Here is a 58,242-nt window from a genome sequence, read left to right on the forward strand (position 1 = left end):
CTTTTTACTTGTGAGGTTTTCATTCCCCTTGATATGTAGGATATTGGTTTTTCTGCCAAAGGCAACAAACGGAGTGGTATATTAGACAAGTAAATGTGTGTGTGTGTTTGTGTGAGTCGAAACACAATACCGAGAGATGTAAAGGAATAGAGCGAAGCGGCGTGTGGAGGGAGGGGTTGGGGGCAGTGCGGCCGTGCTGCAGATATCATCCATCTCCCTGTCACTGGCCCAAGGGCTGCTGGGAAAGTGGCAGACAGTTCTCCGGCTCTGACAACAGAGGCTGCATCCTAATTTCTGTCACAGAATGCTTGAAAAATCCTCCCCGTCACCAGCCGGCGCGGGGCCGGAAAAAAAAAGAAAACTATTAACCCCACGGTCCGCGAACAAAGTGGCGGGCTGAGGCGGGCCGCCGCTATCAGCTCCCATCATGCACCAGCTGTGAGTCAGCGCAGCGATGTTTGCTGAGTGGAGCCAAACCCAAATCATGTCTGAAATCGCAGCTGATTCCGTCGGCAGACCACATACCGGTGCCGTGTGAGTGGCATTTCCAAAATATAAATCCGGCCGCTGACAGCCGCTCTAACTGGATTACATGCTTTTTGGTTAACCATGACTAATTATCATAAAGCTGTTGTCAGACGCTGTATAGCTCCTGTTACACACGTCAGCATCTCTTCACGTCTGCCTGGATCCAACTGAACGTGCCGGCAGACTCCCCAGCTCCCCTCCTCAAAGTTTCATTCTGCGGTAACATGATCGGAAAGTTTTCCACAAAAGAACAGAGATTAGCATCTTTTCATCTATTATACTGGCATGACATCATTTTAATAGATGGTTTAGATGTTGACGTGCAGTTTTTTCACTGTGATTACTATTAATAGAAGCAGCTTCATTCATTTCATTCGTTTCATTATGTTCATGCAAAATGTTTTTGTCCTCAAGATATATATATATATATAGAGAGAGAGAGAGAGAGAGATCGTATTAAAGTACTTTACTGAAAATATTTTAATACTTTTATAATACATATATATGGCATTAAAGTAATTAATTTTATTTAATTATTTTATGAAGAGTTTTTTTCATCTTACTAGTTAAATTAAAAGTATTATGATGTAGGTTTTGATTGAAAATATATTTTATTTATATTTTAAGTATTATTTTGAACCATTTGATTAATTCATAGTCTTTTAACTTATTTTTATTTCAGTAAATATAAATAATTAAAAACTGTATGTACTTAAAAAATGTATTTTTTTGTATTTGAAACCATCATGTTTGGATTAACTACAGTATATTGTTTTATTTTTTGTAACATCCCCTTTACCGCTGCCATTTCTCATTAAAAAAAGTAAATAAATAAATATATATACGAATTATGTTATAAAAAATATCATGCAGGAGAAGAATGCATTAGGAGGAAACCAGAGCATCGACAACAGGGGTGGATGATTTTCAGTCTTTGTTCCAACCAATGAAGAGGACAGCTTTTCACCATTCAGGAGTCTGAAGACTGTGATCAGTTTCTGTTTGTCTCAGCTCAAACCTTGTCGGTTAAACTGTGTGTGTTTGATCGGCAACTCCCCGGCTCTTTGAGGAGCGGTCCGGACACCCCCGATCAAGTTCACATGGACCTGCCGCGTTATTTTCCACTGTAGACTACAAGGTTTTAACTGACTTCAAAGCACCCATCGACCTCAGTCTTTTTTGCTGACAGCAACAGTCCGTGGCTCTGCAGTGAAAAAGCCCTTTGGCACATGCGGACGTGAAACGGCCATATAAATATCGTCGAAAAAAACCCTTGACGTTAAAATCGTCGGAGAAACAGTCGCCAGGATTTGTCGTCCCGCTTTGGTCTCTGTCAGAATGATGTAGCCTGTGAGCCTCAAACCCCAGAGAGTGTGCTGATCTGCAACTGCCCTGGTGACTTCTGGGTCTCCAGCGAACTTGGAGTAAGTGCAACAAACATCGTGCTTCAACATGTTATTAGAATCTGCTGACTCGGCTCTTCGCCGCCCTCTGGGAGTTCCACACCACGTAACAACAACACAGTCAATGAGGCTTGAAAACATAAACTTCGTCGTCGGCCTGTTTGTTTTTGTGTGTTTGTTTGTTTGAAGCTCATTGGTTTATTTGAGTGGAAGGAAACTTAGAGGCTGCAGAGCTACTGACTCTGTCTGTCTGTCTGCCAAACTGTTTCAGCTGATCTGCGTGTCTTTGTTACAGCAAAAGAGGCGAACCACAGGGAGCAGGTCACGTCACGTGGGCTACATTTTAAACAACCATTTCATATTGGTCTTTTTTGTAACGTTCAGAGGACATTGTTGACATCAACCTACGATCACCAAGTAACATACGCCAAAGTAAGGGAGATAAAAGGGCGTTATTGAACCCTAAAGTCGAGACACACACAAAAACCTCAGGACAGCAAGAGACACAAATGCGAATACTATTTTTTTCTTATAAAATATATAACATGTAGAATTTGCATCATCAATGGGTTTATTTTTAACTAATATAAACTAGAAAAACAAGTTACTTTGAGGTTTTTATTTTCCATACATATAGTTTTTCAATATATTTCATATATTGATGTATGTATATAATATATTTGTTCTTGTACATGGGTGACGGTTACAACTTTCACGATATTACTCACATCCAGAAACTGCGCAATGCTGTAAAGTGGTATCAGTGGCCATTTTACGAGTTCAAGTATCCGGTATCTGACCAATAACTGATACCAGTATCGGTGCATTCCTAACCAAAATAGTCCGGTCTGACTATGTATACCATAACATCCCTTCTGGTTGACCTTATCTGAACTGTTGGGCTCCTCAGATTTATTATAGTTAACACACTACTACTTCTACTACTACACAAAAAATCTATTGCTCACACAAAAAAATACCAAGCAATTTGCCCAGATATCACGCAAAACCTTCTTTTAAAAGTCCAAAAAAACCTTTGGTTAGTTTCAGGAGCAAAAGATTTACATGAAAACTCCTCAAATGTAGGTACTAATAGTGTAGCAATATGAGTAACTAGTACTATAGTGGGAAGGAGACGGAAAGAAGACACCATGTTTCAGTGTTGCGTGAATCTTCTGGCACGAAAGAGGCCACAATATTATTAAACTTATGACAGTCTGGTTCAGCTGTGTGTGCTTGACTGGTTGGAACCTGCACCACTTCAGTCCCATGAGGAGTGGTTTGAAGACCCCTACTCCAAACTATACATACCCTGATTCATGCAAACTCTGGTTATATCAGGTGCGTCTTTAACAGTTTGCTCCTGCCTTATATTGAGCCACAGTCTTAGGGGCTTATCACACCCCTGTGTATCGAGACAAAGTGCGTTCGGCAAGTCCGACACGTGAACACAAGCGAACTGGGCTTTGGCCTGGAGAGCTGCACCTTGTCCCGGGAAGCTCTCAGCTGGGGGTGAGCTTCTCGCCTCAGGTGACTGGGCGCTAGATGCCGGGAACAATGTGTACAGCACGACTCCACACAAACATAATAAATGCCGGACAGCAAAGGCATCTGACCCGATAACATCGTTCAAAAACAACTTAACAAACTCCCAGAACACGACATGCGCCCTGGGAATACTTCAGAAAATCTCCAACATTTAGTCAAATTATTCATTTTTCTGATATATCCGTTTTTATTTAATCTTCTGCTGACTTTTCCGGGGGAAGTTTTGCAAAATTAAAACACAATATTGAAGGGTTTAGTTTTGTTAATACAGATGTGGAACATTTATGAATGAGGGTTGAAAGTTTAAGGAACTTTTTATGAAACACTGTTGACGAATATAATTATTAAATCCTGTGAACTGGAATGCGACTATTTTCCGACAAGTTTAATCCAGAAAAAACAATAAACCTACTACAACATGAAGAACATAGAGCACACCGGAATATTAAAGCGATTCATGAGGAGCGTAGACACCTGCTGTGGAGGCGGAGCCACCGGAGAAGTGGCTGAAACAGCTCTTTTGAGCGCTTTTAAAGTAAATAAAGCGCCTGTAACTTCATTGGTCTGATGTGACAACGCTGAAAGGTTTGGTGGCATGAAGCTCATTTGCCTGTAAAACTCCATACACTAGCTTAGCACTTAGCTGCAGGGTCCAGACCGTGACAAAAACTACAGACCAAGAACAAATCCACACATGTATATCAACACAAATCAGACTGTGAAAGTTTCGCGGCATGAGTAATGCAACAACAACAAAAAAGAAGTTCTAAGTTAAATGTGTATTGGGACTTGTCTCCAGTGTCTAAGAGTCGTCTTGTTGCAAGTGTTGGAGCGTCTCTGCCCCTCCCACTTCCTCTGTCTGTCTCTCCTACCTGTCTGTCCCTCAGGAGCGGAGCACACCTGCTTCCCATCAACAATCACTTGGCTCCGCTTAAAAGGAGCCGCCAGCCTCTGAAGGTGAACGTGTCACGCCGCAAGTTTCCCTCCGCACTTCCCTGTGCTCTTGAAAATGAAAGTATTCCATTAAAACAAAAGCCTCGTGTTGCTTCCAGCATCTTGGAAGTTATTGAAAAAAACATGTCTGGCACCTTAAAAAGCTTTTTTCATGTTTAATTGATTCATTTTCCCTTTTTCCAAAGACTCCTTTTAAGGATGTGTCAACAGAGGTTCTGGCTTTTCCTCCTTCAGAGCTGCTTATTCATGAGCATCACATGCTCCAGTAGGAGAGAAAATAGAGACAATACACCACAAAGAGTCTTAAAAATGTTACACCAACTACAGAACAGCGTTGTGTTTGTTCTGACTCATTCTGGTTGCTGCAGTTAAGTTTGTACTTTTAAGCCAGTTTGTGTCTCCAGCGGGTTTGTTTTACTGTATTGTGAGTTTTAGTTCACCTGGTTGTTTGTTCTGGTTCAGACCCAAGTCAAGACCAGCCACTTTGTGCCGAGTGTGTCGAGGAGTGGAAGCAAACACATTGCTGCAAAACTTCAAATTGTCTTTGAAAAAATGTAGCTATTCTTGTCCTTCCTTGAAAAATGACTGTTTAGTTGAAATTGCAACTTAAAAAGTGCTAAATAAAAGTTGACAAAATGTGACCCAAATATCCAATGAGGCGTTCAATGACCACCTGTCTTACAAAAATAATTCTCTCTTATTGTTGATCGTTTTGACTTTTTTAGTTCCAGACTACAATGTGGTCGCAAACAAACAAACGTGCGTGTCTTCTTGGTTTGTGTCGGACCTGAGTTTCTGCCCCACCGTCATAAAACGCTTGAAGAAACAGTCGCCTGCGTCACTCAGAACCGCTGGTGCCTGAACACAAGAGCCGCTGCGTCCGAAGATGACGATGATGAAGACGTGCGTGAAGCGGCTTCGTCACAAACTCTGACAGCGCGTCACCGCGCTTAAGTTGACTCGCCTCGGATGTGACCGCTCAGGTGAGGTGACGTCACTGGCGGCGTCGGCCGCAGCACTCTGCCGCCACCTTGTGGTTGATGAACAGAACATCACTTAAAACCCACGCTCATTTAAAGGCGAATAATCGAGTCACTCGTTTTAGTAAGTAAATACCCCGGAATTATTTCCGGCTGTATTTAAAAAAATATTGCCTTTATTTACAGAATACATACACACATAACAGCCGAAACATTATGACCACAATCACCATGTTGTGGATAGAGTGCAGAAGTGTGGTCACGATGGGATCCGACTTGTGACTGCGAGTCCTCAGCAGGAGGAGAGTTCTCAGGCGTGTTATCAGTAAATCTTTAATATCAGTCCGGTTGGCCGACGAGAGATGAGGGATTTCTCAACATCTGATGGTTTTATGTTTTTGGCTTTCTCGGCGCGTGGGTGTGTGATGCGCTCATCCCGCGGCTCCCGCTGATTTATCCTCGCGACATTACAGAAACAATAAAAGGTCAGACGGCGGGGGGATCGTGACTCCAGCGAGCGGACCTCAGCTGGTCTCAGATGCTCGTGTAAAACATATTTATTAATCCTGGGGGAGTGGATGAAACATTTATTCGACTGAGGAAAGATCAACACACGCAAGTAACGTCTATGAAAAATACGAGTCATGCTAAAACTATTCTATTATAGGTCATGAAAAAAAAAAAAAAAAAAAAAAAAAAATATATATATATATATATATATATATAGATATATACATACATATATATATAAAAAGCAATTCAAAAAATATATATATATACATATATATTTTTTTTATTGCTTTTTCGTAATTATTCAGACGTGTATCGCCGTCTAGTGGAGAAGCTATAATCTGCAACTTCACCGCAATGAATTGCGTACTTTCCTTATACATGAGGAAAGTACATTCATTTTGGTGAACTCACATTTTGTAATTAATTAATCGAATTAATCGCATTTCATGTCATATCTGCTAAAGGTCTTCTGATAAAGAATTTGAGTTCCAGGATATTTAAAAATTGCAGTGCATGACTAGTCAATTGAATACAGTAAGAAGAGAAGATTTGAAATCCATTTTTTTTTATTGGTGAACTGTGCTTCATGAATGAAATCCAAAGGTCAAGCACATCCGCAAACCAGTTAATGTAAAACAAATACAGCAATACAGTTAAATAAATAAAATAAAGCTGTCTTCAAAAATGTAATACAAACAGCAATACAGTTAAATGAATAAAATAAGGCTGTTTTCAAAAATGTAATACAAATACAGCGATTCAGTTAAATAAATAAAATTCTGAGCTCAGTATAGCAATTCAAAAATGAATAATAGAAGTACAACGCTCCTCTACGGGTCTTTCAATGGGCCAAAATTCATTGGCTCGCCACCGTTGATACTCATATATATATATATATATATTATTCAGACGTGTATCGCCTCCTAGTGGAGAAGCTAAAATCTGCAACTTCACCGCGATTATACATGAGGAAAGTCCATTCATTTTGGTGAACTCACCAGTCAGAGAAGAACAAGAAGAATAATTCAAAGCAAAGATTCAGACAGAAAGGCTGCTTCACAGTCAATAAATAAAAATGAGTTATACAAAAGAATATATCTAGTATAACAAATAAAAAAATGCAAATTTAAATAAATAAAAGAACACCAATAAGCTATATTTTGGTTTTAATGGGTGTCTGAACATATGCCCTGCGACATATCAACATCTAAATATTAGCTTTGTACAGGAGGACAATCAGCAGGGGGTTGTTTGCTGCGTTGAGCACAAATGACGTCGCGAAAAGGTCGGTTCTAAACATAAGACATAAATATTTAATTTTTTTCCAGTGACAGCAAGTTGACTCGACAGTATAAATTGGACACGTGCAGAAAGCGCAGTGGAAAGCATGGGATTGAAGATGCGGCTGCGTCTCTCTCCTCACTACAAACTGCCATACCGTTGGTGACTCGGATGGAGAGAGACATGGAATGACAGCAGCCTGCTCGGTTTGTTCCAGATCACTCGGCTGTCGGGCTGTAAAAGCCTCCTCGCAGTTTGATCGTTAACGAGAGCAAAAGAGAAAAACAAGTCCTGCTGTGAAGTGAGCCCGTTAACGAGGCTGCACTATCACGGACGCCACCACAGGGGGCGCTGTTCGACCATCCACATCAGCTCGCTCTTCTATCTCCGTCGTCCAACTCCGTCTCTCATCTCCCTTCATAGTTCCATTAAACGTTTTTATTATTGATGTAAAATTACACACACATGATTCTAGTCTCGAATTGTTTTTTCCCGCCATTTTTGTAATTTGTATTAATATGACTTTTATATTCTCTCCCATAGGTAATTTATATATATATTATTTCTGTTTTAGGAATAAATAAAGAAATAAAATGACGATGTTGTTTCTCTTTATGAACATTTTCTAAAATATATTTATTTTGTCACTTTTTGTTACCATGTTTCTAGTGATATTTATTCACATTTACTTCCACATTGGAGTAATAGTGAACAGCTTGCTGATGATCCGAGTGTAAAGACCCGGATATCCTGCGCCAGGTTGGTTCATCATGAGTCCGGGGCCGCTGGATTAAAGGCAGGGACGACATCAAACCCCCTTCTGTTTTCAGGAGTGAGGAATGACTTCATAGCATCATTGCATTTTAATTCGTTTGAATTTTTGGAACCAACATCAGGGCACTGAAGTTTCTCACGCAAGACAATTCATATATAATGCAGTTACACTTGGCAGCAGAGGCTTTGTTGAATGATCTTTATATGTAACTGAATCCATGGGAAAAAAAACCCAAACCAGAAACATGAACTACATAGAATTATTTTAATAAAGGCATTCACAGATCATCTCTCTCCTGTGAGCCAGATTTCATACCTTCTGTTCATGGATTTAGTTTCCAGGAGCTATTTTGGCCTTTTTTATGTAAAAAAAATGCTCACCCTAATTTTCTTCTCTACCTCTTCCAACTCCACTACATCCTGCTGAGAATATTGGATCCACCCGCTGGTGGAGATGAGTGTTCCCTCCCGCTGAAGAGTGTCCAGCTGAGGGTCCAGGACAACCTCCACAGCTCCACCAGCATCGTCGTGGGTGGAATTCTCACTAGAAACCACTCTCTTCTTGAGCTCAGCACCATCACCCTCGACTCACCTTCTCCATATGAAAACAAATTTTGGTTCCTGCCGATGGTGGCAGCACCGCTTCAACCAGGAACCTGTAACCAGGTCAGCTGAGAACATCTGGGGAGAGCACTCACTCCAGAGCTAATGAAGCAGCTTGTTTGTGCATCCGCTGACATTCCGAAGTCACCTGAGCCCTTGTTGACCTCAAACCTTGCTGGGTTTAATAAGACAGAGGCGGAATGTTTCGACTGAAAAAGTATTTCTGTTCCTCACTGGACGTGTTGCAGACGTATAGATGGCTTCAGCGCCAACACAAGCTTCTGAGGTTGCTTTCTAATGACGGATGCAAATCCTTGTTCTGCATCTCTCATGCTGTTCTATGTATGATGAAACGATTACACGCTCCCACTCACCGAGCGTCTCATCTAATGAGCATGTATGTAATGTGTGGGAAGTCTGTGGACTTGGGGGGTTCAAAAACATCAGCTCCACGACTGCACTCTTAAAAGAACACATCTCCTGAAAACACAAGATGAAAAGTGACCATAATCTTGTATGTGCTCTATATACAGCGGTCACATTCTCTTAAAAACTTCAAAACTAAGCACTCTTTTCTTGGGTCTATTTAAATCCACTTTGAAAACAGACCTCTCTGTGACAATCCCACTCTTGACACCTAGTGGAAAATACCTGTCCTCCAAGCAGACACGTGTTTCACCATTTCCCAGGATGTTCCAATGGCCTCATGACTATCACTTCTGACACCACTGTCACACAGTGTGCCAGTATCTCCAATCCATCGTGTTTTGTCGTTTCTAATGTGGCCAAACACGTAATGGCAGTCGGGATGTTTGTGCCTGGATCATGACCCTTCCCGACCAAGGATGGCGAACTTGTCTCTGGTAAGATTATCCTAGAATTATCCTATAATATCCGATAATCCTGCAGTCAGAGTGCGACATCAGTTTCCTGACTTGAACTGTGGCATGCAACAGAATGTAGCCAATCAGGAGCCGACTGACAAGGATGCGCCCCAAACTGCACCCCTCCACCACTGGTCCATTCCTTCTACTTATGTTTCCCAAGCCGCAGCTGTGTTCCGTCATTGTGTCAAGATGAGCGTTCTCCCAGGGTTTTGCCAAAGTCCACTGTCATCCTGTCCACTTCCTTGCTCCATGTCATGTTTTCCCATTGTTGTGATGTTTGTTTTTCTGTGTGATCAAATAAGATTTCTGGTTTGGGGAACAAGCTTCTCAGTCAGAGGTGTGTTGAGACTAGGGATGGGCGATATGGACAAAAAAAGTTATCACGATAAATATTGTAATTTCGGCGATAACGATAATTATCACGATAAATACATTTTCGTTCTCTTCCATGTGTTGGACACTACAGTCTCTCTTGAAACTGTTTTATGATGAATCTTAATAGTGGAGTTTGTCTCCAACGTCATTATTTGTTTGTGTTTAAATATAATAGTTAACTCAGTGTAGAGATGAGAAATTCAATCTTTCATGTTCCCGGATAGAAGCCAGTCGTTTTATTAAGGGGTGAAATTGAGCCGTCCGTCTGCTGTATCTCAATAAATGATCATTTAGTCATATTCTATTCTCGAAATCATTATATAAACTGTCAGTCCTTTGTCTTGTGTGATGAAAAACGTTTTCACAATTCTCTCTCCTAAAACGGCTGTTTTTCATTGCCTTATTGAAGCTGTCACGAATACTTTGACCGCTTTAGTATTTGTTGATGGTCCCTAACTGATGCTGGGTCGTAGCATTAGCGCTGCCTGTGAGAGTGTGTCCGTGATCAGTGAACACTATTGGGGACGTGGAAGAGGACACTGCCGCCAATACCAGAGTGGAGCTCCGTCCAGAATCCAACTATTTTCACCACAGTGTTTCGCCAAGGCGCTAGCGCAGTGGGAGACCTGCATGTGTTGATGTGAACCAAAGCAGACGCCCGCGTCAGAGAACCTATGAGGACCACTCCATCTAATAAAATAAACACAGATCCAGAAACTCAGAGTCGACCAGTGTCATTATCAAAGGTTCCCTGTATCAGAAATGAGTTTAAAACGACTATCGTGACCCAAAGTCCACCACACTCTCCACAACTGCTACACGCCTGTGTGGGCTGTCAAACACCACAGAGCTGGAGAGCGCGGCGCGCCGTCGGGGTCTCGTCATGTTCACATGAGCAAGTCCAATACAGCGAGTGTGTCACGTGTTTATCAAATTTATCGTGAGATGCAGAATTGTCATGGAGATTGTGTTTGGTATATCATGTACGATAAGTTATCACCCATCCCTAGTTGAGACTATCAGGGCATTATCAAGAGTTAGGAAGCCCTGTAGTGTTTCAGCCACTATACGGTCTTCCTTTGAGAATGGCGTCATGAGACCGTCCCACTCCCGAGGAATAGCTCTCACCTTTCATAACTATATAAATCGTCCATGTATATCTACACCAATCTAAGACGCTCTTAAATTTCAGCTTCAAACAACTGTTCTCCAACCCTCTTGATTGTGCCTTTGATCTCATCTTAAATCTTGCGGCGCTAAGCTGCAGGTTTAAAGAGCTCAGCCAGTTCCGCCACAAAATAAAGTTCAGACCGCTGGAAAATCGAACAGAATTAAACCAGTGTGGAAACGTTGTCCGGTCCAGTTTGGGAGTGACTTGATCCGAGTCTCTGCGGTGCCAAAACCCAGCGTTTAAATGACTGGAAGACTGGGAAGAGCAGCTGCTGGAGCAGAAAACAGGTCAGTGAAGTTTGGTTGACAAGCACGCAGCCTTATCTGGCTGATGGTCTTGAACAGCTGCGCAACTCCCCGAAGATCCCGCCGAGGCTTAATTAGTGGAGCAGACTCGCAGAGGAGCGACGGCTCGTCCACTCAATATTGAGGCACGCAACAACGCCTCCTCTGAAGTCCAAAACAGTGTTTAGGAGGCGGAGGCAGCTCCACCACTGAGGCAGAAATATCCTCCAGTAGCAGAGATAGTGATGGATCCGGTTGTGTTTTTAAGATTTTCAGCATCTTCAGTGGGTTTATCACGACCACACTGGCCACAGTCACATGACAACGCATGTAGCTACAATGTCTTCCTTCGGAAGGACTATATGGTGAAACAGCATGATTTCTTGTTGAGTTCTCTTGTGTCAGTGAGGGGTCACACTGTCCTCCTGGTGGAAGCAGATGTGCAATGCTGCTTCCATGAGTGTTTACCCGCAATTTCCTTGGCTTGTTGTCTGGAAACAGCTTCGTAAAATGGAGCTGTAATTACGCACTTTCACTCGAGGAGGTTCACCAGCACGTACATCCCAGTCTGCTCAGAAAAGATGTCGGGCAGACTGGTGTTAAAAGGAGGAGATTTCCATCATTTCATCAGCTGGAACGTTTATTGTTTCATGAAGATAGCAGGCTAGTTATTGCGTGCTTGGGTCACGTCGATTTCGAAGCCTGTGAATGATAAGATTGATATGAAGGGCAGCTAAAGTGTTGCTTATTATATTCTGACTTCATATCAAAAAGAACGGTGACATTTCAGTCCTCCCTGGAAGCCATGTTTCCCGTGGTGCTGAACGTGTTCCCTTCCTGTTCCACCTGTTTGCTCAATGAAAACTTGACCTTTTAAAAACCCGCCTCATGAGAGAAAGCAGGCAGGTCTTCGCCCAGCTGGTTTTATTCTTGTTCGATTCCAAAGTCAAGTGGTGATGTATTCCAGGACTGTGGAGCGTGTGTTGGGACGACTTGGTGGTGTAGGTCCCAGGAGGGTCAGAGATAAATCCCTGGTATCGGGTGGAGGACGGAATTCCATCTCTGATTCGCAGGAAGGAAATTCCACAGTCGTGAAACGGTTATCTGCCACGGCGGTGCAGTCACTGTTCCTGTCTGGCTGGACAGAAGATCGAGCACAAAGAACCGGGTTTATCTACATCTGGAGCCAGAACAAGAGGTTCAGGACCGCTTTAAATCAATGGACACAAAATCAAAGCGCTTTTCTTCTCTTGACTTCCAGAGTCAAGTATGGAATCGCTGTCTCTAAAACTGACCTGGGACATGCTCCTGTATTTACTCGGTCCACATGGCGCAAGATAGTTGATGCCCAGTGCTGCTTTTTATCATTTCAAATTCACATTTTGTTGGACACTTAGCTTTAAATTGTAGTTATAGCTGGACCTTTTTCAGAGTTTTGCTTGTCCCTCAAAGAAAAATAAATGTTCCATTGGCACCAACAAGAGCTTATTATTATATTATTATGAAATCAATTTCATTCAAGGTCTTGTTTTAATTGTGGTTTGAGAAAATAACAGTTTAAAACATGCAATAGCCTTAACTTTTGTTTGTGACTGTGGAGCTGTTAAGTTCACAGCATGCCTGTGTTCACAATTATTTGCTGCTAATTCCTCAAGAGTGGCTTCTGTGTTAATGTTTACGATAAGACAAACAATGTTTTTAACGGACAAGCACCACTTTGTGGTCTGTTGTTACGTGACAAGCGCAGACAGGACAGTGACATAGTTTTCTGAGATTTGCAGATCAACGTCTGAGCAGCAGACTCATGAAATGTTGCATTTTTTCCTCATTTTTTCATGTTTGGACACCAAAGCAACGTCCACGCAGCCGCTAAAAGAAGTGCCAAAGAGGGGGTGGGGGTTCGCCAACATGGCGGATAGGAGAGGCAGAATTGTTGCCACACTTACAGACTATTGAAGCATGTAGACTGACTCATGAAACAAAGTTAAAAGTGCTCAAAATGCTTTGTTTTCACCTGCGTGTCCGAAGGAGAAGAGCTGTGATTCAGTTGGTGAACCCTTTTCTGCGGACTGTTGAGGACATCTTGTTTACGGATCTGACCAAAGCCTTGTGAAAATTGTTCCGGGGCAGCCATGATCCCAGAATTTGCACTCAGTTGTGTTGATCAGTGCGCCACCATGTGGCGCAGTCTCTCCTACTCTAGTGGCAGAAGTCAACACCAATCTCAAGGTGAAGAACCGTCAGTACACAAACAGTGTGATCGTTGAGTCGGTAACAAATGTGCGTGTTGAACAAGAGCTCACCGCAGCAGTCGCTGTTTACTCGCTATAAGTCATTATTTGCTGCTGCCGACTGATCTAACGCGCCGGCAGGCTGCCTCAGTCTGAAGGACACATATGTATGAAGGAGCAAACAGCAGCGACAGCTCTCTGCAACCTCACCTTGGATCATTAAAAACACAGCAGCGTGAGAAGCATCTCTCACTTCAATGTAAACGTGTTTAATGGCATCAGCTTCAGCATATACAGCTCACAGTTCAGTTCAAGAGGAGACCTTCTGAAGTCCCAAACACCGGCTCTGCTCAACACACAGTGCGGCGTTTCCCTCTCACAGCGGCAGATAATTGCCGTGGCTGTGAAAGTAGTGTATGTATTAAAGTGGAATTTGAACGGGCTGCGAGAAAAGCTAGTCGCATCCTCATCACTCATATTTGTGCACTCGGGCGCGTTTGGATAATCCAACTCTGGCCGCTAAGAGATCTTAATAAATCCTCTTTTTATTCATCGCACTTGGCTGCTGCCAGCGAGGAAGTCTCACCCACACAGATTACATCACACAATTAATAGTCCTGTTTCCTCCAGCCACCTCCTGTGTGTTCCTGCAAAGTGCCGGCGGCTTATCGCGCAGTCTGTCCAGTCGGATTGGCCCTGGTGTGAGTGTCAGTGTGAGGTTCCCGCAGAGCTTTTCCCGGCACCTGGCCTGCCCACACCATCATCTAGGGATGTATTCCTGTGGAATTCCGCTAAAGTTTCGGCTCTGCAGAGCCAGGTCCACCGTGTGGATGAAGGCGTCCACCGTTTGTCTCATGTCCGAAGTAAACGGATCGAAGGAAGGCTGCTGGGCGCCGGAGCGCTTGAAGTGACCGTCCCTGTTGCTCTGAGCGCACAGCAGCCGCTCCTCCGACACAGTGATGTTCAGGAAATTGGCGATGAGTCGCAGCTGTGGAAGGAGGGACCTCTGCAGCTCCTCGTAGTGGACCACCAGCAGGTGCCGTCCAAACTTCAGCCAGCTTAGCGCATGGGAGGTCCACCAGGGGGCGTAGCTGGAGACAAACTCTGGCCACTCTGCAGGGAGGAGAGAAGCAAAATGAAGTAACGTCGCAGTGGACGATGACAACCTTGAACTTGTATTTAGGAAAATGCTGTTCTGGAAATGTAAATAAAATACTGTGACTTTTCTTTCATTTTCTTTACATTGAAATCAGTCTTCTACAGCGCAATCTGTGGTTGAAACTGGAAGGTCAGTCTGACACCTTAGTTCCAGACTACGCACACAACAAACTCAAGGCCGAGGGGCTGCAGTAGCCTGATACAGTGGTACCTCGGTTATCGACCACAATCCGTTCCAGACGGCCGTTCGAGAAGCGATTTGTTCAAAATCTGAATCCCATTGCAATGAATGGAAAAAGAAATAATGCGTTCCAAGCCTTAAAATAGGCTTTTGTAGGAGTGAATGTAGAGTGTCTGCTGCAGGTGGCTGTTCCTCTATGTGTGTGGCCGCTGCATGTGGGAGGGGTTGCCGAGTGAGTGAGGTCTCTCCAGAAGTGAAGAGGTGCCCGGTGCGTGTCCAGCTCTGAATGTGCGCTTCTGTGCAGTTTGGCTGTGACAAAGTCATAAACCAAGTAACTTAGCTCTGTCCCAGACTCGCCTCATCCCTGTCCCAGCTCCAGCCCACAACAGGACATCAAACCCTGGAGTGAGCGCTCCAGCTCACTCCAGGGTTACTTTAGAACAGACTCAAGAGAACATGAACTACAATGAGGCTGCAACCAAAACAATTTACACATTGTTATTCAGAGTTTGTGAACCATGAAGTGACGACCGCATTAGAAGTTACTTATCTTTCACAGTGTAGAAATGCACCCTCGAAACATGTGCACCACTAGCTGACACACATCCAATTGACCACACCAGTCAGTATGAAACACAAATGAAATCAGCGGAACATTGATGGAGGTGGGATGAAGTTCAGAGGTCATCCCTACTTCCTTACACTTCCACTGTAATAGTACACCACACATTTTCCTCATTACTGCAAGTGGCAGACAGTTTTGACAGTTGGATAATGAGTGCACCACAACGTGCAGAAGTCAACCAAGCGTAATGAAGCAGGGATTGACCTTTGAACTCCAGTCTTACTTGTTAATATGCATTCTTAACATCACATTGTTTATCGAGAGAACTGAGTTGTGTACTTCATATGTGCTCAAGCACAGGTGAAAATAACAATTTAACTACACATTAGATGAACCTTGTGAATGAATCCAGCCACCTCTTGATGGCATCATGCTAAACGTGGTTCATAGTTGTCAATACCAAAAAGTTGCAAGGGATTTACTCTATGTTTTCTGGATTGAAGGTGATTCTTAAAGGATTGATACCAAGAGTAGAACCACAACTGGCTGTTCAGCTGAGTAATCCAGCCGCCATGGAGGAAGACGAACGCCAAAATGGAAACTGTTGGATGGTGTAGAGTGAGGTGCTTTGCATGGCAAAACCTAACAATGTGCCCACAAGTATAGAGATGCAGACAATGTACTGAAAGGAGCAACCTCGAGGAAGATTGGAAAGCTCAATGGAGAACACCAGCGTGTGTCTGTTCAGCAGTAGGTTTCTATTCAACAAAACCAAATGCAACCTTGTGGCCACCAAAGGAGCACCAGCCCGATGGCTATGTCTGCACTGCAAATTCATTTGTCACCCCTCAATTGATTCATCTTCAGAAAGGTATCATCTGAGAAGCGTGCTGGCCTTCAAGCAGTTTGCGTGTTGGGGTCACATCTGCACTGAAATCGGCCTTGCATTCCGATTCAGCCGAGTTTTTCGTGCATCATAAAGACGAGCTAAACGACGACATCAGTGTGTACATCACAGCTCAGCGTGACATGACAAGCGGCTAAAAAGGTTTCCATGAGCGCGGAAACAGATGGGGAAAGTGCTCGTTCCATTTTCGTGCAGAGCCCAGTGGGAGAGCCATCAGCGCGTTCCTGGTCTGTACCCTGACTAAAAGCCCAAATACTCCAGAGTGGAGTCCGGGTGCTGAACTCATGAGAGTCTGATCATGCGCTCTCTTCTACTTTGAAAAAATAATTTACCTTTACTCTTCCACTGAGCGTCTGTGGCGTGCCCTAAATGTCCGGCACACTTGCGGTTGAACTCGGCCATGAGGGAGCGGTAAGGGTTCCGGATGAGCAGGATCGCAGAATCAAACATCTCGATATCCCTCTGGCCGCTCTCATGGGTCTTGACACAGATGCTGCGGCCGCTCTTCCAGTAGTCCTTCTCTCCTTTGAAACCTGGAGAAGACGACGAATTAATGCCCTGAAATTAACAGTCAGAGGAGCATTTTAAATCCACCGTCCGGGCGTGAGAGGTGGAGAAGAATGTGGACGGTAAAAAAGGAGGCAGATTGTCTCCTCGCTGCCTGGGTTTACAACACGCTTCGGGCAGTGTCGTGTGAAACGTGTCCGACAATGGAGTCAAGCTATGATGCTCCAAAATAAACCTCCAAAAACCCTCTGGTCATTTGGTCAGAGATGTTTCTCTCTGCGATGAAGACGTGTCAGAGGGAGTTTCTGGAGACTTCACCCTCCAGGGCGACTAGACTATCTGGGAGAGGTGGCAAATTGTTCAGAAACAAGTGAGCAGCAGTGGAAGGTTGGTGTGAAACTATACTCGAAGGAAATATTCAAACTGTCAAAATGTTTTCCTCATTTAGCTGAAGATCTTTTTTGGAGCGGCTAATATCTTTATATACTGGAAACAAAACCGCCCACCAGCAGGGTCATGTGGAGGCCATGCTGGGTGGGAGAGCAGTGAGGAGCCCCGCCTGCTCCACTGGAGGGAGGATGAGTGAGCGGGAGAGGTGCTACAATCAACAGCGGTGGAGGTGAAGAGGGGCTTCAAGTGCTCCCTAGAGCTTAACTGTCAGAAAATAAATATAACAATGAAGACCTGTGTGCTTGAGTCAAGACTCAAAAACTAGCCACTTGGGGTCAATGTGAGAGACGTGAATATCAGGCTCACTTGTAAACAACCGGCAAAACAAAAGCAAAAACGGCGGCTCACCTCTGTTGTACAAGGTGCCATCGAAGTAGAAGCTGCCAGTGTAGTAGCCGGTCATGAGCTCGATCAGGTGCCGCACCCAGGTGTTTCCAGCGCCAGGGAAACTGGACAGAGCCACCAGGGAGCTGGATCTGTGCGGCAGAAACATCCTCTCTTTGCACCTGGAGTCTGGCGGAAGACAGCATTGATCATCATCTTCAAAAAAGACTCAAGTATTTTGGGTCACATACAAATCAAAAGCTGTATTAATAGACCTCAGAAAAAAACAATTAGAAATATAACTTAATATGTTTGCCGCACACAACATATTCACAATCACAGAGCGAATAATAGTTTTATCTGGGGCCGTTTTTACAAGCTGTTTTGCAAGAGAGGAGAGACCAGAGAAGTTTAACTGCAGCGTGTGATCCATAAAATGTGCTGACACGGCAGAATGAGATGGAAATGCCGACACGCTCCGCCAATTATTACATCAGTGAGGAGCCACGTCACGTGATGGAGTGAAGGTATTTAGCAGGAGGACCTCACATATACATGCGGACTCTGACTCACCGAGGACTGGCGTGTGATAGACTTGGTAGAAGTCGTGGTCGGCCGTCGCCGCAGGGGTGGAGTTCTTAGCCATGTGGACGTCTGTGCTGCCCACACACTGATGCTTCTCCGACTGCAGGTCCAGACTGAAGACAGAAGACGTCCACGTGCAGAAGCAGTGGGGCTTCCTGATCACGGCCAGCGGCAGCTCCTGCAGACAGACACCATGTTGCCCGCTGAGTCAACCCGCCGCAAGATCTCGGTCTGGCAAAGATGGATGTGTCAGCGGCGCTTTCATCTCATCCCTCCTCCCGCTGAGCTTTTGTTCATCAGTTTTAGTCACTTTCCTATCTGGAGAAGGTCAGAACGCTCAAGGACAAAAGCCTCAGATATTCATTAACATTTTACTCCAAACCAAATGGACGACCTTCTCCTTAACTAAAAGCTGCTGTGGGAACATGAACACAGCAAACCAAGCAGCAAATGTTGACGTTTTTCCGAATTGTTTGAACTCCACGTGGTGACAGAAACGTTTTCTTCACTGGAGTCTCAGTTCCAAGTCTCAAGGTGGTGAATTTGCACAAGCGAAAGTCATCAAATTTGATAATGGCCCTTCAATTTAGGAGAAAATACAACCTAGAGAGCCATTTCTACGGTGGGAGACGCTTCGCTCTGAATATTTATTGCCGAATTAAATATCATCACTCAAAACACTGAAAAATAGATCAATGCCACTTTGTTTTAGAAATGTCTTTACATTCAAATCACAAAACAATCTCTACAGAAAAAAAAACCTCCTAAAAAGAACTATCTAATAGGTAACATCTAAGCCAGGCATGGGCAAACTACGGCCCGGGGGCCACATGCGGCCTGTTAAACGTTTTAATCCGGCCCGCCGAACTTGAAAAAATGAAATGAATAAGCCTTGTTAATGTTATATTTTCCATACAATTCCGATGTTTTCCCACTAGATGGCGGACTGTTGATACATTGGCTTGATTGAGGTGAAGCGTTGGCCTATCACCGAATTTTACGCACTATAAGACGCTCTGGAATATAAGCGGCACCCACTAAAATTAAGCAAAGGCCAGCAAACGTCTGCCTGAGTTTTTAAAAGAATACATGGGGGAGACAGCGGGTATTTTGTGCCTGGAGAGCAAAGACACATTTGAGAAAATCAGTTTAGCACAACGGACAGTGACTCGCCGTGTGGAACTAGTAGATGAAGATATCACCAGTAGCTTAAAAAAAAGACAGAGTCATTCACATTGTACTCTTTAGCACTGGATGAAAGCAACGACGTCAAAGACACTACTCAGCTCCTCATTTTTATCAGAGGTATCAACCACACTTTTGAAATAACGGAGGAGTTTTTGTCAATGGAGTCACTGAAAGGACAAACACAGGAAGAGGACTTGTTTGACCAGCTTCCTTGGAGTACGCTAGTCAACATCACCATCCCAAGATGTGTATTTTTTCTCCAATGAGGGAGGTTGCCAAAGCACTCCATCCAGCGGCCCCTTTGTCAAATGTTAGAACCCATTGTGGCCCACGAATCAAAAAGTTTGCCCACCCCTGATCTAAGCTAACTTCTAAGTTAGCATCTAAGCTAACTACTATGTTAGCATCAGAGCTGAAATGTTAACTTAGAGGACTGTGCTGGTTGCTTTTGTACCACGAAAAACAGAATTTAAGCTTCATGTACGTCTTATTTCTATTGAAGAAAAGCGTCTAACCTTGTCGGTGCAGGTCTCGACGCAGGACTGAGTGGTCAGGTTGGGCTGGAAAGTGTTGATGGGAAAAGTGCTGATGACGTTCTTGGTCAGCATGAAGCATCCACGGTGGTGAATGTTCTTGACTGCAAAGAGAGGAGGAACTAAGTCTCGGAATCTTTCGCCTTGTCGACAGGCCAAAATAGAAAACTGTCATGGAGAGATGGATTTTAAGAAGGAAAAAAAAAGGCTGAGTTAAAATTTAAAATAAATGACCAGCTTCTTCTGCAGCATTTCTGACCTCATTACATGGATTATGGAATTATAATTCATTCTCAATTCTGCTGCAAATCCTCCGAGACACTGAAGCCTCTAAAAGTACTGGAAATATGAAAGCTGTGGATGACGGCAGCCGGCGACCTTGAAGGCTGCGTTCAAACACCGTTTTGAATAACGTGAAACCTGTTTCAACAATGGATGCCCCGAGAGAAACACAGATGTTTATTGCACGTCAGATTTTTCCCAAATAAAACGCATGTCGCAAAAACACTGAGTTCACCCTGCTGTTTAAAATAGAATTCAGAATAAGAGGATGAAAAAAAATGATGATGTAAGATGCTTGTAACAGTCTAAATAACATGCTTTCCTGACTGGAGTAGAGAGAGCCAGTACATGCAACAGACGTTATTTAACTTCCGATCAGTGAGATGGAGAATAAGACACCTCCTTTCAATACTTGCTGTCGTCTGCTTCAAGAGGTGCGCAAAAATGTCAGCTGCAATAACTGTCTGCGAGGTGACGGGAAGTAAGAAGAGTATGGGAAAAGAAAGTCAATGGACAGGTGAAAACATCTCATTTTACAGTCGACTCGTCCTTGAGGAGTCGCTCCCAGTCTGAGAGGGAGTCGGCGGCAGAATCTGTCAAGAGCAAAGCGCTGCCTGAAAGGCCGGCCGTCACCGGCGCAGACTCCTTCCATTTAAAAACCAACAAGTTCGTTATTTGCGCGTTAATTATGCAGAATCTCATCAGCACATTTATTATGTTCTCTCATCTTTATGAGAGCAGAGAGGCCAGAGAAGTCACCTACAATCACATCCTCATTACCGGGGGTTTTATTATCTCCTGCTCCAGTTATTAAAATTTAAAAAAAAAGAAAAAAGGAGGTATTCATGCAAATACTTGTGGCACTCACATCTTCCAGCACCTGCTACAGCGGTAAACAAAGCCCTGAATGTGAATCTGTCCATGTGTTTGAACTTCTCTGTTGAGTGTGCTGAGGACCATATATCTAAATACATAAACACAATGCATAAAACTGGCAGTGAAACTTGAGCTTTGTGTGAATTGGAGTTAAAAATATTATAAATCTCTATTTCTATGCTTTTGTTTTCTTTAGATAATTGATAGTACTAAAATAATAAAAGTTGTTGAAGCTATGCTTTAATGCTAATAATATGATAGTTACAATAGGTATTTTTGTTTTGACTGGATCATGACCAAAGGTGAAGGTGGGAACGTAGATCGATTAGTAAATCCAGAGCTTCGTCTTGTGACTCAGCTCCCTCTTCACCACAACGGTCCGATACAGCGACCGCATCATTGGAGCCGCTGCACCAACCCGTCTATCAATCTCACGCTCCCCTTTTCCCTCACTCGAGAACATCTCATCAAGTCACTACAAGTCTTTTCACTATTAAGTCTGTTCTCATCTTGTACAGTTTTGTCCTCAGCCTTCTTTAAAGTTGCCCCTTGGTTATTGGTTATTGTTTTGGACCAAACCATGTTTGAACTGCGATCTGGGTCCCAAACCTCGACAGACCCCATGGCAACATGAGTGCTAAATTCGAGTCGTTCCCGTGCTCAGAGCATCATTTAAAAATTTTAAATACGGCAGCACTGAAAAAAAGTGGACTGCAACAATGACAGCTATGTTTTGAGAACTGAGAAATGAACTAGCCTTAACTGACAAATACTTTAACTCTTGACTTTGAACTGCGTGAGTTGTGCTACCAGGTATGTTTCAGACTTCAGTGACTCAAGACGTGAAACACCGTAGCGTTGTTCCACTCAATATTTCTCATGATGTTTTCAATGACTTCCTAAGACAATTCAAATGATATGGATGGTAAAAGTACTGGTGTTGATTCCAGTCAGCTACACTCCAGGAGTCCGATTTTTTAAAGATTATTATTTAAAGAAAATGAAAATAAAAAATGAAATTGTGATTTTCACTCTTCACTAAGAAACTGCTTTTATTGAACCCAGGTACTGTCCTCAGTCTACAATGTTCCAGCAGCAGTGGAAAATACCAACCGCCGTGTCCCAGATTTGTTTATCCAGTCGTCCAACACAAGTTGTCTGTCCTGCGTGCGCTTCTCCACAAACAACCACCGAATGGAATAAACGGTTCAGGGGGAGCTGATAGCCTTTCAAAGCGACGGAGCAGACAGTGTGAGTGTCAGACAGATTCAACTCCGCCAAAACAAATTTCTAGAACACTTTCAGCCTCCAGCCTCGTCTGAGTCAGCATCTATCAGTTAAACGGGAAAAACACTGGAAATGCTGACTGACAGCAAATACAGCGCTACACACAGCCAAAGAGGGTGCGATACATAAAGATCCCCAAATCCCCAAAATAAAAAGACCTGCAGCCTCACGGCTGAAAGATTGCAGGTTCCAATCCAGCTTGGTGAAACCCAATTATGGCTCTGGCTGGGAGCAGACTCTGAAGCACAATGATCATATCAGAAATGTTGGATCAAATATTGAACACACTTGTTTTGCAATCCACGCTCTGGGTTATGGAACTGAAATGCAGTTGGTAAAACCAAAAAGACAGAACGGAACATCTGTCACAGATTCTGAAATGTGATTTCACTGTGAGCCCTCTGATTTCCTCCCATCACGAATGGCCCCAGCAGCGCATAATGGCGACATGAATCAGAAGAAAAAGAAATGAATGAATGACTAAAATTAAGCAGAATTATGAGACATTTTTTGAGGGATAACATTTAATGAGGTTTATCATCCTTATCGTGTCGTGCTTTTTTGTATCTGTTGTATATGAAGTCTGTTAACATTGAGTCAAAAGTAGCTGAATTGAAGCCTAAAAATACATAGCTTCAGCCGACACTGACAGTAGCTGCAGCTGCATCTATTCTGATCCGAGCCTCTGGAGGACTCAACAACATGAAGTTGTTCTCATTGAACTGTCATTTGAACAGATGTGTTTGGATGAAGAATTCAGACATTTATTCCAACTGGAGCAACAAAACTAAACTTTTGTGACCAGACACATGTCTGAATATTGGACAGTGTTTACAGGATCTATCGCCGCTCAACCTGAACGGTACGAAGGGTAAAAATAGAAAGCGCTCTTTGCCGCAGGGACATTCACTCACATTTTCTGTGACCCGGCAGCTGCTGCTCCACCTTGTAAATGGAGAGGCGTCCCACGCCACCGCAGGGAGCCCCGCGCTCTCCCCGACACACCAGACTACAGTCCTCCTCGGGAGCCTGCGGGCTGCTGATCCGATTCCCACAGTGACATTCAACTCCGTACTCCAGACCTGCGAACTGATAGCCACTACACACACACAGAGAGTTAGAGGCGATCCATAAACCCACACCGCCCTCGGGCTAAACTTCCCCATAGGACATTAGTTAACATTTCAGATTCATCATTCAAGTCAGCCGTGGCCGATCACTCTCCCTCCTGCTCTCCTCCTGACCCAGCAGGCCTCTTCAGAGCTGCACCCGTCACCTCTGCTCTGTGTCTTACATATCAAGGCTGCTCTGACTCATCCCGCTGCCTTCCATCCTCATCCTCACTGGCTACCGCATTGACCTCATCAAAACTGACCTTTTCGTGCGTCCTTTGAAGCCTCCTTTTAAATTGCCTTGACTTTTTACTTTTGTCTCTAATTGGGCCGCTCAGGTAACTGATCATGTAGAGAGGTGGGGGGGGGCACCTCACAGGGAGGCTCAGTACGCAGCTAAAACCTTCTTTATGACGCACACATCCATCTTATTTTCTTTTCTTCCCATCCAGTCGTGTGTTTTTTTAAAGTCTGGAACTTCCGCTTCTGTTTTTCTGCCTTTCACGTGTGCAGGCAGGTGAGGCTGTAACCCTTGCTGGCTGAGAGCAAAGAGGCAATCAGCCCCTCCACTTAAGCCGTGCTCAGGCTCCACCACCTCAGAATGTTCCTTTGCTTTACCCTGAGCACGGTCATTACTTCAGTCCTGTTCCTCAGCCCTTTTCACTCGCACCAATTTAGACTCCTGCCTATATTTTTTCATCATTTTTTCCAGCCTCCCACAAGCTGCAACTATGTAACTATCCAACGCCAGCTGTCTCTGATCTGTGGCTTTTATTCAGAGATAAATAAATGATCACTTTCAAAGGCTCCCTTCAGTAACACCACATTATTTACATAATTTATACATAAATGACTTCATTTCACTTTCAGTGACTGGTCCATCTGGAAAATCTGCAACCAAACCTAGCTCTTCTCCTCTTGTCGTGGATGACAAAAAAACACTGGATGAATCTCCCTCTTTCAGGCTGTCTTTCCAGAGAGCTCATCCAATGAGAGGACATGTGCATTTCTGGATCAGCAGAAGACCTTCTCGCTGGCTTTGGTGTCGCAGACTCAAGATCACAGCTGACAGTCTCGGATCTCTAACACGGTCTCTGAGGCTTCTCTGTTGACTCTTAAAGCCTCAGGAAGATTTCTTAGTACCTGACGACAAGCTGAAATTGGATTGGATAAAAAATAACCCCATGATATAAGCAGCACAATTGTGTGGATATAACTTTGGGGATCAATTCTAGTGTGTTTTTTGTAGGACCACTGTTTGCATTGAGAACCTGCTTCTCACGTTTGTAACTCACTTGAGCTGATGAAGTGACAAAATCGGAATATAACTCAAGTTGCTTTAATGACGAAAAATGAAAAAAATGGTTTTATATTAGCGACAACTTTAAATGGTCTGGAAGTGTTCAAGGGGCTGAAGATATGGTGTTGGGATTGGGATTTCCTTTGTACCTTGCTTCAGGCTGTTTTTCAGCAGGACACCCTAAATATTTTCCTGGATCCGCAGCATCTCTGTCAAGGGCGACATTTTATGTATGTCACTGTTATCTTCTTTGCACGAGGTGCAACACTAGCATTTGTTTGGTCAAAACAGAAGGGCGATATTATTGACAGCAATAAAACGCAGGTAAGTTTGAAACTTTAAACTAAATTTATTTTTTAATGTAAAATTTTTATGACACTTACTGAAAGCCTTTTAGTCTGAGTAGTATTTTGTGGTTTTTGTTTTTGGCTTCTGTGGTGGTAATACCTGCCCATAGCGGTCAACAGATATTGGAACGGTCTGTCTCAGAATCCCTGCTAAAACCCTGATCACCCACAGACTTTTTGGTCCTCATACGTGCTTGAAATACCATCACTACTACAGCAATGAGGTGATTTAGACAGCAGCTGGCAGTAGCGTAACACAACCTGCACTGCAGGTATCACAGAGTGAATCCTCAGATGTTTGTGGATCCAGACGGTGACTTGGACCGCCACCAAAATCTAACCACCTCTTCCTCGACCCATTATTGACATTTCCTGAAATAGAAGTCAACTTCATTTTGGAGTTATTTTGGGAAAGTTCAGACAGATGGACAGACAAATAAGCAATAATATGAGTAGGTATGTAAGTAAGTCTGTGCTGGTCACATGATCTGGGTTCCAGTAGCAGGAGGTAGCGGCTCCTGAAATGTTGTTTTCCCTCAGGTCCATGATCCCCAACAGACATCTGAGATAATGCAGTCTGATGTTGCGTTTTGGGAAGCGCAACATGGAAGGGAGATATTTTCATCCGAGCGTGAGCAGTGGTGGACCAGTCCTGACAGAAGCCATCTGCGCTCCTCTGCTCTGTGGCTTGGGACTAACCTGCTTCCTTCGCTGCGAAGACTTTAAAAGGAATAATTCAAGCAGGTCATCGCTTTGAAAATTCCACCTGCTCTGGCTGCCTCTCACTCGGGTTTAAACACGAGCCAGAGGATTCGGCCACAGGAAACGTAGCATCTAATGGCTGATTTATTCAGCGAGCGCTGCCACCTCATTAGGGTTTTGAACGCACACACTCGCTCCTCTCTCCTCGCGCCACACATAACCTTCTGTCCTGGCCTGCACTTCACACTTCACCCTTCATCCACCCCCCCACCCCCATCTATTACTGTCATCCAGCCACCTGGCTCTCTGCTGGCTCCCAACACACCAGGCATTCATGAATGAGACCAAGATTCAAAGCATTTGCTTAAACAGCGGACCCTTTGTGGAGCCCCAGGAGTGAGTGCATTACCTTTCCGAGCAAGTGTCCTGACACAGAGAGCTGGTCATTTTACGCAGATCGTAAAGCATGGTTCCTCCCAGAGCACGATCACTGGCATTGTGCAGGAAGCAGCCCATGTAGGTTCCTAAAGAGGGACGAAGACATGAAGAATGAGTCATTCGAACTGCGGGTCAAACACAGGATGAACAGGTCCATTCCTGCGTCAAGATTTATTTTCATTCGTTTTTAGCATTTGAAATATCATTGATAGCAATACACTCAATGGCACAGAAGGTGGCACAACACACCGCACACAAATAGCTCGTCCTGCACTGCAGAGAGAATCTCACACCATGGATCCAGATGGTGATTCTGAACCAGTCAGAGGCTAAGAGCCACATTGTTTTACTGTGTCGCTGAAAAGAGCCACATCCTACAAACATGTAAGGCTGTAAGGCTCACCTGAACAGCTGGTCACGTGACTTAGCGGCAGTATAGCGGTTAAAGCACATCCCTGTGTGTCACAAGGTTGCTGGTTCATGTCCGGCGTATGTCTCTTGTACATGTATTTTTCAATTTCATACATTTTACCGTGAGAGTCCTCGAAATATCGAGCAGCGTAGCGCCATTTATTTACTGACTGTAATTTACAGACTGTTGAGTGCACCAGAATATTATCCACACCCACTAAATTTAAGAAAGAACTACTAGAAGAACTAGTTTTGAAAAGGAGTAAGGAAATAGGAACAAGAGTTAGGAAACAAAGAAACAAGCTGCGTAATACGGAGCGTCTTGATTGATCCACGCTGCTCTCACAATAAGTTGAACACAGTGAGAGAGATTACTGATGATCGAGAAGGTTTTAAACAGTGAAGTACAGATCCAGACATCAGAGAAGATCAATGAATAGTCTGGTGATCTTCCAGTTCTGGACCGCTGCGCTGCGCTCCTCCACAGCACCAGTCTCCTGCTGCTCCCAGCTGCACATCTCAGTGTTCAGGGAGTTTACGGAGTTGTTTTTGAACCATGTTGTGTGCTCAGACAGCGATCAGACCCTCTGCTGCACGGTATTTATCATGTTTGCGTGGAATCACACTGTACACGTGGTTTCCGGCATCTACAGTAGTGCAGAGTCTCCTGCAGCGAGAAGCTCACCCCCTGTGGAGATTTTCCCGAGACAAGGTGCAGCTTTCCAGCCGGGATCAAGTCCACAGCCGACGTCTCGGACTTTTGAGCCAAACAGACTTTTTTTCGAGACAGCGTCTCACATCTTTCATTCACATTAAAGCCCTCAACATGCGCCGTCTTCGCCCACGTGCCCAAAGTTCCGAGACCACTTCCGGTCTCAGCTGCTGCTTCCTGATTCCAGACCTCCAGGAGATCGACTCTGCTGACTGTGCTGTGGACACATGGGCGAAAACAGCGCATTTTGAGTGCTTCAAGGATAAGTAAAAAGCCTCTGATTTCATCGATTTCAGTCTGTAAAAATCCATATATTAGCTGCTTGTATAAGCCACGAGAAAAAAGTAGCGGTTTATATTCCGGAAATTACGGTCTATATTTTTTGTGTGGCTCATGCCATAATGTCACCCCGGTCTGTGAGTGAGCAATGCTGAAGACTGGAGCGTCTTATCTTCACGCCACTAAATTGAATGGACTTCATGATGATCAACAATGAGTAATAGGTGAAATACATGCCATACGTTTAGTTTAGAGAATGACAAAGTGAAACATGGAAACTTCGAACTGTGAGTCACTTCGGCCTTGAACAATATTTTGACATTTCGCCAGAATAGCTCTTACTTTTTGGTCTTATTTCCTGTATAAACTAGCATCTCAATAGCAAAATCACAGCCAGTTCTGTGGCTCATTTGGTGAAGAGCCCGGAGTCATGGTCGGGTTTGCTGTAGACCACCATAATCTGCCCCTGATCAACATGTTCTGGAACGTTTTCTTAAATATATTCATCTGTTTTCAAGCTATTTTCCTCACAAACGGACAGATAAAGATCAACAGAAAGTGACTGGTTCATCACTGGGTTTGAAGTTTAGACACTGAATACCTGAGCTTGAAACGCCTCTGGTTTAGGATATTAACTCACCATGCATGACTGCAATGGAGTTTGTAGCAGATGGTAACACACACCAGCAACTCACACTCATGTTCGCAGCAGAATTAAAAAAGGCAATTATGACAGAAACTACAGCCTTGTAAAGAATTTCTAATGAAACATCTGCGTGGCCAGATTGGATGTTGAACACAACACAGACATTTCCAGGGCTACACTTTTATATGCTGTTTAAATCAGAAGTGTCACTGTTCGTTCTGTGTTCCCAAAACCTGTTAAATTATGGAAGGATTGCCGTTTCATGCTTCTGTCACCAGCCTCTTCTGGGGCGAAAGGACATGTCGTATCTTTGACTGACTCCACTCTGTTCTTCCTCTTGTGATAAAATTCAATTGTTCATAAGCATTAAAGCACATAACGCTACTCAAAATCTTTAAAGTCGGAACATCAATTAACTTGACTCACTTAATAATGGACAAAATACAAGTCGATTGAAGAAAGAAATTGATGTTAAGGGACAGCAAACTGTTTTCTCTGAGCTCATCTGCGTGTGTTTTTCACTCTCACAAGTACATTTTCAGCATTTGACAAGCTGAAGTGCGATGACGGACATTTGTCTCGGGAGGACTCCTTCTTCACTGCCAGTTTATATGTGAGAAATCTCCATAGGAAAGTGGCTGGGTCTTGAGTCAGTGACCCGTTGGATTTGTCAATTCTAAAACCTCATAAAGGTGCAGCTGATAGGGACCAGGCGGTCATAATGTTACGTGCTCCTCCCTTCTGTTTTGTCTTGTCCTACTGGCCAGTTGGTTGTTAGAGAACTGAGCAACGTGTGGACGCACATCTCCTGAACATTTCAATTCTGTTCAGCTTTTATAACTGGTGATTAACTGCATTTATTATGTATAAGGGATGAAACACAGCATGATGATCGGTGTTGAACATTTCAAATCAATGAGTGTGTCAGGATGTTCCGACATTCAGTCAACGCCAGCAAGTGATTCGCTCTCAGGCCGGATTATTCACAGATTACATGCTCCTCCCACGTGAAGGATATGTGATTTTAAAAGAAAAGAAATCACCCTGTGAGGACAGAAGGATCGATCACAGGACTGACTGACAAAATGGAGGCGTCCATATGAAGCGCCGCTCAAACTCCCCCTCTCATGTGCTCCCTTGTTTTCCTCAGAGACTTGTTTAGAAATGCCTTTATTTTCACACCGCCCAAAGTGCGACAGATTAACCACACTGACACAATACATATTAACAATACGATAACTCATTACGTGACTTTAAAAATGCCATTACAGGTTATCTTTCTGTATTCACTCCGAATTAAACTCAAAATCCTGAATTTTATTTTAGTTTTTTTTCACTTCCAAGGTCTTGCCAAAACTCTCGACGTCCAACTTTTCCTCAGTTATTGATTGTAAGAAATCAAACGCTACATACATTTAAAATGCAAAACATTTTTGGACATTGTTTTCCGAGAAGCCTCATTCATGTGCTTTTATTTTGTAAGCCTTCGTTGTTGTCTGTTTAGCTTCTAGTGTTTCTCCTGTATGACACGCAGCTGGAACCGTCACCACTTTAGCGTCCTGGTTCCAGAAGCTCAAGTTCTCCCGTTTTGCTGTGCATTTCTCCTAGTGCTTTGTATGGTTCTGATTCTGTGCGTTTTCCCTTTCAACCACATTTTCTGTTTTCTGTTCTGTCTACCATCTATGTGCCTGCTGGTTTTGCTGTTCTGTTCTTCCATCTTGTTCCATGCCTGTGCATCACCCAGAGTCTGTCATTTGTTGGAACCAAGTACATTTTTGTTCTCCCCATTTTTGGCATTGTATTTATTCGCCTGCTTTCATCAGGTTTTTCTGCTCTCCTTCTGTTTTTGTCTTCTCCCTCCAGTTTGGTGGCAACATCTTCAGTTCTGGTGTTCGTGGTTTATTTGAGCATTTCGTGTTCAATAAATACTTTGGACTTTCTCTCTATCTATCTATCTATCTATCTATCTATCTATCTATCTATCTATCTATAATTCTATCTAGCCATCATCCATCCATCCAACCAATATCTATCTATCTATCTATCTATCTATCTATCTAGCCATCATCCATCCATCCAACCAATATCTATCTATCTATCTATCTATCTATCTATCTATCTATCTATCTATCTATCTATCTATCTAGCCATCATCCATCCATCCAACCAATATCTATCTATCTATCTATCTATCTATCTATCTATCTATCTATCTATCTATCCATCCAACAAGCCACCCACCCACGCAGCAATCTATATATCTATCTATCTATCTAGCCATCATCCATTCATCCATCTAACCAACCAATATCTATCTATCTATCACTCAGTCCATCTGTCTGTCCCAACCCAATCCTCCATCCCTCCATCCATCTTTCCAACAACCCAACCACCCAGCTATCTATCATCCATTATTTCTATCTACAACCAATATTTCTATCGATCTATCTATCTAGCCACCATGGATTGTTTTTCCTCTTGAAGACACATCTCATGATAAGCCATAGATCAGTTGTCTTTCAATGAACCGATCTCAATCGTAGTGTCGTGCTGTCATGCACAAACCTGTGTATTGTAATCGGAAAAGCTCAAGTCCCATGTGTTGCCATGATATATGCTTCGCAGTGAAGTGTTGGCGCTGTGGTAATGGCCGCCCTCAACAGAAGTGAAGCTACTGCCTATTAGTTTGTGCTTTTATTCAAAGCACCACACACATATTGGACCTAGAGACCTTGAGTCCCACACACAACTGTCTGCAGCGCCGTTATTATTGTTAACCACCGAACAATCCCTGTTGCAATTAACTTGATTGCTTGTGTTGAGTGCACAGATGAATCCCACGCAAACACAGGGAAGCCAGAGTGTTTTGTGCGCAGAACAAATAGGTATAAATATAAATAATAAATAACATTGTCCACTCAGTTTGTGCTGACAGGGCTCCAAATGGGCTTTTACTCGCCGCGAAACGTGTCAGCGCAGACGTGAGCTGCAGGAGAGGCGGCAGCAAAGTGCACAGATATGATGGAAGCAAGCAATGGAGCGAAGAATATCGGGCAAGTCAAGCATTGCCATATCCAATTTGTGATCCAATCAGTCAGAGATGTCTCCCGAAGCCCGTCCTGCATGTTCAGCCGGGGCGAGGCTGACTCACCCCCACTGCAAGACAAACAAGGGGGTAGCACCAGCAACTACTTCTCTTCAGCAGCGAAGAACCGAGGCGACACTTTAGTCGCACTCCCAAGGTGATACCCACAACCATGCGGCCATCCGGCCGGACGCTTTAATAAAAGTGAAGAAGAAGAAGAAGAAGAAGAAGACGCCCCCGGCAGCTGCAGCTGGAGGTTAATGGACGGAAGCAGCCCAAACTCCCAGACATCAGAGAAATGACTGCACTCAGGTCTGACACCGTGTCACTTTCTCCCGCAGTAAGACAGATGGCGGCGCTGCGGCTGATGCCTCCCCGCAGGTTTGGATGGAGGGCGACTGACAGGACGACCAAGAGTGAGGAGACGTGGTCGCAGGCCGGGTGATGAGCTCTGTGTGTGTCCATTAAAGCGGGCTGCGAGGGTCTGCGCTCGCTCGAGCTGCTGGCTCCATTATATCCCCCTCATCACTCACTGTGACTCATTTAAGCCACAGCGGAGCAAGTCCGCTGACGCAGGACCTGTCAAAGGATACAAAACTTCCAGGAACGTATTGTTTTTTTTTTTGTTTGTTTTTATCAGCGAGCAAATATTCCTGACCCTCTCACGCAGGAATGCAAACACTGCTCGAGCGGAGAAGCACACACTCTCAACAGCACTAATGGCTAATCTTATTATTGTGACATGAAGCTTCGGTGACAGATTCTGAACGGGGAAGGCGACGTCTTTGCAGCAATTTAAGAATCCCATTAAAGCTCTGAGGATAATGCATAATTTAGCCACATTGATCTGCTCATATTCTTCTAGCTTTGTACCCCAAAAGAAGCACTAACAGCCAGCTACACGATTGGTCAACCTTATCTTGGTTTAAAATAAGATTCGGAACTCTGCACATCGACAGCAGGGTTTGTCATCGCTGTCAGGACATGGAGCTACAACACACATGGGGATCCAGCTACTTTCTTCCAATCTTTCCTATCAGCTTGAGCAGATCTTTCGTTGATCATTTATCACACAGTAAGGATGGGTGCCTTTCACATTTGACTAGCTCCTGGGAAGACCAACTTCATAAGAAGTGGTTAGAGCAAGGCTTAAGCAACTGGATGTTGCTCCATGTACTGGAGTGAAGTGCACGTCTGTAAAAGGTACTATTTGTACTGGGTACCATCACAGGTGAAGTCAGGGTTTCTGCCAGGATTTTTTTTTAAACCGAGAACTTTTTTTAAACCCACCAGTGGTCCGTCTCTTCCACGAGCGGCGGATTTCAGTTATTTTTTGGGGGGGATTTTTCTGTGAAAAACACGCAAAATACTGTCACATTGAAGTGGACCTCTATGATGCACTGTGTGTTGTCAGTGTGTTTCAATACGTTTGATGGCATGGTGCAAACTGTGGCGGTGCACCACGTTTGTTTACATGTAGCCGATTGTCCCTCCCGACGATTATAAGTTTAACTTTTGGGCCGATCGTCGCCATCACCAACACTTAAGGCCATTTCTTTTCCCATGTCTATGGAGGCCTTGAGAAAAATCTAGTGTTTAAGCCAGTGCTTCCTCAGATTGGAACCATTCTCACCACAGGTCTTGAGGTGGCGAAGAGGAGCCATACTTTCAAGCACTGTGACTCAGCCTTTGTTAACTCAACCCAAAGCTACTGACGTCATTCCACATGCAATACTGTGTCCATACCTGGCACGGGAAATCACCTAAAGTACTGAACTTCTCTAGATGCCAGGTGGGTGAGGTCTTCATCGGAGTACATCAACTAACTTGAAATATCATGCCGTGCATGCAGTTCTATGGATCCGTCATTCATCTCTATGGGGTATTGGTTTGCAGCTGTCACATATTGGGACAGACTGCAGCACATGATCTTTTCTACATCGGCTCACCTCCTTCCCTTTCGAACCCTCAATATACAGTCGTAATACCTCGGTATAGTCTCTCTATCGACCTGCCACAATGAAAACTAAGCGATTTCTGCCTGTACAATTCTGATCCATGCCGATATCGCCTCATGGAATCAGTCCCCACCCAGGTTTATCCCCTATGTTCCGCCCGTCTGATACTCTGCTTGGGCAACATTTGGTGTGAGATTATATAAGCGAGCTATGCAGGACCTCCCTCTTACATTTCCCTCACAACAAGAATCTTTTGTCTGCGTCAGCTCATAATCGCGTGCTGTATCCCCGACTTTATTGACGTTCCCCCGACAGCTACTGAGCTGCAACAAAACCACCGGATCAGCGAACTGCCTCGCAGCTCAATCCTCATAGGCTGCTTCCAACCACAGCTGTGAGGAATATCTCAGGCATATTAAAAAGTCAAATCATCATAAACCAAACTTAAAATAAGGCTCATCCGCGAGGAAGAATGTTTGCTTGCTCTTATCTCGGACGCCTCTCAGTGAATGATGAGAAAATATTAATAGCTTATTCAGATCAACAGTTCTCATACAAAACTCATACAAAAGAATGTGATAATAAAAATAACAATGGGCGACTGGCAAAAGCAGGTCTCACTTTAATGAGATGCAGCCTGACGTGGGAATTTCAACGCCCGAAAAACCTCCAACCTTTCAGGATTATAAATGAGCTACTGATATAAGTATGCACAGGATAAAATAAACTGCAATGGTCCAAGGACTGACACCTGTGGGACCTCATTATTAATGGTGGGTGACTTGCCCTCTATCGGTCACTTCAATTTAGCGTGAAAAGTGTGTTGCTGCAAGAGCTGCCAAGCAACTGATGTTATGAATAATAAATGAGAAGGTATAGAAAGATCTGGCCAACAACAGCCCATCAAGCTGCCGTTTTGACAAGAGATAATTGTGGCTTTTATTGTGCCTCACTTTATATTATCGATTTTTATTGACCCTGGGTTGACAACAGCAATACAATGCAGCTGCACGATATTTTTTAAAAGATTTTTAATAGTTAATTCCTGCCCTTTCTTCTGCCATTCTTCTGAATTTGTACATGACTTTCTCCAGTGGCAGAAATGGTTTGATATCCTGTTCATAATTCAGCAGCTGACAGAATTTTTGAAATCAATTAAATATTGATCCCAGTTCTACTAAAGAAACAAACACAAGAAGAATAAATTATAATTCAGTATTTTCCAAAGGGGAAAAATCTTGGAAAACGTGTTTCAAATTTGCATCCATTTGAATTGTTTCTAAAAAAAATAACACTATAAATGGATTGAATTTCAATTTCTCTTCTGAGTAAATGTGACGTTAACTTGTGCAGGAAATGTGTCTTAATTCTCAATCCAAAACCTTTTTGCCACTTTTTGTCCACAGGTTTGGTTGTACATCACAAACGTCACCTGTGACTCAACCTTGCAGCAGCAGACTACAATCTATCAATGTATCACCAGATTTTCAGACCAAATAGTTGGAAAAGAATCCAAAATAAACAGAGGCTGAAAGCCGTCATAACAACCCCTTCATCCATCTACACCAATGCAGCATACTGAAATGTCTCATTCTATGAAAAGGAGAAGACAGGTTTCAAAGAGAATGGGATTTAATGCTTTTACAATAATAAGCCAACAGCTATTCACAGTAGAGTAGACGCCGGTCTTGACAGTCTCTGATTAATGTGTGTTCACTAATTCAGCATGTGGCAGGAAATTGCAGAAAATCCAATATTTCTGGACCTTTTCAGCGAGGGCCACTCAACCAGAAATGATTTTGTATTGAGTGGTGATTATTACATTGTTAACTGCGCTTGAAAACCTGCTTTAAATACATTCAAAGGAGTAACATACCTGAGACTGCCTTCATTCTGATGGAACTCTGTGCCATTACTGACTTATTTATTGAAATAGTTCAAATAAACTGTGGTCAAAATTCAAATACTTGACCATATGAACCTAGACGAAATGATCTCACTTAATTTCATGTTTTAGAAATACTGTATAACTTATGAATACATAAATCATTCTGATGTAAATCTCTGCCACTATGAAAAAAAAAGAGGGAGACTGATAGAGACAGACAGAGCCGAGGTAGTTCATCGCATTAGCAAGGAGGATGTGAGGACAGCACTGAAGAGAATGAAGAGTTGGAAGGCCACAATGGAGAGAGGAAAGAGAGATGCTCAGAAATGTAGCAAATATAGAGGGATCAAGTCACTAAGTCGCACATGGCCCGGCTAAGAGGAGAGTTCACCATCAGTGAGCAGCTGTATGGTTTCTCACCGCCAATGAGCCCCACAGATCCGTTGTTCGCACTGAGAATGTTGATAGAAAAGTACAGAGAAGGTCACTGTGTCTTAGTGAATCTCGAGAAAGCCTCAGACAGAGTTGCTCGGGAGGAATTGTGGCAGTGTATGAGGAAGTCAGGAGCATGTAGGAGTAGGATTATATAAGGGATCTACTCTCTGCCTTGTATTGTTTGCTGTGGTGACGGACAGACTGACAGACGCGTCTTCATGAGCAGAGATGCTTGTGGATGATATAGTGCAGACCTGGGCAAAGTGCGGCCCGGGGGCCATATGCCGCCCCTTGACTGTGTCTTTGTGGCCCTCTTATAACTTATAGTTATATAACTTATAACTCATAATTTTTTAATCCTGGTTCCGTTTTAGCCAGTCATTTTTGTTTCTTTTTTTGTTCGTTATTAGTATTTCCCTCAAAAATTGTCGAAAGAAAATTAAAAACATATTTTGAAATAAATTGCCTTTTCATCTTCAATGTTTGGTGCATATTTTTGTTGATTTCTATTAAAATATATATATATTTTTTAATAGGTTTCATGCCATATTTACACTTCTTAATATCCTTGCTTCCATTTAATCTTTTATGGTTCATTTCCTTACGATTTTTTCGTCATGTACCAAAGTCATCGCCGCCTTTCATGGGGCATGATGGCCCCTTACAATAGTTACAGTTTATAATGTGGCCCTTTAGGAAATTTAACTGCCCACCTCTGATATAGTGAATAGGAGGAGCATGCAACCCCAACACCTTCGCTTTGGCAACCCTAGGAAAACTCAATGACATTGTCATTTTCTGAGTAGTATTACATGATGAACAGCAAATCCCGCATTCGACAGACACGAGGCAAGAGATTATTGTCTCTGTGTTTGACAACACACTCCAAGACACAGTCTGACATTTTGGTAAAGCACTCAGCAGATTTGCAGAGCCTCCGCTGAAACACAATTTTCGACGTGGAGCCTGAAGGTGTTTAACTTTGATTGTAAATCAGAGGAAAGCACATGTAACTGAGTATTACGGCGTAAGCAGCAACCCCTGAGCTCATTCATTAAAAAGCCGTTTTTCATTTTGTTAATCTCCATAAAGCAATGTCTTCCAATGATAAGTTGCTTTTCCCTGTAGAGCCACGCGTCCCTTGGCAGGGAGTGTTGGCTTTCGCAGATTTGTCATTAGAATGAAGTCACCGGGCCACCAACAAAGACTTCACAAAGTCACCGAGTGAAAAAAACCCAGACAGAGGCAGGCCATCTTTTTAAATCCGACTCCTTAAAGACGTGCTAGCAACAAAAAAGAGCTACAGAGACGCTGACTACAAAGATGCTCACGAAAAGATGCTGACAAAGGTGTATTCACCAAGACTACATGTTTATAAGATCAAGCAAAGTGCTTTATCAAACCCACTTCTCAGTACAGAAGCAGCTGATGCAACACACGATTTCCTCCTCAGTTCCATGGACATGGCAACACCAGAGGACTGTTTTAATAACCTCTTCTGTGGTGTTTTATTTTCTTTTTTTTGGATAATATTAAATTTTGATCAAAAGAAACTAACTTTATTAGTCAAATTAATTTGAGGTTTTATTTATTTATTTTGAGGTTTTTACTCGTAGTCAACAATGTCTCAAAACATACATACATACATTTTTACGCAAAACCGTGAGGGAATATTCAACATTTTATGAGCTCTTTTCACAAACACACAAAAAATTATTCAGCTTACATAACAGCTTCGCAGCAAGACTCGTCACAATAACCGAGCATATAGCACAAGCTTTTCTGCTCTGTATATATATTTTCACCAACAACAAACTCCAAAAGACTACTTTGCAGATATACCTCCCGAGTAGAAGAAATACACACCTTCCTTCCTTCCTTCTTCTGCCGCTGATCCGGGGTCGGGTCAAGGAGGCAGCATTCGGAGCAAGGAAGCCCGTTTTACGTTATTTCTACTTTGAGGATTAAACTCAGTGACTATAGTTTTTCTCAGTAAAACGTGTTTCCATAAATTAATTTAGGGTAGAGCAGCAACAAATGACTGTTCTGATCTTCGACTAGTCACCAACTCTTTACAGTTATACTGGTCGGCATAAGACGTTTGCAGGTTCACCAACATGCCAACTTGGCTGACTATAGTGTTTTTCGTTTTGATTTTTTAAATTAGAGTATGCATAATTATTATTCTTGTAAATTGTTGTAAACATACGAGCAGCATTAAATGGTGTGTTGAAACTTCATATTTTAATTTTAAATACTCAAAATATGGCGTGAAAAGTGTGCTTTGATGTGTCCTATGTGAAATAGTCCCATAGTTTTGGGTCGCAATGGTCAAGTAGCCTCAGCCATTTTTACCCTTATTACTGATGATAATGTCATCAGGACTGGTTAAATTTAATAGTGAATTATTGTCCATTATGTCAACTGGTCGTTGCAACCCTAGTTTTGCGTAACACTGTCTTCAGTTGTCTTCAGTTACATAGATTCAGATACATGCACTGACATCAGCAGCAATGTAAACAAGAGCCACTTCCAAGCTAACTGGCTTAGAAAACATGCAGTTCAATTAAAAGTGCTAAATATGTGCATATACTTTCTTGTTAACTTGGTTTGGCTCACATACACAATATTTTTTTGTTTCTGTCAAGACATTGATGCAGGTTTCTATGTCATTCAGAAGCCTACTAGCAGGTGGAGGTAGCATTTCTCTTCTGAATTCATTTTCCCGTATGCTTTCTATTCACTATATAATGTCCCCTGTTCAGTGGCTGGGCACAATATGGCTGTAATAATGAAATTACATTTTTAAGTACGCCAGATACTGATCTCCCTAAAGCCTGCAACACCATTCATCTACATTACATAGTGGTTATGAAGTCCGCTTTACAAAAGGATTTAAAAGCTCTGGCTAAATGTTCCCAAGAACAAGCTAAAGGAGGCAATGTTCCTCTGAAGGTAATATCCATTGTATTCATCATTTCAACAAAAAGGTCGTGGCACACTATGAAAAAAAGGCCAACAATATGCTTAAACTCCCTTTCTCAAAGCCGGGGATCTTTGTTTCTGATGTTGTTTTCTAGAAACTATTCCTGGCTCCAGCCCTCCTCTTTTGAGAGGATCAGTGAACAGAGGCGCACGTCTACAACATCGGACGCAGCCACATGTAAATGTCACATAAATGTATAATGACGCGTTTCTAGATGTTCCTCCGCCATGATTATGTGTGTGCGGCTGCACAGCGATGCCTGCTGCGAGCGCACGGTTGTGTCAGACCAGGCTGAATTACGTCCGCTCCAGCACTTGGGAGGAGGGAAAGGAAAAATGGAAATATCAAAACACAAGACGGACTGGTGTATTTGGTCCTTCTTTAATAATTTAGCCGGTGAGTCATTCTGAGTCAACGCGTTGCTGCTCAGATTTGTCTGCAGCATCAGATGGATGGCAGTTAATCTGGAAGTCAAGCAATATCCTGGACACTAAAATACGGGTGTTTCTCAATATATGTGGCCCATGCGAGGATAATCAATAGTAAAGAAAATATATTTTTCTATAGTTAAAATTTTTTATACTACACTATAAATACTATTAAAATGTTCACAAACTTGAGGTGACTGAAATGAACACTTCAGCGATATTATTGGCCTCTCAGTGGGACTGGCCAGTATTCTCAACTTTTTTTATTACTTTTTTTTAAAAATGCCAGTTTTTGAGGAATCTGAAATGACATATTTAAATTGTGGACAACAACAAAAAAAAGTCAATAAAACTGAAAAACAATCGTGACATTGTCACGCTAACACACTGAGATTGAAGTGATTTGTTCTAAATCTGAGTCGATTTTTCCCATTACAATGAATGGAAAAAGAAATGCGTTCCAAGCCTTAAAATAGTCTTTTGTAGGAGTGAATGTAGAGCGTCTGCTGCAGGTGCGCTGTTCCTCTATGTGTGTGGCCGCTGCATGTGGGAGGGGTTGCCGAGTGAGTGACGTCTCTCCAGAAGTGAAGAGGTGCCCGGTGCGTGTCCAGCTCTGAATGTGCGCTTCTGTGCAGTTTGGCTGTGACAAAGTCATAAACCAAGTCACTTAGCTCTGTCCCAGACTCGCCTCATCCCTGTCCCAGCTCCAGCCCACAACAGGACATCAAACCCTGGAGTGAGCGCTCCAGCCTCGGAGGTGTGGAGAGCGAGCACCTCCCCTGTGACACTCTACCACGGTCCAGTGTGGAGACAGGAAAGGTTTTACACCTCAATATGAAGAAAAAACAGTCAGTAAATGTAGCTAACGGGACACGTCTGCATACAGAGGCTGCGTTATACACAATAATGAAGCGTGTCGTGGGTCAGCTGATCGGTCCATGCACGTTGTTTTTCCGTCTTTTTTCGGGGCGTTTTTTTGTTCGAAATCCGACGCAAAAAAAATCTCAACTCCAATTTGTTCGAATTCCGGGACGTATACGAATTCCAGGAGATATATATATATATATATATATATATATATATATATATATATATATATATAAATCAGGATCAAAAGTCACTGTCCTCTGACACATTCATAAAACAGCAACCTCTGGTGTTCAGGAGGAGATGTGTAAGTATGTGTTTAACTGTTTCATTTCCTAAAATCTTTGGCTTCATAAAAACAACTGTTGCAGTGCATTATGGAACTATCCAGCAGGTCATTAATAATCAGATTTACAGTTGAATAATGAATCCTCTTGTGCTGGAACACCTTCTTAAAAGGTATGGCGATTCATGAATTTATCATTTAAACTAAAAATTCCGGTGGAATCATCTGTATGCTTCAGAGGAAGACGTCGATGTGACATCTTTCAAGTTTTGTCACATCGCAAATGACGGTGTTGAATACCGCTACAGCACATTGTCCTTCAGCTGAATAGCGCAGCTGGTTATAAATGACATGTATTTGACTACGTCTTATCTCCCTACACCTCACAATGGATGTAATTAGACGAAGCGGCCACCAGCGGTCAAACGCTGGCACCGAACGTGGCCTTCACGTCTTGGGAGTTTGACCATACAGCATGAGTAAAAGAAAAGCCAGATGAGTTCTTCTGGCGGCTGATGGGTGGGGCTGAGGAGAATGAAAATGAAAAAAGATAGATGTGTGGGAGTGGAATCAGAAAGTAATGAGGGTAGCAGACAGCACATCTTTTCTCTGCTTGAGACCAGCAGCTGCAGGCTGGTTGTAATTCAAGAGACGGAGATTTGAATGTTTGAGGCAGACAATAGCTCGGGAGCCGTTGCATCAATTCTGAGGTATACAGTTCAACTGCTGGTTATGATGTGGGACATTTGGCGCTAGACGCTAACTTTGTGATCAATACCTGCGTTGTGTTATGTAGAATCTTTCAGAAAAAAGTGTGGCATCAAGTGGGGCACCACCTTCCATTAAATACCAAAATTCAGACTCACTATAGTCATTTATTTGTCTGGTTTAAATGTTGAAATACAGTCACAAAACACAGACTTAGAGCAGTGAAGTTATGGAAATGTTTTACTTATCTTTATAGTTTAAAATATAGAGTCATGGTTTGCTGCTTAACTATTGCTTATAAAAAAGATGCATTTTATTTTGTGTCTGGGGGTGAAAGGCAAAACTGAATTTTAACGCTGGGAAATAAAAAACCCATATCAAAACTCTGATTTTCTTTTACAAGATGAAGCGTGAGCCGTCTCTCACCTTTATGCCTGCTGGTCCTGGTGTGTGAGACCCCCTGTTCTGGATTGTCTGGGAGCAGACTGTGAAACCAGCGGCGGTGCAAATGCTGCACCCCCAGGCTACGGGACGCTGGCCAGTGCTGAGCGCTCCTGGCTCCCCCTCCGGACATGGCCTGTGCAGTGGCCCATCTGGAGCGTGCCCTCACGCCAAGACTGGTGACCCGCAGGACAGTAGGAGGCGCTGCCAGAGACTGCAGCGGAGGCAGAGCCGGGGCGTTCTGCTGGGCTACCCTGACGGTCGAGCGCTGCAGGAGCAGGATGCTGCCGGCCATCAGGTAGGCGATGCCCATGCAGAGCAGCAGCATCTGAGCCCGCTTCAACAGGCAGCGCAGCCTGTAGAGCGGCACCACCATCCCCACGCCGGTTACTGCCTCTCTTCAAAGTAGATGGCCATTGCATGGGGCCTACTTCTTCACTTAATTTGAAGCTGAGGTTTCATGGGGTCCGACAGCCGTGGCGGAACAATGGATGTGTCAAACCAGCGGAGGCTTAATATCCAACAGCACGGCCACTGAGTCCATGTTGATCCTTAGGGGAACCTGAAGCACAAGAAACACAAGCAGCCGGATTTTAAAGCGGAAGTGTATTTCACTGTCGGTGAGCACAACAATAGGTGGGCGAGGGGTTCGCCTGGAGGATTAGACGCCGCCTGTGTTGACACGTGGGTTTGTGTTTGTGTCTCCCAGCATCGCACAGCTCATCCCCTGGTGTCTGCGACTTTCATTCTTGCCATTTGTCTTCAACTGAAAACCTGCCTGAAGTTGTGTTCTGTGATGCGCGGCTTCCTCTCTGTCACCGAGGTGACCGCGTTGTTATCTAAAAAAAGATACGTATAACGGCCAGATCAAAGTTGCCGCGGGGGAATTTTAAGAGGGAATCAAACAGAGTAAATCCTACTGTCACGTAATATGAAGGGGATGCTGCAGCTCCTCCAGCTGTCAGCCCCCTAAGATTTAGACGTCTAATAAAAGCAGGTATACACCAAAGGCTCTGCCGCTAACACACATGATCTTAGACAACTTATTGCACTTCTCATGCATGTGCAAACAGCAATTCAATGTTAATAATTGAACACTGAGAGAATATTCTAGGTCGAGATGACGATTGTATCAAAATAAACTCTTTATTAGAAAAGAAAAATGCTGCACGAATGAATATTCCAGATAGAATTTCCCACACCGCCAGTCCTTCTTTAAAGAATTGGTCGCAGAAGTCTGACAGCAGAGTCACCTACTCAACCAGATGGCCGTCATGCTGGTTAGCAGACAGGGCGACCGGCTCAAGCATGCGACCCGCCGGAAGGAGTCCATGTTATATCCATGGATAGGAGATGGACGGCAGGGCACTTCTTTCCTGAACGGCAGTGCAAGATGGCAAAAATAACTGACCAGGAAGTTGAGGAACTATAGTGTTGTTTGGCTATCATTTTAATGTTTCCATTCTTTAGAAAGAGTACCTCGACTTCAACATTGCTGTTGTGTCGAGTGCAGCGGTGTGAAGACGGTAAAGGCTGCTCTTGTCCAGGCCGAGTCGGTGAATCATGTTCCTAGTGTGAAAGCCAGAGAGACAACCATTGTGTGGTTGATTAAATATTCAACTCATCTCTGCAATGAATAGATATGTACAACTTTGTAGCAGAATATGAGTCAACTAATGGTGACAAATACTTGACTACCAGAGTGCACTTTTCATCAGTGATCCAATAGCAAGCAATAGATATTTAATCTCCCACCCACTCACCCAGCACATTTCCTCTTCTCTTCTTCTTGGCAGTAACAGTAAGTATTACATGCAAACCCATCCGACATAGTTTTCTGAACTGTGAGCGAGGCAAGGTCAAACACCACTGCTCTAGACTTGTCTCACAGTGAGGAAGCTATTACCCACAATGCCTGAGTGAAGTGCCATCTCACCACGAGATGATATAAAATATGACCATCATAACATACACTTTCACAGGTTTCAAAAACCCATTTCACCTCCTCCTCTGGTCTATAACGCATCAACTCATTTGTGCTAAAACTGGCTTTTCGGAATAATTTATTTGATTTCAGCATCTGATCATTCCGCCACAAACCAACTCCTCAAACCTCTTTTTGGGGAGCTTTAATAACCATGAACACATTTTGGAAAATATGAGGCCCAAATATATTCTCGTCTCTCTAATCTTTCTTTTACTCTTGCTCTGTCAAGATAACAGTTTAATGACTCCCACCCACACAACTCCCATCAGTCTTGCGGTTAATGTTTTATTTTTTCTAACACAATTGCGATAGCAATTGATGGGGAGCTCAGGCTGCATGGTGACAAATGTGTGACTTTGGTACTGTCCTGTTATTAAGGCTGAGCAATTATCTCTTCATTTATTTTGCATTTGAATAAAACCCATGAGCCCAACCATGATGGTAATACAGCGCTTGGTCCCCACTTTGTTCCCAAAATTGGAGCTTTTGTGATGTGTGTCTGAGGTGGCAGTCAGTGGATTTCAGTGTCCTTCAGTGAGCCTGTCCAGTGGCAACAAGAGCCAGCATGGACAAAAATGTAGTGGAAAACCAGCCAGTCCCACATTGTTTTCCTCTTACTGCTCTTTGGTTTATTTTAGTGTGATGAATTTTACTATCATTATTGTCATTTGGGCTGCAACTAATGATTATTTTGACGGTCGACTTGTCGGCATACATGCATGCGGGTTGTCTAACACATGAGAAAATGTATCTAAAATGTTGTAGACGCTTCATATTTTAATGTTAATTGCTCAAAATGTGGCGTTAACTGTATGTGTCCTTTGATGTGATCTATGAACGTTTTAAGTCTGGATGGTCACGTAGCTTCAGTCAACTTATGAACCTCACTGCAACCAATTCAATAGTGGATTATGATCGACGATACCGACTAGCTGTTCTACTCCAGCACATCTGGCATCCTCAGCAAGGTCTGACTATGAAATTATTCACACAGAAAATTCAAAAACAGGCAACAGTTATGACGGTACACCCAAGGACTTCCACATTATTCATGGGTTCAGGCTTTACAGGGTGGTGGTGGCGTCTGACTGCAGACTCTTCAGTCTTCCCCCTTCCATCCATCCAATTTTCCCACATCTAAAAATGACGATATTCATTTCTTTTCTGTTTTTAAACTTCAACGTTTAGTCAAATTCCAACGTGTTTGAGAAATGCTTGACTGTTTAATATTCAAGAAGGCAATCGCTGTCTCAGACAAGCCCTTATTTCTCAGGCGGCTGCAGTTGCCTGCATTGACGGCTTCAAAAATCCCGTATCAGTGCTTCCTTAACCTTGTTCCGAGCACTTTTTCAGCGGCGCCAGGAGCCCCGTGGAGCCTAAACAACACCAGGTAAGTGCCCTGTAATGCCATCAGGAGGAGGTGGCTTGCAGCTCCTGGATGTTTGAAAAGCCTGGGACAAGCGCGTGCACCGGTGAAGCGCGCCTTGTTAAGCGGTCACTCTGAGACTGCCAGTGCGACCTGGTGATACATCTCGCCTCCGCACACCGTCATGCCCTTCAGACCCACTTTCCATCTCGGGCCTTTCGGTTCTGTATCATTGCACCCACCGGAGTCCGGTGTTCCCCTTTCCCAGGACCGTAGCAACAGTTTGCAAGAGGATCAAGTCGCATCTGTGCTCAAGTTAAGGTGGAACTTCTCGTTAAAATGTGCGTAAAATCAACTCCTCGTTCGCTCTTTCACAGGTCCGCGGCTGAAGGAGGAGGGGGGGGGATGAATAAACCGCGAGAGTAAACACGCAACCTCTATTTAAAGACCCCTTCCATCTTAGAAAGACTGTGTCGCCACCATTGACGGAGTACAGCGGTGTGAAAACACGACTTACCTCCGGCGACGGACGCGGATCGCAGCGCGGAGCGAGCTCGCGTCATGGCCGCTGTGCCTCGCACCTCAGCCGGCTTCTCCTCCCGCGAAGGTCCGCTCATCTGTCAAGTGTTTCCCAGAGCTCCCGTTATATAAGCTCGATCGCTCCCTCTCTCTTCCTCCGTTCTCTCTGGACGGAGGTTTAAGCCTCGCTTGTGTGCGTGTGAGAGAGAGAGCGAGCGAGGCAGAAAGGGGGGAGTCAATCTCTCATTTGCATTGGTGATCCGAACACGTCACAGCTCCGCCACAGCGCTCACGACCATCGCAGCCCCGCTTGTTTGTTCCCCAAGAACGAGTTGGACCCACCGAGGCGTGTTTCCACTCCACTTTACTACGGTACCAAGGGTCCAGTTTGCCAGGACTAACTGACAAGAGCCAGCTTCCTCTGGAGACCTCTCACCGCCCTCTGAAGTGGGGTCGCCTTACAGACCCGAAACATTTAAAACTGAATCCATTTTCCACATTTTGTTGTCACTTCATGTGATCCAAAGTGTCCTACAACTTCAGTACCTGTCGTCATGCAGATTTCTATAAACAACATCACATGATGTTCACAGTTGTCAGAACACCTTCTTGACTGGGGTGAGAGCCATGAAGAAGAACATCAGACCAGGAGGTTTGAGAAGTGAAAAGTAATATGAAACCCAAAAGAGGACAGACACCTGGCATTTAAATTAAAAAGTGTACTTTCAATTCACGAGTGACATTTGAAGAACTGTGGAGCAAATTAGAAAATGAAACCGAGGACAAGTGACACCTGCTTTACAGAGTCTGGTGCTTCAATGGAGCGAAGCTTAGAGATGTTCCCAACTTGAGCCGTCCACATTGTTTTTACGCACCTTTGATCATTTCACCTGCAGAGTTTTCTTTTGATGTCGCTCAATTGCCTCATGTTAACATCACACATAACTTATCTGTTTATATTTACATGCACACTGTCCCAGCTGAGCACCTCCGAGCTGAGGGACGACCTCAAAACTCCACTGAGGTTCTGGACTTGACCCAGTGATGTGGTGGTCACTGACCACAAGGCACCCAAGCTTCCCATTATTCAATTGTGGCAACTGTTTTTATAATTTTCCTTCTTGTCAAGTAATGGTGCTCCTATATAATGTGTCATTGATTCATTTAACATTTACATATTTAACCTCATAGCATAAATGTTGTCGGTTTTGTTCTCCCTTATAACAGTCCACCACACCTGTACTGTGTATTTATGTAAAAATAAAATAATAATGGAGCATATACGTTCAATAAAAACATGACGCAACATTAGACGCCAGCCATTACAATCCGTCCTCGCAGTATTGCAGCATTGTCAGATCTTATGAAGATAAATGAAGATCATATGAAACATTCAAACCATGTGGGTGTAACTTTTTAAGTTATGCAGTTGTGGCTTCGGGCAACACCAGGTGGCAACCACAGCTTCTTCAATAAATTATTCAGCTGTTCAGGACATCCTGCTGGGATGAAAAATAATCCAAGTGATGAATATAAATAAAGATATTACAACGGAAGTTTGATCTTGAATAACAACATCATATGTGAGGCTGTCTATTTATGATACAGGCTGTGTTCCATTGTGTGTTGTCTGGTTGATGATTTGATCGATGGTTATTTGACTTTAAATCCATTTTGTATATATATATAAAAAAAACCTATCAATCAGTCAAAACTATGGGAAACAAATATAGAATATATATAATGTTGGCTTGTACTATTCAGGAAAATATTTTTATTCCTGATGTTACCTTCACATAGTACGTTTATGGTTATATAGCCATAATATCCTTATAATGATAAATAAATGCATTCAAATGATTATTAAAAATTGCATACTACAGATCAATGGTAGCAGAAGAGATTGAAATTCAAAATACAGACTCTTAATCTGATCACAAACTGAGTGTTTTTGTTTCATAGTTCCTCTGCGATGTCATGAGGCTGTACTCTGCCCAAAACTGTTATGTCAGTTCAGTCCAGCCATGACTTCAATAAAAGGCTGAGGTGAGATGTAATTTCTCCGGATGAGTCTTTCAGATCAACAGATCCCAGTAAACGCCGCCGTCGGCCCGGATCAACGTGTTTGGTCTCCTTCAGCGGGTTGTGGTCTGACTCATTGCTGGCGTGTGACTCAGTCCAGGATGTGTGACTTCCGGTCGTGTGTTTCAGAACCATGAACAGCGACTTGCCAGCCTCCCTCGGGACACAGCGGAGGCTTTGACTCGGCTGGCTGACCGACTCGACCTCCTGACCGGCGCTTGGCTTCAAATGTCTGCAGGTGCTGGAATATTAAACTGTGTACATCTGTCTTGTTTGATGTGTAGAATGTGAAGTCATGGCAGTGTTTTAACAGCGTTAAAAAAAAAAAAAAAAATATATATATATATATATATATAATGTCTCACCACATATGCTTTCCTGTTTTTGTACATTGTACTCTACATTATATAATGGACATTCTGACTTTAGCATTGAATTTTCACTCTCGCACGCAGCTGGTTTGAGATGATTCTTGACTCTAACAATTAGCACGATGCTAATGGTGCGAGCTTGCGCTTCTAATCTTCAGTTTTGCTTTCTAACTGACTTGAAACCGAGATGTTTTCACCTATTTTTTGGGGACTTCAAGGCAAACAAAACAGCAGGAGGACCAAGCAGAACGCCTCTCGAAAATCCAACCACACAAGCTCTCGGTTTCAAATCCGTCCCACAAATATAATTATGGTAAAGTCACGGCGCATTTATTAATACCCTCCAGTGTGTACACAAGTAAATCATGAGCCTCGGCTTCACGTTCTATATGCTTTACTGAGCCAGTTCAGAGGAGAAATGAGTCACACAGTTGATGGCCAAATGTAAGGATTCCCATCGCCCAGCGTTTAAGGCAGGAACGGAGATGTTTGAAGATTTTATGTCCCTTTCCCTTATGGTCTTTTCTTGACCAAACCAGATCTCTGGCTAGTTTTGATTCTTTCATGTTTATCTCAGTTACTTTAGAAGCTGGTTTTCTGCTGCCATAGCGGGATGTCAGATAAAAAAAATAAAGAGCTCCGATGTGAGTCATGTTTGTGCCTCACATTAAGATGGCTCATCGCAGAGTTCTTATTGAGGAGCGCCTTTAACTGACTTGATTGTCCTCCCTAGTCACTCCTCTTCTCATCGTGTCCTGATGTCCATGAACCTCACTGGTTGTCTCCCGCTTGCCATGAGGTCTGTGGAGGTGTTGGACTCAATAGCAGGAGACAGAGCAGAATAAACATGGTGTAGTTCAAAACAAAAAACATAAGGAGCCACACAACAGGAGGGCAAGGACAGACTAGACAGAGAAAGACTAGACAAGACTTGATGAAGGGTTGTGACAAGACTTGACGCCAATTCGATGTTTTAGGACTTGACATGGCGACTAAACAGGGCAAGACGTGATGGTTACTTGAGGAGACTTGACCAGAACGTTACTTGACTTGAAGACTCGACTTAACCAGATGGGACTCGACCAACCGCTTACTTGACTTCACATGTGGACTTGACCTTACGAGACAATAACTTGTTTTAACGTAGAGGCTTGACTGAGCTTGACTCGACTGTGTCTCTTGGTGAAACACAGACAAAAACGCAGCAACAAAGGAACACTGCAGCAGATAAAGGAGACACCCAGGTGCAGTCAATAAAGGGATTAGTGGGAGACGCAGACACGACAGACGTGGTGCACACAGACTCGACAAACCTCTCCAAAGTTAAACAACCGAATGCTCAAACGAACAGAAGAACGAAAGCTAACCCAAACTAACTAAACATAACCGCTGTTCTTTGTCCAACATGTCCAGCGTCTCTGATTTTAGATGTGGAAATTTGGCCGTTGTGAAAGCGCCGTAATTCCAGGACGGGATAAGACCGGTAGGCAGATGTCCCTTCATAAACGTTCAACTCTATCCATTGGAAAATCAAAACCACAACAGCTGCTTAAATGACGACAACCATAATCCGCAACAGCTCAGCAAAAGGACAGTCCAGTGTGTCTGTGTGTGTGTGGGCATGTATATCCTACTTTCCAGGCACCAATTCTTGACAAAACACTGTCCTTGTGAGGACTGTATGACTTTGTGGCGACATTTGGGGGATACACAATGTTAAGCCTCAATTTGAGGATGAACACTTCGAAATAACTGGGTCATTGTCATCGGTTCGGAGTCCTGGTTAAGGTGAGCCATGTGTTTTGAATGGTTTTGAGGGAGAGGCTGGGGAAAGCATCGTGTGAAGTCAGTGAGAAACCTCACAGTGTCCTCACAAGAATGGCAATACAAGTGTCTGTGTGTGGCCCTGCTTTATAAAATACTTTTGACTAACCCTCTAAAAGGATTTTTTTTTTTCAATTTTCTTTTATATCTTTTATATTAGAGCAGGTAAGGCTTCCCGATGAAGGTTTTCACATGCTATTTTGCCTGAGTAAACCAACATTGAATTCACTGGCTAAATGAGTCAAGCCTCAAATTCATAAATCACACTCTTGTCTTCTTCCATGTGTGAACGGCTGAATGAAACAAAACTGGAATAAAAGGTGCCGCATCAGGAGCAAGGCTAAAACCAACCAAAAAAAACCACACGTTTCTTACTGCGTGAATTAAAATGAAAGCCACAGAGTAAACAAATCACGCCGCTCAAAGCCCGACATGTTTACAAACTCTTCTGTTGATGGCGATTGATTTTGATGTTCTATTAGGAAAAAAAGCCCTCTAATTAACTCCTGAGTGTGTTTTCAGGGACATCTGAAAACACATTTTTGAATGTTTTATGATTTTGTCATTGGCTTCCGCCCCCTCCTTTTCCACTCATTGTAACGTTGCTGTGCGTTTGCTTTTACAGTGGCAGCGCCAAATGATATCATCGCGGATAATTATCCGGTTAGATACTTGTTTGCGCGACAGGGTGACAACTGTGATGCATGTTAGCCGCGCATTATCATTCATCTTGTGTCCGAAATGTAATTCATAGAGATGCAGCGTGTGACAGCGATGTCTCACACCTAACTGGAGCACTGATCTGCTGTCATTCTGGCTAATATTTGAGTGAAACATTTACATCATAATGCAAGAAAAAATAAGGCATAATATCATGCGATACTTACTTGAAAAACCTGATTCAAGAAACAAAAATTGAGGACGATATGAAGCGATATAGGCTGAGGAAAGGGCTGTCTGCGTTTCATTTTGACACGCCTCAGACGGTGACAGTAATCTTTACCAGCCGCCACCCTTCATTGATGTTTCACTCCATTATAGGTGGAACATCCCCCGGTGGTGAAGCAACGATCGCCTTAGCCTGCAGCTAACCCCGCTTTCCCCATGACATCCAGACAGAGACTCGCTGCCTCCTCCCCTATACAAACAACTGAAAGTCCACAAAGGATCAATGAAGAAATAATGAGGCAGCGCAAAGTACAAATGAAAAAAGGGGCCAGACGCATGGATCTAGTTTGATGTGAAAGACATAACCGGGGTGCAGGGGAAACCAGGCAGCAGCTGAAGAATTCAGCACACAATATCTGGTGGAGAAGTACTGTAGTATCAGCTTTATTGAGTAAACCATTTTGTATGTTCTTATACAAGTACTTTTTCCTCGCTATATTTCTCCACAGAGCTCAGTTATACGCAGAGCAATTTTATAGAATCAATAGTGATTGATGCATGCGGCAGCGACGCAGAGATCAATATCACTTAAGGATTTCACATTCACTGCATTCAAAATTTAGTTTAGCAGCTTTTATTTAAAAATGTATGTATTAATTCTGTTTGTGTAGTGGGTTGTGGAGAAAGGGATCTAATCTTGTAGCGATGACCATTTTACTCAGAGTTTGAGATTTACTGTTCAAATGGTTGAGATTTGTCAACGTTCTTGTTGTTGTTTTCACTTTGCATCTGTGAAGCTGATAGTTAAAATGGCAGATGATTATTCTGGTTTTAAAAAAACATTTGAAGTGCCATTTTAATATGTTTTCCTACATATAAAGAACAGTGGTGAGGTGCTGTGTTGAGGAGTACAACCGAGGAGAAGCTGAGCAGAACTGGAAATTGGACCTTGATAATAGAAGAAGCTGTGTCACGGACCACGTGTGCACAGAACCCAAGTGCAAGTGGTAACCAGTGGCAAAGAGACTCGACTACAACAATACAAGTTAATTCTTTAAAATAAATAATAAAGGACTGACGGAATAACCAAGGTCGTCACAGACTCGGGATCTAACAAAAACTGGACATAGAACAAGAATCACAACAGCCACATGGTCACAATCACGTCCAGTAAAAAGCGGATGGTGGTGAAAAAGCACGCATCGGGAAAAGTGAGGAATAAAGAACAAGTGATGGTTCCACAACACTGATGCGCCGGCGCGTCATTGCGCGTATCACTTTAAGACAATCAGGTGACTGTGTCAACTCTGCGAAAACGCGCTGAACTGTGTTTATAAGGAAGCTAATCTGTTAGCGGGATGCAAGTTCTGAAACAATCTAATCTCACAGTTCCTTGTGAATCTCTTTGTGGATTGTGAAGCAGAAGAATGTATTTATTTCAATCTTTACCCAGTTTGTCTCAGATTTTCGATTTTATTTCCCTTTGAAATTCAAATTAGTTTCAAGATATAACTTAATTTACAAAATTTTAAAACATTTTTAAATAAAAAAAAAACCGTTTTTCACATTATAACACATGTTCACATTGTTTAAAGACATGGAATAATAATGAATGCAAAGACTTAAATGATATTACTCTATAAAGTAGGTCATCAAATCAGTGTCAATTCAGTCTGTCAAGTAGTTTGCCTGCAGAGTTTTAATGTCCAGCAGGTGTCAGTATTCAGTGACACAGTATCAGCACAGCGCGTCATTGTGTCGAAACGCTTCATGATGCCTCATTTACCCATCACTATAAAAAAAACAAAGAAAATGTTTGAGGCACAAACATGTACACACAGCAGAAAACACAGGGAGAGAAAACAGGAATCGTGTGGCACAACAGAACTGACTCACAGAAAAACTTGACTCTTAAAGCATAGAGAAACTGGATGGACCACAACAAAGTACAAGCCGAGCTACTTGCATGGGAGCAACGACGCTCAGCAGTGGAGCAGCAGAGCACATCAGCAGGTGTTGTAGGTTGCAGAATCAGGACCAGGTGTTTGCCATTAGCACGTCCAGCTCAGGTGGACAATAGAACACAGGAAATGTATCGACAAAATAAAACCAAAATAAAAGTCTCCCACTGAGAAATCTCACTGTTAAGGGTGGCACTTGAATAAAAATAAAAATGCAATTGGTTTTAGAATGTATAAGGATTTATAGTGATTGATCACATATTCATATTTGATATAAGAGAGGCCAAATTGAAGTTGATACGCGTAAGAGTAAACATCAGGGAGGAAGTGTATATGATACACGGTATATTTTTTCAAACTAAAATGTTCCATCCATCGGCGCAATCTCATTTAGTCTCCTTCATTATCGCTGTTTGGCTTATGACATTGAAAAATGTTGCCTGCGAAAGAAAGTTTATGTGCAATTCATCTGTGTTGCTCAATTCATTATTTCTGTCGGTGATTCATTCATATGAATCAATCTGTTAAAGTTAATTAAACAAGCAGTTACACAAGTGTGGGGAGGTCAAACGTGTCTCTACCACACAGCAGACGATCCAGAGATCGAGTTAAGTTAACATGAGCTACTATTGCTATAGCAACAAGTGACTGAGTATTGACAAGTGTTTTTAATATATAAACACTGTTTTTTGTCTGATTTAATGGGAGGACAAACTTTTGTGTTGATGAAGGACAGGAAGGCTTGGCAGCGGTTGCAATACATTTCTATCAATAGATGGATTCAACCGAAACTTGGTTATTGATCTTTTGAAGGGAGTTGATCCACCAGCCGTGACTCATTGTCCATCTTGACATGAAAACCCCGCTGTTAAAAGCCTCTGTGTGTTGTGGTTTTGATCAGAAATCTGCGATGATCTGGATGATCGCAGTGACTGAAAGGAGTCGAGGTGAAAATGTCGGCACTGTGACGCCTTTGGCCCAACGCATGAGCAGTCAAGCTTCACGTCAGAGTACATTCTGCATGTTTATGAACTGTGTGGGAGTAAACCGCTGCTCTCCTGTTAGCTTCCCTGGAGGTGAAGTTTTGACTCACATCCACTTTGTAGAGAGCAGAGCAGTGCAGAACATGACTGTTATTACACCATCAAGTGTTGATAACGTTTGGCTTCCTCTTCTCCTCCAGTGGCCACAGTCTGCCGTGTAACCTTGTGGAACTTTCTGCATCAACAGCTGCAGTTATCTTCCCCACGAGAGGCAGCCGAGGAAGGACACGGTAAATCCAGTTAGTCTGTTTGTATTTATTGCTCCCGTGTTCACAGTCCGTACCTGCACTTCTTCATTCTCAGATCCATCCGTCCCCTGCAAGGTCCAACCTTCCACCACGCTGAGCTGCTCCCCACTTATTTTTCTCCGGCTAATATTATTCTGAAAATCGGACTGGGGACGTCGGTGTGTGTGCAAAGCAGTGCTCTGACTCAGTGACCTGTAATGATTAACGTGATCAATCCTCCTCTGAAGGCGAATAAAAAAAGTCAAATCCCTATTATTCCCACGCTCAATACATCAATCTGAAGGATGAAGGAAGGATTCCCTCCCTTTTATTCCAGATTATCAGACTTAACGTCCAAAGCCTCCATTATTGACCATTACATTGAGGAATAGAAGAAAGACTCTTCAGTTACCACTTTAATCGGATTTCAGCGCACGTTCCACGCAATCTGCGTTGTATCTCCACAACTGGCTAAAAGGTTCCATCTCTTATTTTTATGACCTTCGCTGTCAACTCCCGCTCATTGGAAATGAGTTGAAAGAACGCTCGCACATGTGGCAAAATGTGACAAAAGCTGTCATCCTTGTACTTGGGCTTTATTTCTCGTCTTATCTTCCCTTTCATCTGCCTGAGATGGACGGCGAAAGCAGCAGCAGGATTTCATATCCTCTTCCCGGCTTCTCCGCTGACACGTTCTGCTTCAATCTTATTAAAATAGTTTCTTCAAACGACCAGTAACTGCATTCTTCTTCATCTTACACACTTTTCTGACCTCTCTGTGGAGATAAAGTGAGTTCTTTCTTTCAACTTGAGGGATCCGTGATGAAAACCTTCACACCAGATCAGGCCTGGGCAATTCATTTGAGCTGCCTTTAAACCTGGGACTCCTGACTGGGCCAACCATCAGTTCAGTCTTAACTTTCTTCTGCCACTTATATGTGTTTTCTGGGTCAAGAGCACTCAGAAACCTGTGAAAACACAGTTTAAAAGATCAAAACTGTCAATAAAAGTGTTGTGAATTATGTAACGTATGTGTAAATGCCACTGTCCACGGTTACATGACGGTCCAGAATACGAAATTATTGCCTTAATGTTGCTAAGCTTGGACTTTTAAAACACCTGTAAATATCTTGGGTGATACATTTGTCAATAGACTAACATTTTAATCTCAATTAATCGCAATGCAGCTGAGTTAACTGGTGATGAATGGCAAATTAGTCTCACATTTTGTGTCTGTTTAAGTTAAGTAAACTTAAAGGCAGCGTTTTCTCAACGGAAGAGTGGCCATAAATGCTTAAAATATTATGCTGTTTTTAACCATTTTTAGTGCCTCTGAGGTTATTCTAAAGATCGTTCTTGACAGTATTTCTTATGTTGAGTTGTTGCAGTAAACAAATCTTTATAACTTACATTTAGAACAGATACAAAATGTGTGACAAATTTTCCATTAATTGCGAGTGATCTCAGCTTTAGTGCAATTGAGATTTAAAAAATAATCACCGTAATTTCCGCACTACAAGCCGCTATTTTTTCTCGCGGTCTGAGGCTTGCATCTTATACAACAGCGCGGCTAATATATGGATAAAATATGGCTTTTTGCAGGCTGAATCTTTTTGTATTAAATCAGAGGCGGATTTTATTGCCCCATATAGCACTCAAAATGCGCTGTTTTCGCCAGTGTGTCCACAGCTGTGGCAACAGAGCTGATCTCCTGGAGGTCTTGAATCGAGAAGCAGCAGCTGAGACCGGCTGTGGTGTCGGAACTTGGCGCGCGTGGTTGAAAACAGTGCATTTTAAGCGAGTTCATGATTCTAGCTGAACATTGCCCAGTTTGTTTCATGAGTCAGTGTCGATGCCAGACCCTGTTTTCAAAACTAATGTTAAACCTTTCCTGTCTCCGCACTGGACTCTGGTCGAGTGTCACAGGCAAGGTGCTCGGTCTCAACACCTTATAGACTGGTGTGGCTTATGTATGAACGAGATCTATTTTCCTTCTTAAATTTAGTGGGTGCAGCTTATATTCCGTTGTGCTGTATAGTCCGGAAATTACGGTAATAACTAACTCTGTAGGTGCCTGTTTTAAACAGATTTAGAGTTTTAAAATGAAATATTGAACTTTTCTATGACTATTTCAAAAGGTTGTAGCATGAAGGGTGTACTGTAACTGGGAAATGACAGGTATGGGATGGTAGTAAATTAGCTTGTCCAATCCGTATTTGTTATGACGCCACCAGGTGGTGGCTGTAGTGTATTACATAACTTTTATAGACGTTGATATGATCCACTGGTGATACTCTTCAAAAAACAACAACAAATAAACGTATAAATTCTATATATTCCAACAAAACCTTTGAATCTAAGCGCCACCACATGTGTTGCGTTGACAGATGATAAATGCTGATCTATTTTGATTTAAACTTTGTCGACTTTCTCGAAGTCAGACGTTCCTCTAGTGTTATCGCTGACCTCGCAGAAACCCTCCTCTTGTCTGTCTGAAGTCTCCAGCTGGATGTCTGCCAGACACATCAGCATCTCCCACCCTCCAGCTAATGCCACCCTTTGTAGTTGCCCTCAAAACCTTGTGTTCTTCTGTCCATGCAAGAATCTCGGAGTGAAGTCACGCTCTACAATCTAAACTCCCTCCTCTGACCTTGTTGGTGCGGATTTACAGCTCTTTCCTGGCTGCTTTCCCAACAGCAGCTTCTCCTCGCACCCCTGCAGAATTCCTAAACTAAATGATCTCATTTGAACTATTTCTTACTGGCACTGTGGATTAACCTCAATGCTGGTGGGATGACCTGCCCACCTCTGGCAGGTCTGCCGATCCCCAGTGGAAAGCCACATGTCATGTCAACCTTCCTCCAACCTCCTCTGCTGGTTGCATCTCACTTTAGGAAGTACAGCGTTTCATACCTTTATGTGGCTGCCAGCACACTCTGCATGCATGAATATCAATATGTGGGCTGAGAGTTTAGCTTTAAGCATAATGCATCTGGCTTCTACGGGAACCAGACCTTGCAAACACCACTTGAATAAATTGCGGGGCACAGATTTGTTTCCATAGAGGATTTATGTGCGACTTGAAACAGGCTTAGGAAGTAAGAGTGTAGCAGGAAAATGTCACACTGAAGCACGAGCCAAATCCAGACCGCTCTGTTCGACAGCGTTTGTTGTGAACATCGCCGACGTGATTCATTCCTAATGGGAGGTCGAGGAAGGGATAACTCACTCGAGTCGGGGAGCTTTTTAATACCTGACTTTATCCAATCACTTCTGTTGTCTTTTGACTCACAATTAATCTTCCATAAAGGAGAGTCTGGTACAGAGGGGTGGGGTGGGAGAAATAACACCAAAAAACATGAGGTTTCTGTCGTTTTTTGTTTTAAGATTAAAACATATACGTTTCTTTGCTACTTTCAGACGCAGGAGGATCTTGATCTAAACAGACAAGTACTTGTAGTATCCCACTCCAATACATTTATTTCCAATCATAGTTTTCATACATTCATTTATTTGAAAAAAACGTTTTTAGGTATAGAATTCACAACTATTTTCACATTTAATTCCCATGTTGTGGCACACCTGCAGCACTACCAAATCCTTTATCATGGATTTACATTTGCACAGAGATGAACCTTAATGTGGAATATTAGCCAGGTGTGGCTGACTTCATGGTCAATGTCACCCATTCATGTGGACCAGTAGGCCCCTTTTGGTGTCACCCTGTTCTATGGCGCACAACTGTCAACAACCTGGAAGCATGGACAATACTTGGTCTGCTAATATCATTTGTACATGAAGTCTCTGGCAGTTTATAAGTCACACAAGCTTGCATGGTCATGTGACTATAGTGAGGTCTACATTACAATGTTTTTTTCGTGAAAAAGCGAAAAAAGAAATTGCGACTTTCTCTCCGTTTCCATTTGCTTTTACTGAGAGGAGAGTGCGCCATGAGATGACATCATCAGAAAGCGTCTCTAAGTTTATCCTCAAAACCTGTTTCCATAGCGAAAAGTCGTAATTTCCAGTTATTGATACACAGAACATCTCCTCCAAGCATAAAAACGTTTTGGCAAATTCCATTGATAGTTATTTTAGTGGAAATCCGAATGATAATAGGTGGATGAGAACCCTGTTTATTGCCATTGACATAACATAAGGTACAAGCTCACAGCTCCATCTGAATGATCCTGTATGATCTATGAAAACAGACATAACAACAAATAACTAATAACATTTGCATCATCCCTCTTCTCTCGAATTTTTAAACCTGAAAGCTTTTTTTTTTATTTTAAATCCATTTAAATTTAAAAAGTACTCTAACTTCCACTTGTAGAATAGCAATATACATTTTGAAAATATATTGTATTTTATTGTACGTATCTTTTATCATGATATCTGTGTGGATTCCTTACAATAGCAAATATCTTTGCCCTTATTTATATTTTTCATGACATTTTAAGCCTATAGCACCATGAGACGTGATGAGCACAACAGATTTTCTTCAACGTTGAACGTTTTCAAGATATGTGTAGTGTTTTGTAAGTTTGTTTTATTTTCATTTTCTGAA

General features: G+C 43.0%; 1 protein-coding gene across 1 annotated transcript; it reads right to left on the reverse strand.

Annotated features, from left to right (window-relative positions):
- Positions 1-13,555: 13,555 nt before the first annotated feature.
- On the reverse strand, positions 13,556-45,476 carry wscd1b (WSC domain containing 1b). Its single transcript, XM_053847326.1, has 9 exons — positions 45,275-45,476; positions 41,390-41,966; positions 26,246-26,360; positions 23,290-23,474; positions 19,913-20,034; positions 18,198-18,387; positions 17,649-17,813; positions 16,676-16,876; positions 13,556-14,645 (listed from the first exon to the last, which is right to left on the reverse strand). The coding sequence occupies exons 2-9, from the start codon at positions 41,778-41,780 to the stop codon at positions 14,293-14,295; spliced, it is 1,722 nt and encodes a 573-aa protein (XP_053703301.1). The 5' UTR covers positions 41,781-41,966; positions 45,275-45,476; the 3' UTR covers positions 13,556-14,292.
- Positions 45,477-58,242: the final 12,766 nt, after the last annotated feature.

This window comes from Synchiropus splendidus, chromosome 17 (assembly GCF_027744825.2).
Source record: "Synchiropus splendidus isolate RoL2022-P1 chromosome 17, RoL_Sspl_1.0, whole genome shotgun sequence".
Classification (NCBI taxonomy): Eukaryota; Metazoa; Chordata; class Actinopteri; order Syngnathiformes; family Callionymidae; genus Synchiropus; species Synchiropus splendidus.

Excerpts from the sequence above, each read along its gene's own strand:
- wscd1b (XM_053847326.1), bottom strand. The coding sequence starts at position 41,780 with ATGGTGGTGCCGCTCTACAGGCTGCGCTGCCTGTTGAAGCGGGCTCAG. Across the intron at positions 23,475-26,245 it reads CAGGACACTTGCTCGGAAAG|TGGCTATCAGTTCGCAGGTC; the intron begins GTAATGCACTCA and ends GTGTGTGTGTAG. Across the intron at positions 18,388-19,912 it reads TCGAGACCTGCACCGACAAG|GAGCTGCCGCTGGCCGTGAT; the intron begins GTTAGACGCTTT and ends GTCTGTCTGCAG.